We start from the raw sequence: 72,089 nt of genomic DNA, 5'->3' as shown, positions 1-72,089 counted from the left end.
GCAGCAAATAAAATACTATCTAATCAAAATCCAATACAATACCTGTCAAGGAGAACCACATAAGTCACTTAATTTGCTTGTGCTTAACCTTCTGATAGCTTGGCACAAAGGAAGAACGGCTTAACTTAGAGGGACTATGTAAAGTATTTATGCAGCACACAAACAGTAATAAAGTGAAAATATAAAACAGGAAAAATCTCACACCTATTTAGAAACATAGAGAAACATGTAATACATAGAATGCCACCAACACAAGTTAAATCCAGTCAGTAGAACTGGAGTTATGATTTTTTAAAGAAGTAATGAAACCTAGCACCTGAAAAGATCAAAGCAAGAACTAGGAGTATTTGGTCACGCAAGTTAGGGGCAAAGTCAAAAGTCAAGGCTGACTGCTTTGGATTGTGGGTCAGACACATATGATGGATTGGACCCAGGCTCGGCTTACCTTCTGAATTAAAAGACCGTTTGAAGAAAAGTTCAGGAGAAGATAGATTTCAGCATGGAAAGCATACGGTAGCCAAATTAAGCTCCATGAAGCTGGATACCATTGCTCAGATGTTCCACTGAACAGGTTTGGCTGCTTCAGAGAAGAATGTAGCAGAAGTTACCACAAACTCAGGCCGACTGCCGATGCACCTTGGGCAGATCAGCTTGCTGGTTGGTCCTGGTCTTCTGTTGATTCTTCTGGTACTTTGACCTTAGTGAAAACCTTTGTAGGTCCCATATTTTAGGTTAGGCAGAAGCAAAACCTCTAACACCACTTCCAAGAGTCCAGGACCAGGGGTGCAAAACTTGTGTTTAGGACTCACTCCAGCAGAGGCCAGGTGCAGGGTTAAAGTTCTCAGGAGCTTGGCATCTCACTATAGCTCACCCAGTAGTCAAGCAGCAAGGCAGGTCTCTAGCAGAAGGGTGGCCCTCTGGGGACCAAGGCAGGCCTCAAGCAGCACAGAAATCCTCTGGGTAACAAGCCAGGCCTCGAGCAGCAGGGCAGTCCTCTTGGAGTCCAGGCAGTCCTTCTGAAGTCTTCCCAGGTCCAAGAGTGTACTGAATATTTGTTCGGAGGGTTTAATATGTGGTGCCATCCTTTGAAGTGGGGGAATCATCTAGGCTACCCCATCATCTGGTTCTGGAAAGTTCTTCCCTCCCCCTGCCAAGGCTTCATGTAGTCTGTGGTGACAAAATGTATGTCAGATTCTTTTGTGTACGCTAGAGGCCAGCGAATTGAAATGTAGGTGGGGCATGGAACAGCTTTGCCCCAACCATCCTGTCAGGATGGCCCAGCCTGTCAACACTTAGCCCCCCCCCCCCTTTGTCTCACTGTCTTGGAGGAACCCACAAGACCCAACAGGTTAGCAATTTACAGACATGTGACCCAGGACTCTGACAGTAGGCAGTAAAGTGTTAGCACAAACAAATCCCAACATTCTGAAAATGACATTTTCAGAATTGTGATTTAAAATCTGACTTTACCATTAAGGAGGATTTCTATTTCAACTTATTTGAGTCCACACATTACATTCCTACCTGCTCTCAATCAAAAGGTAGAACTTTTTACATTTAATACAGTATCCCAATGTTATACAACAGGAGCGATAGGCTCAGCATAGTGAAAAATGAATTTAGTAGTTTTTCCCAACCAGGGCATGTAAAGCTTAAAATCACATGTTATACTGTTTAAATACAATGCACCCTGCCTATGGGCTTTTTAGGGCCTTCATACAGGCTGGCTTACATGGATTAAAAAGAACTGTTTAAGCATGGCAAATGTTTTTTTTTGCCTGATCGAAATGGCAGTTTTAAAACTGCACTTCAGGCTTCAGTGGCAGGACCATGACATGTTTTAAGGTGCTACCTAATTGGGTGGCACAATGAGTGCTGCAGGTCCACTAGTCAGTACAAAAGGGGGTGGTGATGGACGGAGCATCTGAACCAATCAAACACTCACACCCAGTCAAAAGATCTGGGTTTAATCCATCCCCGTTCTAGAGCCCACTCTGCCACCCAGTTCAGACATGTCCACTAGTAGCATATCATTTACAGGCCCTGTGTACCTGTAGTACCATATAAGCAACTTAAATATATCAATCAGGTGTACACCAATTGCTCCATGCTCTAAGGAGAGAGCACAAACACGTTAACAATGGTTAGCAGTGGTAAAATGCACAGAGTCCTAATGCCAACAACAATGAAATTCTGAAAACAAGTGGGGTAAAGACAAAAGGTTTGGTGGAAGACCCCACTACAAATGTCAGGTCTAACAGTTTTTTCTTTTTCAGTTTTGCCGTTTCTCTACATCCCCTTCACTTTTTCACATCGGCCAGGAATAGAGGGGAGGATGGTGTTTCAACACATTGAACTGAACCAGGTAATAGGTGATGCCCTATATCTCAATATTTGGGTCGATTAAGCAATCTGTGCTCTTGGAGAATTGTATTGCATAGATGTAGTTCATTGTTTAGTCTCAATGAAATAATTGAAAAATATGAAAGTTGCAGTATAGTCTGCTGCGGGTAGTAGCTGGAATCAGTTCAATTACAGTGAAACAGTCAGCCGGAGAAAGGTGACACATATACCCGAGTTTGATAAATACAGTGCCCCGCGTTGATAATTTGGCAAAAGGCCATTACTGTATAATTATTCCAGATTCTGCCCTTTATAGGACATTTGAAATAAGACAAAACGCTAGATACCCTACTAAAAAACAATAGGGCCCTACCTGGACTGAATTTACCTACTAGAGTTGAGGAAGTCAGCTTATTCGCGCCCCTAAGAATAAATTGTTCCTTCTGAGGTGCTTTTCCTGCAATCTGTTGCAGTCTGGGGTGCCACATGTGCTAGTAAATATGTAATTCAAAAGAACAGAAGCAGACTTTAATTTCATCCGTTTTCTATGAATACAGATATTGCAATGAATATTATCTTTGCTATAACAAACTGTGACTTTTTACAGTGAAGTGCTTCCTTGCGGCCTAGACTATCATCTGATATGATTTTGTAATGTAATTTCATTCTCTGTATATTTATGTGCAATATAGGCCTCAGGCGTCAAATGGCGGTAAAGCTGAAATATTGATCAGTTTCTTGACATTTTTAATATATTTTGTTTTTCATCTGCTGTACTGTAGCAGAAACATAATTCATGAACTTGAATAGGTTGATATTTCAATAGAACCAGAGTGCTTTTTAGGAAATGTCAAACATGAGCTGTTGAGAATGTGATCTGTAAATGTTAGAATATGTGCTACTTTTGTTTCAAGATAAAGGTCTACATTTTTTATATATATGAGTGCAATGTTGACAGTATTATTGGGGTTCATTTGCAGATGCCTTTTTTCACCTTCATAGGCGCGTTCCCCCTTTGCTGGTGCTAAATTTAGCTGCCTAGTGCCAATGCAGTTACCCTGGCACCATAGTGCCAGGGTGTCTGCTTTGCAGGGGAAGATTGTTTATGTGCAGGGATGGACACCTCCTGCACATAAACAATCATTGGCGTTTTGCTGTTTCCATGTGTGCTACACAACGCAGCACACATGGAAACAGCAAAAACGAGTAGAAATTTTACACGTCTCCTTGTTTCGCCATGGTAAGACCAGGTTTTTTCTGGTCTTCATTTTAGCGCTGCCACGTATTTATGCTACCCTTCTTAATATGGGGCAGCATCAAAATCAATCTGTGTTGCGGTGGAACGCCCACAGCAACACCCATTGCCTTCCCCTTTCACGCTAAGTATAACGTGAAAGGGTGCCTTATTTACAAGGCAGCGTTAAGCCATGTCAAGTGGCTTAAAGCTGCCTTGTAAATATGGCTAAGCCCCTATAGCCACCACAACATCCTGAAAAGTGACGTTGTAGTGGTGATAGGGGCTTGTAAATATGCCCTATTATTTGTTACTTAATATGGATTATAGCTTTGAAATTATCTTGCTAAACCTTTGCAAACACTGTATAAGTCTATGAACTCATCCGTTGTGTTTACTCAATAACATTTATGCAAGGGTACCAACCACACTTTACCCATCATCATCAGCAGTATGTATTTATATCACTCATTCAAATACCGTGGACGTATCTGAGCAATAAAAGACACAAATAGGATGGTGATGACTGCAATAATAAAAAAAACTAGGAAAGTACAGCTAAATCATTCTCCTGAATTTCATGAAAAATTGCAGGTCCTTCATAGGCAATATGACAGAATACCATAAGGTGGTAATAAGGTCAGCAAATTACTGTCCTTGCTCTATTGCGCTTTTGAAATGAGGTGTTGGTAGGATACTTGTGTCTTCTGTATGAAGTGCTTCCTCATATGGTCTGAGGACTCATGATACTCGATTGTACTAAATCTAGCATGAACTGGCAACCAAACATTTTTATTCTCCGAGTTAGCAGCATGTGTTCCAGAGAAGATAAATGTTTCTCCACTTTTTCTACATGTACCGAATAACTTGCAATTTTTTATCTTGCTTTGGAGTAACCACTCAGAGCACTAAGGGCCTTATTTATGAAGGCCTTGCGCCGCCGGTGCGTCACTTTTAACATGGGAAAAAGAGACGCGCCGGTGGCCAAGGCTTTCATAAATGAGGCTCTAAGTGTATATGAGGGGCCATGGTCAGCTTCAAGCAGACCCCCATATCGTTTTACCTTCAGTTGTAGCTTAATTAGTGATCTGAGCCATGAGCAAAGGTTGTTTTTCCCTCATTAAGCTTTTAAATGTTTCATTAATCAGGAAGACCTGTTAGATCTGGCTCAAGTTACAATCAGGACCATGGGAGAGCCTGAATAATCCCTAGGTGTTATCTGCATGATTATGACTGTGACAGCCAGATTGAGGAGCTATTGATATTGAGGTTGTCTGTAAATGTTTAACAATGCTGGGAAGAGTCAGGAGTCCAGAGAGCCTCCAGTTTACCAAAGTGGAAGAGGACAAAAAAGTACCCAACTATGACCTTTAAAGACATGTCCATCGAAAATAACCAGAATCACTAATGTGTCCAATGAGACCCCTCTAGCATCTCCCTAATCTTGGACAGAAAACATGGTGGTTGAGGATGCTGAAGCTGTTGACAAGCCGGGCACCACAATGTCCAAGATCCAAGATGAGACATCTGATTGTGCTTGTCCATATCCTCTTTGGGATAAAACTAAATTACCACTCACCTAATATATTATTTTGTCTCTAAGCGGATGCTACCTTTTCTACCCTGTTCAATAATAAAGGTGAATTCTTGATAGAATGGAAGTTCATACATTTTGTGTTACCAACACATTTTGTTTTACACAAGCTTGAATCAGGTACCTGGGGATTTGACTCATAAAGGAGGTAATAGTGGTTCCAACCACTCCCTGCTCACAAATGAATGATGAGGGTGTCCATTTGCAGTGTGTGTTTGGCAGCTGGGGCTTGGGGTAGAGAAGCATTGCCACCAGAAAGCTTGTTCACAGTGATGCGAAGTACTACATAGAGGTGCATCACACTGTGTCCGTTCCAATGAGGGAACCCTCAGTTAGGCAAGTAGTACACTGTGATGCCAGTCAAGGGTCCAGGACCTCTGGGGGATCATGACTCAATCCAGTAGACTCTAGCATTAGGGCATACTCAGATCCAGTTGGGTCTGGTCAGCGGGCCATATGCAAGACAGGTCTCTGCACATTTTTTATGTCCCTATAGCTCACTTAGGAGGTCAGCCAGTGCACCCTAAGAGTCACTGTGGTGGTCCTGGGTTCATGGAACAGGTTCAATCTTCCTTCCTCAGGCAGAAAGAAATCAGGGCAGTCCTTCCAGTAGCAGTGCAGTCATTCTTCTGATGAGTAGCTCAGGAGGTCCAATATGTATACCTGGTAGCATCTTTTGTAGTAAAGGGATTCCCTATACTATCCTCACCTAAGGTTCTGTAAAGTTCTTCCCTTCCCCTGTCAATGCACTAAATAGTGTGACAACAAATAAGTGTCATGTTTCTATGTGTGTGTGCTGGAGGCAGCCATTTGAAATGTAATTGGGGCAAAGAACTGCTTCACCCTAACTTTTCGGGTAGAATAGTTCATCCTTCCAACATCTAATCCACCTTGGTCTCAATGACTGGGAGGAATACGCAAAGGCCAGCAGCTAAGCCAATACTGGCAGAAGGCGCAAATAGGACAAGAAAATGGCACCTTTCTAAAAGTGGCATTTTCAGAAATGTGACTTGAAATCAAATTTACCATTAAAGAGGTTTTACATATCAATTCATTTGAGGGTAAACATAATTTTCCTACCTGCCCGAAACCTAAGTTATCACTTTTATAAGTGTAATAAGGTAACCCAATGTTATCCCATGGAACAGATAGGCCTTCCAATTGTGTAAAATGACTTTATGAGGTTTTTTACTACCAGGACAAGTAAAACTTAAACCCATATGTCCGACTCTTTAAATACAATGCTCTATAAACCTCTAGGGCCTAACTTAGGGGTGACGTATATGTATTAAAAATGAAGGTTTGGGCCTGGCTACAGATTTATTTTACCAGGTTGAAATGACAGTTTGAAACTGCACTACAGGCTGCAGTGGTAGTCCAGAGACATGTTTAAAAAGGCTACTTTAGTGGATGGCATAATGTTTGCTGAAGCTTACTAGTAGCATTTCATTTACAGCACCTGAGTACATGAAGCATTATTCAATTGGTTGTAGGCAAATTGTACAATGTTTAATGGAGAGAATACAAACAATTTAGCACTGGTTAGTGGCAAGGTCTCCCATTCTATAGCATTCCACCTATGTTCCTTAGGAAGTAGCCCCCTGCTGATGAAGGCTATAGGTTGGTCTATACACTCTTTATTTAGCTGTGAAAGCACAGACTCAATGTCTTGCTCTGAGGCGTCTGTTTGGATGATGAATTTCTTAGAGAATTTGGACACCTTTGAACACTGGTGCTGTGCTTTAGGCATCAAATGCTCTCAGTCAAACCTCTGTCCAGAATACCTTCTAGGGCTGCTTTTTAGAAGTCAGCTCGATCAAGGGGCCAACAATGGTGCCATAACACTTTACAAATCTCCTGTAGTAGCCGGCCATAACCAAGAAGTCGCTATCCTCAACAAGCCAGGATGGTCTGAATTTCGGGTTGAAGGGGCTGCACCCTGCCCTCACTGACTTGGTGACCCAAGTAGACCATAGAACCCTGCCCTTTCACACACTCTCTGGCCTTGATAGTGTGGTCTGATTTCTGCAGGGCCTGAAGCACTACCCAGAGATGGTTCCTATGGTTCTCCGAGCTAGAATTGAAGATGTAAATGGTACCAACGTAGATAGCACCAAAATCCCCCAACACAGTCAGGACTCAGTTGACCGGCATCTGGAAGGCTACAGGAGCATTTTATAGCCCAAAGAGCATCACCCTGAACTGAAAGATGCCCTCTGGGGTGGATAATGTAATCCTCTCCTTGGCCCCTTTGATTAGGGCAGTCTTCCAGTAACCTGAAGTCAAATCGAAGGTGCTCAGGAACTTGGCAGCTTACAACCAATCAATGAGTTCATCAGCTGAGGTGATAGGGTGTGCATCAGTCTTGGTGACTGAATTGATTCCTCTATAATCCACACAGATTTGGAGTTCTGGTGTGGCTTCCTGGAGAGGGGCCACTTTGGATACCAGCACCATTAGGCTGGACCAAGGGCTTTTGGAGTGCTCAGTCACTCCAGGTTCTTGGATATTTCTTCCTTGATGCTGGTCCTCACTTTTTCAGATAGCATGTAGTTTGTGTTTGTCACAGGCATACTGTGCCTGGTGTTAATGTTGTGGGCAAGCAAATGGGTGAGCACCGGGGTTAGTGAAAACAGGGAGGAAAACTGCTCCAACATCTGGCAGCAGTCTCTCTCCTGTTGGGGGGTCAGAGAGGGGAAGAGATTCACTCCCTCGATTGATCCATTGTGCTCTTTTGAGGAGTGGACATCAGGGAGAGTTTCACTCTCTTCTTCCTTACCTCCATATGTCACCAAGTCCATAGTGACCTTGGACTGCTCAAGGTGTGCTTGAGGCATTAGATTAGATTAGATTAGATTTCAATTTATAAAGCGCTCAAATGCCGAGGCGTCTTGGTGCTGAAAGTGAGAAAGGCAGATCAAGCGTGATTACAACTAATCAGTTAAGCCCCCTGGAACAGCCAAGTTTTTAATTGCTTCCTAACAACTAACACATTTGGTTGAAGTCTAAGTGTAATGGGCAATTGGTACCTCAACCTGGCAGCACAATGTGACAAGGTTCTCCCTCCCCATCTGACTCTGCGGACTTTAGTGGTACAAATGAGGCCGGAGTTAGCCGATCTAAGGTCTCTGTTGGGGATGTACCACTGAAAGAATTTTTGCAAATCAGAATCCCCTCCGCCGTATAAAGTCGTCTGCACAAGGCATAAGGCCTTGAAGTCCATGCGTTGCTGTATTGGAAGCCAGTGTAATGCCTTAATGGCCGCCGAAGTGGGGTGCGCAGGAGTATTCGTGCAGCCGCATTTTGAATGGGCTACAATTTGGTCTTCTGTGCCTTGTCAATACCTACAAAAAGGGAATTACAGTAATCTAGTCGAGATAAGACTAATGCCACAACGACAGTTCTACAAAGCTCCTGAGGAATAAAGGGGAACACCTTCCATAGTACTTTCAAAATGTAGAAGCAAGTGGAGGTTACATGGTTGATCTGCGCAGAGAACCCCAGTTAATTGTCAAAGATAATCCCCAGATTCTTAACCTTCATGGATGGTATTGGGCATACGGCTGCTTCAACCGGCCACCAAGTATGATCCACAGGGAGGGACCGCCACTAAACTCCATGACCTCAGTCTTATCCGTATTGATCTTAAGAAAATTGTTCCTCATCCAGCTCATGATGTTCCCCAGACAAGCATGGAATCAAGCTGCTACCTGTTCCGCCTGTTTTGATACTGAGATGATGATGACCAGTTTTTTATTTTTTCACCGCGCGACACAGAAAGCAAACAGAATGGTATCACACACCAGGCATAGCGCTAAGCAGCAGCTGCCTCTAATCAACCGGTCAACTATCCAATCAGCAGGTAGTTAAATAGCCCGGCCACTACATTCCCCTTCACCGACGGAGCAGCACGGAGGCCATTGTGCATACGAGGGCTGATTTTAGGTCATGTGAGTAATAGACCCGGGCCAGGGTCTCTAATAAACGGCACGAACCTTTGAGATGCGATTTCATCGATAACTTTATGCATGGAGTGCTGTGCCAAATTCTCCCACCGTAGCACCCATGAGCATAGCAGAAAGTCTGGATTTATATCGAAAACACTTTCTCTGATTCCCTCGCTGTGTCTACCATTGAAGACACCCTCCCCTCCAAAGCGAGCTCAAGTGGCCAGCTTATAAAGAAAACAATTAATGTATTATATATATTTTGCTACGTCTCTTCACAATATCTGCCAAACATTACAAAGGATATACAAAACCTTTCGCTGTATAAATATATACAGTTTTTCTAAAAAAATCTGACGTGTCTAATACGTGTGAGTGTGCGAATGTATGTCTTCACGCTCCATTTTCAATACTACCCAAGCATTTGAGTGAGTGCTGTTTCTTGTTTCCTCGCCAGTGATGTGAATTTTTAAATAAGAGTTATAGTAAGGTAATTTCATTGGAAACGCTACCTCACTAAGGAGAGAACTTCTCTCTAGGCTAAAGAAATATATCTATAAAAAATATATATCTCTGGAAAATATATCACGTAACAGTATATCACATAAGATATCACAGTTTACTCCTTTTGCGCAACACAATTACCACGTTATGATGATGTGTCATGAAGCAAAGCATACGAATATTGTTCTTTTTGCCTTTTTCTTTCAGATGGCGTAGCGGGCAATTTTTGTAGGGGCGAATTATCAACCCCTTTGTAAACAGATTAGCCTATTTTTGCAATCTGTTTCTAGGACAATAGGCTTATTACATATAATTAGTTTTTTTTAGTGTAGTAGGGATCGCATATGGTCCTGATGAGTAAAGCAGGGGGGACTGCTTACGAAACATGTCGACCAGGGAGGGTAAACTAATTACACCCTACCTAACCCCTTTTTAACATTTCCGGCTAGAGAAGCGAATAAAATATATTTTTTCTACTAGCCAGGGAAATTTTAAAGTTTCTTCACTAGTCATCACACTGTCTACCACGCCCACTGTCCGCATCACACATAGCCCATCACAGAAAAACAGTGCTCCCACGTATCCATCGGTCGCAGCACGCCCGGCCCCTAGAGGGACGGGAAGACCCCGATTATGAAGCATGGCACTATGGGACTTATAGTGTTTGAGGGGTATTTTAAAAACACATAGTGTTCCTCCTGGACATCCCCCGGAGCAACAGCACCCACCTTTGTGCACATACCGTGAGTAATTACAAATACAAATAAAAAACCTAAGGATAGAATCTTTGTGTTTATGAACATTGTACAGGAGGCGGATTCTATCCACTACCTCTATACTCCCAAATTTTGTTGTTTTGATGTCTGACAGAATGGCCATACAGAAATTCAAATGGGCTGGACCAAACTTCCTTTTGAGGTACCTCCCTATAAGCAAACAACAGGCATGGCAATAGGACATCCCACTTTCACCTCAAGAGCTTTGATAAGCAAATGATCTTGTCTTTCAATGTCTCGTTGATACTCTAAACTAACCCATTGATTTGGGGATTAAAGGGTGTGGAAATTTGTAGATTACTCAACACTCATTTCACATCGACCGCATGTATGCAGAAATGAATTTGGTACCTCGGTTGGACAACCCCTCCTTAGGTAAACACCCTTGGGAAAGAGCCCCATCAGTGCCCTGGCCAAAGTGGGTGTAGTCACTGTTCTCAGAGGTATGGCCTCTAGGAACCCGGTGGCATGGTCTCTGGGTACCAGGTGACATGGTCCACCAAAACCAAAATAAACCTGTTGCCCAAGGCTGTCTTGGGGTTGAGGGATAAAAACAGATTTCCCATACATAAGGAGCATCGGACCTATATTATGTTAGCATGATTAATCTATACGTACCATCTTTTGCTAAAACTAAATGTATATATTTTATATGCGCTTGCAGGGGGGGGAAACGTTTATTCGCTCTTTGTGTATCTATTGCCAACAGAGTAGGCCGAGAGCCATACAGACGCCATTTTCCACACCTATGCTCGAACACGGGCTGTGATCACATTTTAGTCTCTGGCAGTTGTCAAGCCCCAGTTCATCTGAATTACTGGGAGCAGCTGAACGTAGGCCGTCTACTCGACTGTCCCGAGACTCAAGGTCGCAACTGTCTTTGGGTGCGATAAGCGCATTCCTGGAGGAGCTGTGCCTACACTCCCGGGCACCAAGACGAAAGGGAGTCACCCCTCCTGAACTTCCCAGTAATAAATAGTTAATCTTTGAACTAATCATATGTGCCATATATGGTCCTTTCCTGGAGCTCGAGGGCCAACTGGTGTTTTTTCTTTTACAGTGATTATATGTGTTGAACTGAAAAGTATATAATCTCATGTTTGAATGCGAGCCAACAGTCTTCTCCGCGCACCTGATGGGTGAGGGTTGGAGAGGCTCCTCTATAGAGTATTGTTGCTTAATAAATGATTGAACTTTCTTCACTGCCAACTGACTGATTATTTGGTAATCGGATTGGGGCTATCGGTAGGTATAGCCCTTTATGTTATTTTTATGGTACTTCAGTTGGCGACTCTGGTGGGACTCCATTATAGGGTCGTCCTCCCGTAACCGGGTAGAAAGGACAAAGAGGGGGAGCTCTGGTCGAGCGGGTGGACAGACCGAATTGTAATTTTTTTTTTACTTAATCCGCTCTCGCGATCAGAGTGCCCCAGCTGCTAGTGACCCTTCGCTGGAGTCCTACGGGCATAACCCAGGAACTGACCGTGTTGGACTTCAGGATTTGGCAGTGGAGAATATGTAATTGTACCTGCATGCACCAGGTGAGTGGATTGTTTTTGATGTCTTTTGGAATGCGCTGTTGAGCAGTGCTTTTGAAGCAGTAAACTGTGTAGGATTTGGTTGTGGGTGTACCACGGAGAATTTTGGGGGTCTGACGGGGCACCATTGTGGCTGCACGGGTAGATGCTCCACAGACTTCTTTTTTGAATAATAGACGCCGATCGGATGCCCTGGTATGGCTCGTGTGGTGCGCACCCGGCCGGACTGGACTCGGAAAGGCCTGTGGTTGTACCTGGGTAGCCTTGCGGACATATCTGAAGCGATGCTAAGGAAGCGGTCTTAGTCAGAATAGTCCCAAGGGTGAACCAGGAAGACTACAGGATGGTATGTAGGACAGTCTGTGGTTATATCTGTCCGATGGTCTCTTGGTTGTCTTTGGATTGCTTGACTTTGGTATCTGTTGGTCTGAAATCTGAATTGATTGATTCTCCATGAACAGGAGTCAACGGGCTCTGTTCTTTGTTTGGAAAGACAGAAAAGAGACATGTTGTTTTGAATATCTTTATATGTATATATATTATTGTTCTGTGTATGTTTGAATAAGAGTGAGGTTGAATATGTTGTGAATGTTTGAACATGGCCATGTTTGGAAGTATGTTTTTCTGATTGAATGAGGAATACGTGACAATAATCATTATGCCGCGTGTTAGCAAATTGATTTGTTTTGGATGTTGTTGCCGCCCTAATGATACGCGCTTGGCTGAAAGTCAACCTACTCCGCCTGAGGGCAGCCCGAGTTACGATATGTATGTAAAGCATGGTATTACATGGTGTAGTGTAGTTCCTATATTCCCAATAGGCTCTGCGCATTGGAATAACATAAACGATAGTTTAGACGTAGGACTGAGGTCGACTAGGTCTCTATTGAATATGTTAGACTTAATTGTGCATACCAGCTAGCTCAGAGGTCACTAGAAACTTTCTCGAGTAAACAGGAAGGTGTTAACTTTCCTGAATAGACAAGAAGGGATTAGTTTCTGACAACCGCATAAACATAACATCTTTGCTCCCTCCAGAATAAGGAGTATATCTCCAGAGTCGCGGAAACAATAGATAACTGTTTCACTCAGTCAATCGTGCATACTTAGTTTCACCAGAAGCGCAGAGAAATAGAGAGACGGGCGTTTTCAATAAAAGTGGTTATTTATTGAACAGTCTTCTTTCTCATGCAATACTTGTCATGAAGTAAAGTGCGTACAGTAAAAGGAGTATTATGAAAAAATACTGTAAAAGCATGGTACAGTTTCTAAGCCATACCGTGTTTAAAAAAGATAAAATATATACATATATAAAATCATGCCTAAACGTACTCAACTGGTGCTTCTAAGTTACGCCTACCCCGGTGTACCTAACCTAAGCCTAGTACGTGGGAAGGAGTAAGTGAGCTGCAGTTTAAGTTAAGATAGTTTTTGCCAAGAATCTGAATCAAGAATTCTCTAAGGATCTAATCAGCTCCGTACCTTGTTTATAGAATGAAGGAGGTCTTGTATCTCGTTCTCAGGACTCGATCTCCCAGCAACCCGCAAGGGTGACTGGAAACACTGGAGCTGGATTTCTCGGCAGGAGAAAAGACAGCGTCTCTCTCAGTGCGTCAATGGGAGGGTCGGCTTCCTTCGGCACTTGCCACAGCAGGGCGTCGGGCAAGTAGATAGTCGATCTGCTCCAAACCACCGTGTGTTTGCTAGGGCAGCTGTTGGTATATTTATACCTGGAAGGTGCCGAGTTTGACGTAAGGTTGGACATAAGACGTCATTGAGAACTTACAGTTCTTTCAGGACTCCAGGAGTTCTTGGACAAATCAAAACAGAAGCAGGGGGAATTCCCGGGCTGCTGGAGGCTTGGTTTGTTTAAAGAACGCGTTGTGCTTTCTAGGAGTCTATGGGAGTATACTTGCCGTATTTGGACTGCATTGGCTATGACTAAATATGGATATGATTCTTATGCCTTTATAAGGATATGATTTGTTATAACAACATAAGGGCATCAATCGGGAATATTTAAATAGGGTCCTAGATACGTTCACAACACCCACTCCACGTATAATGTCCATCATTACTAAATACTAAGCAATATTAAACATATAACTATGCATGTGTTTTCCCGCCAACCCCAAAATACATAAAATGCATTTGAAATGGTATGTACACGAAAAATGAGTATTGTACTGTACGTTTTCAAGCAGTGGTATCATTCAGATAATGCATAAAGTACATTGAAATATTGGCTGAATGAAGCATGAAATTTACATTTATGAAATGGCTCTTAATACAGAAGAGAAGGTCGAGACCATTTCATCACATATTTATACAAGACTGTACATGTGCTAGAGGCTGAATCAAAATATTGTCTCTAGAGTTTCAAAAATAGAAATCTTGTTCTCTAAGAATAGTTCTACTTTAAGCAGAGTATCATGTGCCAAAAAAAATATGTAAATATTTTGGAAACTGGGAAAAATAGTTTTGCTTTCAGGAAAAATTAGTTCCACATTTTTGTAGAAGTTTTTGTTTTTCAAAATTGAAGGCCGAATTCAGAGTTCAGGGAATGCTGTGTGCTCAAAAGTTATTCTCGTTGTTAGGAGAGAACATTAACTCAGATAGGTTGGCAAAGAATTTGTCTACAACAGTAGGTGAAAGTTGGACCAAGTCCGAAAAAGTAGAAATAGTGCATATATGCGAAGCATTGCCATCATCGGTGTCTAGATCAGCAATGGTCACAGAAGGTTGTACCTGTTTGCCCCTTTCATCTCGTACCTCACCGTCACCTAATCGTAATGGTGAGGTCTCAACGAATGCCGTCATCAGAATAGGTAGCCACTGGGGACAACACGATGCATGAGCCGTTACAGAACCAAGCAAAGTATCGATATCAATAGGTACTGCTGATGGTAGTGTGAGACAGATGTCCAACACGCATTCTTTTCCGCATAGCAGGCATCGTAGAACAGGTAGCCGAGTAGTTTAGTTATTCTTTCTCGGTATCTCATCGCAAGGATCGTTTCTTCCATGGTAGCCTGAGTGTTGTTTGTGGCTGGATTTGCCATATCGGAGCAGAAGGAACAAAAATAAAATTCCTGCTACGAGTCCCAAGATGGGAGGCAGGCCGCCAAACACAGAGTGCATGAAATTCGGGAAGATGCTCAGGACTGCAAATGACCCTGGAAGTAATGCTCACGAGATAGGCCGTTCCTGGCACCATGCCACAACAGCTGTGGTCACTTATTATAACGTAGCTGCCGTTGGAAAGTTGTCTGAAAAAAGGCTCTATCTGTGTAGCAGGGGTGCTGTGCAGGTGGCATGAAAGGTTATTTGATGAACCTTCGCAGGCTCCATGCAAGTTAATACCTTGACACAGGAGTGTACCGCTTAGTGATTTTTTACAATTGTTGCCACTAAAAAATACCTCTTTTTTTCCCTTCACTATAACATCTATGTGTATAAGGTAAATTCCAGGTTGACTTGATGTATCCTTTACCCAACCTTTCATACAGGCCTGCTGGTATATACTTTTGGTAATATTGAAACTGGAAAGTTGTTATCTGCATTGTAATTGTACCATGTATTATCCATTCAATGACAGGTCGTTCTGACTTTGTTAATGGCAATTTTTCTAGTTTTTCAATGCTCAGCACCGTATAGTCTGCTCCTTTTTGTGCCAAAGAGATTTGTTTATCTGTAAGGTTAAAGATAGAAAATAATGACGTTGTGTTGATTAGACGCCATGGCACGTAGCCTGAATGCAGATTTTGTAACGTCCAGCCTAACTGTACAATAGAACGTAATTGGGACTGGCCATGTTGTAACATTAGCATATCCTGTTCTATTATATCAATAGCAGATGATACAATGCTATCCAGTGAATACATTCTGGAGGACAGAGTTGTTAACCCATTGTCCACTACAGACAGTGATTTTTCCAAATTAATACAATCAATCACTCATATTTTTTCAGCAGTTTCAATTTGCATTACTTTCCAAGCTTCGTTGTAAGCAGCGTATATACCGGCGTATATGAAACATTTTTGACGCTGTTTCCGAGGTCCCATTATGAAATCTCGCAAGTCAGCACCATCTTTAAGTAAAGTCAAGTGTTGCTTAATTTCAGGCAGTGTGGATTTCTGTAGCCATTTGAGGCATAGCTTTCCTACACTGTATGTTGTAACTATCCCTGGATGTTGTCTCTGGGAATATCTTGGGTCTGGCCTGTTCTGTTTGAACCCCTGTCTTTTGTTCAAGAATCTGTCTTGACAGTTATTAGTGTCTGTGGGCCAGATCAACCATTTTCTCCAATCAGGATTTGTTCTGTTTTGGTGTAAAATATGGGATACGTCTATCTCCACATCTGTAGTGCTATTACTATCAGGTATGGGATTTGGAATAGACGGTTTGTTTAAGTCTTTTATCTTGGCTAGGCCAAGACAGGTTGTTTGTTGAATGGTGTCATTCAGGAATATTATCTGTTCTGGGATCATGCAGGCGCTAAATAATGATTCTAGACCTTGTACCTGGCAATCTTTTGTACCCCAAATGGTTTTTGTTTCAATGTTGTTTTTCCAAAATTCAAAACCAAAGGTAGACATTTTTTCATAAAATTTTGTGGAATATATCAATTTAGTGTTTGTCAACATGTTTTTCATTCCTGTCTCATTTAACATTTTAAAATAAAACGTTTCTGGATCAGTGATGTTAAACCCTGAGAAGTATGTGAATTTCTCATAAAATGTTTTCGAGCTGCCTTTTGGCGGTGTGGGACAATGTTCCCATTGATTATAAGTAAAAACATTTCTAGGATTAGCAGATTTATGCAAATAGTGATGCCCATAATGATTAAAGCAATACATTTCTTCATAGTTTGATGAGCTTTCTAAATAATCATGTTCTGTAAATGTTGCTGACATTTCTAAATCTGACATCATATTTTTTCAAAGTCCCAATCATCAGAGAAAGTACTAGGTGATACAAAGTCACTTAATGAAACCTTGAACTGATGTGGATATTTCAAGAGTTCAACCGGGCCATAGATTTCGTAATCAGTAGCGTCCCATGCTACACTACCAGGTATAGGAATGGCTGTGATGTTTACTGATGATAGTTCTCTTTTTTCAATGTGAGAAGATCTGTGAGGCTTTAGGACCAAGTTGATGTTCTGACTTGCTCTGTCCATTGTACTATATTTTCCATCAATGAATTTTCCCAAGCTTAAAACTAAAATGAACCAGAGTAGGAGGAAAAGTACACCTAACACAATCCATAACTCAATCCATGGTGAAATCAGATATGTTTCTTTGAGTTGATGAAAGAGTTCAGTCATTTTTCCTTTGAAAGTTTTAGTTGCTGGCGTTTCTTCATGTTCACTTGGATCATCAGAAAAGTCATCGAAATTGATGAAATAGCCAGATGCAGTTCTGGCAATTGTTGGAATAGCTTCTGAATTTTCATTAATCTTTGCATTTGTGAAGTCAGAGGCTACATCATTGTAGATTGGCGTTTCTTGATGAATTGTTGTTTCAATTTGGGTTTCAAGAGGCACAAGTTCCATGTCTTTGTTGCATAGTCCTTTTTTATTCACTGCAGGTTTATCAAATGTGATTAGTCTCTCAGTTTGAACCTCTTGAATTGTAGCAAGGTTTGGTCTTCTGCTACTTCTTGGGAGTCCACTGGGCCTACTACTTATTATTGGCCACATGATTGTGGTTTCACCAGGTCAATTGATACAACTCTGTTCTCCTTTTTACCAGCAAGGGGCGGTAGTACTACTGATCTTGTTCCACTGACAGCTAATACAGGTACTGCTTTTCTGTAAGAAGGCCCAAATTCCTTCTTCACCGCGATCTTTTCTCTGACCAGATGCCCAATCTTTGGAATCCAGACAGGTCTTGCTGGGACAAGTGGTTTTTCTTCAGTGGCCGTTTGCTTTAGCTTTGTGTTACTCAGACTTCTTCTTGTTTGATTTAAGTCCTGTAAAACAGCCATTCGATATTTGATATCAAAGGTTTTTTGTTCCACAACTGAAGTCTGACAATCGAGATCACTGATGATCATTCTGGTACCAAACAAAAGTTTGTATGGAGTGATTCCCCCCAGAGAATTTCTTGGCAGATTATTAAGACTACGTTGGACACTTGTTAGATGTTTGACCCACCCGTCACCCGAACCTAATACCCTCGCTGTTATAGATTACTTTATGTCACGGTTTTTTCTCTCCACTACCGCATTTCCCTCGGGATGGAATGGACTAGAGTACCGCAATGCAATGCCCATGCTGGTCATGGCCTCCTTGTAAGCTCGAGAGCTAAACGCAGGACCCTGGTCAGAATGTAGCATGCCAATTGCGTATGTGCCGATAAAGACTAGCAAATCTTTTATAACAGTTCTGGCGTCAGCCAAGCGCTGAGGCCACATCCAAATGAATCTCGTCTTAATAATTATGGGATCGCATTTTTCTGTCTGGATGCCTGTGTATAGATAGCTTAAAGCTTTCTAATAGAGGTGTCTGGGCTGGTGTCTGGTCCGGTTCACAACTGCGATCTCTGTTGCAGTCCGGAAAAATTCATTGCAAAGTTATACATTTGTACGCTCATCCCCGGCCACCAGTATTGTGATTGCAATTCTATTAGAGATTTCAAGATCTCTTGGTGCCTCAGACCCATTCCCATGTGTGCTTCTTGAATCAAGTAAGTCCTCCGGTTCGTGTTTGGAATTACTCTGTCCCCCGCTCCAGGGATTCCAGCAAACGGAACGGAGTTCGCATCAATTATGTATGTATTTCCGAGTGGATAATTTAGAGGTAACGCCGCATAGTTGCCTTCCAGTGAGGCTTTTACTGCTAGTAGCGTTTCACCGTCTATTTGTTTTTTAGAGTGCTTTTTTGTAGCTACGGAAGCTGGTTTGACAGCTGCCGCTGTGGCTTAGTTAGCCAATGAATTCCCTGTAACGTGAACGCCATCACGTTGATGACTCAGTGTATGTATCACGTGAGTGTTTTGTAGTTCTTTCTGTAAAAGAACTACTTGTTCCCAAAGTTTTTTATGCTTTACTGTGGTACCTGTCTCATCTTTGTAACCGTTTTTGATCCAGGTCTGCATGTCATTATTGTAAGACTGGACGCAGTAATGCGAATCGCACACTATTAGTGTGGGGAATTCGCGATCGGCATTTTCAATCGCCATCTTTAAAGATCTTATTTCAGCTCACTGAGCTGTACAGTTTCTGAGTGATTCAGTTTTAGTGACCATCGGTCTGAATTTACCTAAGCGCCAGCGACCTTTAACAATCGCGCATGCTTCATTTTAAATTTGTTTTTCCACAACGTAGTGTTGTGCAAATCTGTCCGTGTAAATTACACAGGTGTATTGTTCGAGAGGCAGAATTTCGATTTACAGAGGACAAGTATGTTCGTATTCCAGATCTTCTAGTTCTTTCATTTTTGGATCAAATGCATGTTTCACATCTGTTGCAGCAAGAGAATTTTCCCAATGTATCCATTTTGGATCTAAAGCTTTAGCATTCGGAATGCTTGGTCTTGTTACTGCCTCAAGGGCTGATACTGCTGTTAAAACAGATATGCTCTTCCCTTGGGCTAGGGCTCTTTCTTTTGCTACAGCAGTTTGAACCGCAGTCAGAATTTTTTCAGTAGAACTGAATTTCATTTCAGCTTGTGAGTACAAGTGTGATTTATAAGCTATTGGTACCGCTTCTCCCTCATTAGAGGTTAGGTACATAAATCCGCATCTTCCTGGGATGACTCGGATTACAAGGTTGCGTTCGTTTGCGCGTGTTTCCAGTTTTGTTTTAGTTAACATGTCTGTTTGTATTGATCTTAATATTTTTGTGTGTTTCTGAGTCCAATTAATTGGTTTGAAATCAGGTTTTATTAATTTGTAGAGAGGTTTAACCTTCTCTGCATAGTTTAGAATGTAAGTTCTTCTGAAATTCAGGAAACCTAGAATTGATTGTAAGTTTTTCAGCATCTCTGGAGCTTGGAGTACTGCACACTTCTCTAAGAAGTTGTCTGCCAGGCTTTTGCCTTCACTTGATAACTCACATCCCAAAAATAGGACAGTGAGGTGGGCAATTCGTGACTTTTTAAAGTTGAATTTGTACCCTTCAGCTGCGAACCCAAGTATAATGGTGTTCACTCTTTTCAAGTGTGTCTCCAGGTCATCGTCTGTAAGATAGATGTCATCGACATAAGATAATGCCTCATCATCATACATTTGTAGTAATTCTGTTACCCTGGCTGAAAATAATCCTGGGCTGTTCTTGAATCCCTGTGGGAGCAGACAAAATTGCTATTGGGCCCCCATATAGGAGAAAGCGGTCAAATACCTGCTTTCTGGTGCAATGTTTTGACAGAAGAAACCATTTGAAATATCTAATGTCGTTTTATATTTATTGCGCACAATGTTATTCATTAGTGCTGTACTGTGTGAGTTTTGTACTGCTAATGTTTTGCAGCAGGAGTTTAGGTGTCTGTAGTCAAAAGCTAGACGATATGAATCGTCTGGCTTGGAGACAGGAAACAAAGGATTGTTCATTTGTGAGGTGCATGTTTCAATTACCCCTGATATTCAAGTTGATCTAGGATCTCCCTGACTTGTTTTTTAGCTTCTTGCTTAACAGGAAACTGCCTCTGTGCAGTAGGTTGATTTTTTAACGGAATTTAATGGTGAGAAGATCCTCATCCCATCCTACATGATTTTTATATAATGCAGGGGCTTGGGCCACTGCCCATTTTCTAGCATATGTGTATTTTTTATGAATTGGAATGTGATTTGAGAAGGCAGGCATAATCATTTCTTCGCCATGTGGGCACTCCCTGACAAACTCTGGTGGCCAGTCTTTCTCTGCTAGCAGGAATTCATAGCCTTTGGATAGGTTCTCCCAAAAGAGACCTTTTATTTTCCTAGTTCTGTCCCCTTCTATACGTAATGTTATTTCATACAATTTATGGGGTATACTAACTCTGGTGTCTGCAGTTTCCACCTGAGTGTATTCATTTGTGTCCACTGTCTCCAGAAGATTCATCAGGGTCTTGCGAGCTATGGTCACTTCTGCTGCGCTGTCTAGCTTTGTCTGGGCCCATTCTCTGTTCTTGAGTTGTGTCCTCAGAATCCTCGGCATGTTTTATTTTAATACTGGCTACCTTCTTCTTTGGAAATTGTAATTTTTTACTTTGATGAGCAGGTTCCTTGTCTTTGGACTTGACGTGCTCTTCTTTGTGTTCTGACCGTCCTCTTCTTTCCGATTTCTTTGAGGAAGTCTGAAAAGATCGAGAGGGACATGTATCAATATCTTGATATCTGTCAGGTTTTCTTAATTCATCCCTATCTCTAAGGTTGTATCTTTTCTCAGAGGGTTCCCGTTGTGGAGACCTGCCCCCCCATTCTGGAGATCTATTTCTCCGTTGGGGAGACCTTTCTCTGGACTGGAACTGTTTTTCTCTGTGATTTGTTTGTTTATTACCCTCCCACTTCTTTTTTGGAGTAATGAGATTATTCTTGATAAAGGTTTTTTCAGGATTTTCAGTTAGTTGTGGTTTTAGTTGTTTCCCACCCAAACTATCTCTACCTAATTCTTCATAGGATTTTTCAATTATTCTGGCAAGTTCAAAAGGTTGTTCTGCTATATCTGTTTCTTTCAATTTTTGGTGGATCGCCACAGATGCTGCTTCTCCTTTTATGTTGGCTAATAGTATAGCCGAGGCTTGTTTAAAGTCTTTCAGTAATTTCATGCCTAGATTTAAGGCAGGCTCTGGACCGTATTCATTTTGAATCTGTCTTAGTACGTCTGGTATAACCGCCATAGACGGAACACCATGTGTTTTTGTGTATATCGAAGCAGACTGTGCCCCAAGTGTCACAGTCCTCCACGTGTTGTGCGATCCCCATTGGAAGGCAGATAGTCAGTATTCTGTGTTTCTCATTAGGTGTAGTATCAGGAAATACTGCCTCTATCTGAGTCATTTTTTGAGCTAACCAGAATGGTATTTTACCCGTTTTGCGGGCAATTTACCAATGACTGATTGTATAGTCTGTTGTGTAATTTTATTTATGTTCCCCTGATGAGGGGTGTGCTGTGGAATTTTTATTGCTGGTTGGACTGTTAAAGTCCGCATGACATGTTGGACCAATTGTCTATGTATTTTAATTAGTTGTTTTAGCTGAACTAAAAGTTCTCCACTGGGCATTTTATCAATGTCAGGATGTGGTGTATAGCTGGCTAGAACCGGCCATGTGGTTCCTGGTCTACTTAGTGGACCGAGCCTGGTGAAGTGATTTTGATGTTTTAGGGCGCCATTAAACCAGAGCTGATGGTCTTGGTATGTTAGTGGAATTTCAACGTCCTCAAAAGGAACGTATTCCGTTGGAGATTTCCCTATTTTGTAGTAGTGGAACTCGTATGTCACAGCGTGTGCTGCTGGAAAATGTATCCAGGAATAGAATACCTCTGTCTGCCGATATTCATGGGCCTCTACCACAAATATGACTGTACCACCTCTTGATGATACTCCATTTTCATAAGTTTGTAAGTTACACTCTTCCTTACATTGACTGGTATTAGTATAGCCTCCGGGTCATCTTGCCGGAGACTTGTGTCTTCTGCTAAAAGTTGCGCTGCTATTTTAGCTCTCTCCCTTTTGTCGTCACTTTCTGACATGTTTTCCGACAGAAAGTTTGCAGAGCAAGTTTCAAGGAAACAAAGATTAGGTGCACAATATTTTGGAAAACTGTATCCTTCAACGTTGACTAAACCAAAAACAAATACATAGGATTTTCATCCTACTAAGTTTTGGCGGATATTAACCTTTCACCCACTCCAGACATCTATTGGAGTATTTACGGGAAAAGGGGTCTGTGTGAAAAGCACGACTGAGTTACTCTAGTATCTAGCGTTAAATTATCGCCTTACCAAACATTGGGCGCCATGTAGTGTAGTTCCTATATTCCCAATAGGCTCCACGCATTAGAATAACATAAACGATAGTTTAGACGTAGGACTGAGGTCGACTAGGTCTCTATTGAATATGTTAGACTTAATTGTGAATGCCAGCTAGCTCAGAGGTCACTAGAAACTTTCTCGAGTAAACAGGAAGGTGTTAACTTTCCTGAATAGACAAGAAGGGATTAGTTTCTGACAACCGCATAAACATGACAACTTTGCTCCCTCCAGAATAAGGAGTATATCTCCAGAGTCGCGGAAACATTAGATAACTGTTTCACTCAGTCAATCATGTATACTTAGTTTCACCAGAAGCGCAGAGAAATAGAGAGACGGGCGTTTTCAATAAAAGTGGTTATTTATTGAACAGTCTTCTTTCTCATGCAAGAGAAGTGAGTTGCCACAATTGCAATACTTGTCATAAAGTAAAGTGCGTACAGTAAAAGGAGTATTATGAAATAATACTGTAAAAGCATGGTACAGTTTCTAAGCCATACCGTGTTTAAAATATATAAAATATATACATATATAAAATCATGACTAAACGTACTCAACTGATGCTTCTAAGTTACGCCTACCCCGGTGTACCTAACCTAAGCCTAGTACATGGGAAAGAGTAAGTGAGCTGTAGTTTAAGTTAAGATAGTTTTTGCCAAGAATCTGAATCAAGAATTCTCTAAGGATCTAATCAGCTCCGTACCTTGTTTATAGAATGAAGGAGGTCTTGTATCTCGTTCTCAGGACTCGATCTCCCAGCAACCCGCAAGGGTGACTGGAAACACTGGAGCTGGATTTCTCTGCAGGAGAAAAGACAGTGTCTCTCTCAGTGCGTCAATGGGAGGGTCGGCTTCCTTCGGCACTTGCCACAGCAGGGCGTCGGGCAAGTAGATAGTCAATCTGCTCCAAACCACCATGTGTTTGCTAGGGCAGCTGTTGGTATATTTATACCTGGAAGGTGCAGAGTTTGACATAAGGTTGGACATAAGGCATCACTAAGAACTTACAGTTCTTTCAGGACTCCAGGAGTTCTTGGACAAATCAAAACAGAAGCAGGGGGAATTCCCGGGCTGCTGGAGGCTTGGTTTGTTTAAAGAACGCGTTGTGCTTTCTAGGAGTCTATGGGAGTAGCCTTGCCGTATTTGGACTGCATTGGCTATGACTAAATATGGATATGATTCTTATGCCTTTATAAGGCTATGATTTGTTATAACCACATGAGGGCATAAATCTGGAATATTTAAATAGGGACCTAGATACGTTCACAACAACACCTATCTTGTTTAATACACTATGGCATAAATATACTAAGGATAATGTAGAGTTGCAATGTCCCTTAACCAGGTCTTTTGATTAGAAAAAGATAAATTTTCTGCAGGATCAATTGTTTTCTAAACGTAGTCGACAGTCAATGTTTGATTCCCTAAACCTATGGTAGAAGGAAGCAAAGCGTAGACGTATATGGGAGGAGAAAGTTTGCAGGATGAAGGGAGGTCAGACGATTACGCAGAAAGCCATTGCTTATGATAAAGCTCAAACCGAACAGGGAATTGATTGTGCAGATAGGCAATTTAGATTGCAAGTGGATAAGACCTATGTGGCTAGGACTGAAGTGGAGGATGAGATGGTGGATTTATTGGATACTCGTCCCCCTCCACCTTATGCTCCACAACGTATATATATTCTGTTGTTCCCCCAGCTCCAGTACAGGTCCCTTCAGCCTCTGCCCCTGTTGTTTCCTCTTCCCCTGTCTCTCCGGGAACGTCGTCTGTTTTATCTCCCTCTGCGTCTGAGACGGATAGCTTATGGTCTGGTACATTGCCATCTTCGGTTATGCCCACAGCTGTTTTGTCTCCCCCTACCCTTGCGTGGGCTTCCCATTCCGCAAGCATGACCCCCATCCTTAGCTGTTTCAACTCCAGCTCGTGCTCTGGGGGATTTCGACACACGAAAGTTGTTTACTCGTTCGACTGTAGGATTAAACGAGAAACAAATGATTGAAAATCAGTCATCCAAGTGGATGCGACAGCCTATTTATACTATAACTGATATATGGAGCACGCTTCTAGACTTTGAACCTGTTGTGCCGCAACATGCTCTGAAACACATGGCCACATGTCTTCTTACTTTATGGGAACAGTGTTTTGTAGGAGGGATGGCCCCCCAAGTGATGTATGATATTCGGGACAGGGCTCATAAGTCTGAACTTAGACCAGAGGAAGTGTACAAAAATTTTGAGGTTTTATTAAGTTATCGAGGGTGGATGCGCAAAAAATGTTCCTCATGGAACTCTCAGCACCCTATGCGAGAAGTCCATCCTATCTTTAATCCTGAAATACCGGAATAAAAAAATTATCAGGATGAGGTGACTAGACCTTGTGTAGAGACACGAGTGCAGGAACAATGGGTTTACACCCCCTGGAAGAGGAGTGAAGTCCTCTCGCTAAAATCATAACTAACTGACCCCCGTAAGAATCCCACGGCTTATTATAAAGAACTCACAGAAGCAGCTTCCTCAGCTGTCATGACCCTAGCTGACATAGAGCTATTGTTTGCGTTGTTAGTCTCTGTTGATGAATGCCATCAGGTGCATGATCAGGACCATGTTCAGGAGTTAGGCGGAACATGGGAACAGATAAAAGATTGGGATAAGGAACGTAAGCCTGGTGATAAACCAAACCGAACTATTGGCGTTACCTGGACGTATTATTACTTACATGCATTCCAGCATGTAAGAACAAGAAAGACAAAACGTTTCCGATTTCTTCACTAGATTTGAAGGCATGTTCATTGATTTTAGTGGACAGGATTTATCATTGGAAGGCAGTATACGATTATTTGTTAATTGTTTTGTGACCAATTTGTTACCGGAAGTTTCTGCGCGGCTACAAGCCGCCTAAAGTACCTGGACCACGTCTACGCCTTCGGTAATATGAGTATGGCCCAATATTACCAACATAGAGAAAATTAGAGTAAGGATAAGAAGGAAAAGAAAAGAAAAGATCTTAAGACACGGGTGTTGCTACAACAGGTTTTGCGAGGACGAGGCAGAGGGAGGTGGTAGAGGGTTTGTCCCGAGGGGGGGCGGGAACCGGGCGAGGCGGAGGGGCTGCTGTTATTTTGGGGATAAACCAGTGCTCTTGTTGTAAGGAGGAAGGGCATTGGCGATTTCAGTGCCCATTGTTACTGGCTCAGAATGGGGCTATGAGAGGAAGAGGAAGAGGTCAAGGTGGTGTGGATCGCAGTGATATGCGACGAGAGGAGACGATGCACGTTGGATCAGAAAATAATTACTTCAAGAATCCGAGAGGTAGGCAGTATGATAATCAGGACTGTGCCAGGGATAGAACCGAAGGGCATGCCTATACATAGGACAGCCAAGGACAGAGTGGGGGCCAGGTGTCAGTACCCGTTGATCAGCAATGTCCCTATGTAACGGCGCATTTGATGGGGACATCTGAATTTTTTTTATTTGATATGGGTGCAATGAATAGTTCTATTTCTCAGGTTTCAGGTTTCAGGTTTTAAAGTCTTTATTTCGATTTTTACATCATAAAAGACAATTAAACAGATAAAAAAAAGATACAGTTCTTGGTTTAAGAACATCATTATTACATAATACAAATCATCATTAAAAAGGAATTAAACAATGTAATAAAGACCATTTTTACAAAACCCCATTAAAAATCAAGATGCCTATAACTGTTTTACTCTAATAACCCATGCCCACCCCAGGAATTTTGCAACACCTACAACCACCACCTCGGAGGTGGTGGTATGTAGCGCCCACAGCGCCTCGACACTCCCTCGTACTTTGAGGAGGAGGCAGATGGGCCTAATCTATTTGTTTCTCGGTGCATAATAGGCGGGGCAAGCAAATAGAAAATGACCAATACTCTCTTTATGGTCGATACACCAAGGGCAACGGTCATTCGAAAGGGCGGAACATTTCTTAGTGAAAGGCAGGGACCCGACTCGGAACTGATGGTACAGTTTTTTGTCTAGTGGCTTGGTTATCAGGTCCCAGTAGTTTTCAAAGGAGGGGTCTAGTTTATGGGACAGGAATTTCCCAGTTAAACTGGTAGCATCTGAGCTTATAACAGACTCCTGTCGAACACAGGCCCAAAATAGTGCTTTATAGTCTTTCTTGGAGGAAAAGGGAGTAGACTGCGGGGAAACCCACAGCTGATTGCAGCCCATGTCTTCTAAAATTGTTTTAACTTCATGCAGCCAGGGTATGGTATTAGAACCCCGAAGCGATCTCATTTCTTCTAATGCCCTAGCAAAGAGGCTTAAATCTGGAGATGTCCAGATGCGTCTCCACAGGGCTACTAGCCGATATCGGGCCAACTCGTTGATTGGTGCACAGCCCATATCCAAACAGAGTGGTTTTGTCGGAGTGGATTGGGGAAGTCAAAACAACTTTCGCAAAAATGTATTTTGAGCCTTAACCAGAGTTGAAAGGTCCATGAACCTCCAAAGATCAGCCCCGTATAAGATTGCGGAGCTGATCTTAGCTTCATAAATCCTGAGGGCGGGCTTAACCCGTTTAGTTAGGGACCTTTTTTGCTCCTGCAAAAGACGTGCAAATCTTAGAAAAAGTGTGTCAACCTGTGGTTTCCAGCTGAGGCGGTGATCCAAGGTTACTCCTAGATAGGTCATGACCTCTACTTGTTCTAGACTTACTCCGTTCATCCTCACATGACTTTTAATTGAACGACTTTTATTTAGGACCATGAATTTGGTCTTACTAACATTGATTTTCAAGTCGTTGGCCAAGCAGAACTCCTCAAATCTATTTAATGCAGTTTGCAGGCCACTGCGGGTCTTTGAGAGGAGCAGGGTGTCATCTGCAAAGTTGAGCATGGGGAACTTACTCCCACCCAGTGAGGGGGCATCAGTGGGGGTATCGGCAAAAAACTTCACTACTTGGTCGATGAACAACAAAAAGAGCGTGGGTGCCAATACACACCCCTGGCGGACGCCTCCTGTTACGGGGAAGCAATCCGTCACCTGCCCTTGACCCCCCCACCTCACCCTAGCGAAGTTGCCCTCATGTAATCTTACTACCAGGTCAAGCAATTCCATTGGCAGTCCCAGGTTTTTTAGGACAGCCCACAGTTTAGCCCTAGGCACGAGGTCGAAGGCCGACTGCAGATCTACAAAGGCGACATAGATGGATCCGCCGCCTAGCAGCACCACCTTCCAGTATATCAGAATAAATCTGAATACTTGGTCGATGGTGCTGGTGCCTGATCTGAAGCCGGCCTGCATGGGAGAAAGAATACTTTGCATCTCCATCCAGCCCTGGACCCTAGCAAGGACCATACTAGCGATGATTTTTTGAAAGGAGTCTATTAAACTTATGGGGCGATAATTACCCGGGACCGATCGGTCCCCTTTCTTAAAGATGGGAAGGATTTCCGCCCCCTTCCAGGAAGCTGGAATCCGTGCCCCCTTTGAGATGGCATTCGCTACTGATGTTATATAAGGGACCCAGAGTTGGAGATTGATTTTAAATAAATCGGCCGGGATGGAATCCATACCTGGCGCTTTCCCACGCTGGACCAAGCGAATTGCTGACTCAGTATCTAGGGGCTTAAACATTAACACTTGGTTATGGGTGTGGGGGGAACGTTCCCACGTAGCTTGTCCGGTACTAGAAACTAAGTCAGGATCTAAAAACTGGCTGGAATAGAATTCAACCCATGCTTCCACAGGCACATGGTTAGCAGGAATTTGTGAATCGGGGTTCCTACCCCACTTCACTAGTTCCCAGAATTTGACCTGATTGGAGGAACTGCAGGCCTCTAGGAGATCTGACCAATGGCGTTCATCCCACTCTTTTTTCGCCTCCCACTGAACTTTTTTATACCTTAGACGTGCCTCTTTTATGTTGCTGGTGATCCACGATTTGACAGCTTTGATTAATTCGCTATGCGCGACCCTGCAATTCTTATTATACCATTTTTCTTGGCAACCCTGTGCCCTCGCTTTGCCTCGTGTTAATGGGAGGGTTAAGAGGGCCTTAAGTTTGTCAAAGCACTGTTCGTGTAGGTCACAGATCCGATCTAAGGCTGCCACAGCAGGCGATACTTTCAAGATTTCACCCAGAGTCGATGATACTACCTCTGTAATGCCATCTAGGAGGGAGGGATTCTCTACAACCCTTGTCCATTTAAGCCTTCTTCTATCATTGGTCAAGATGCCATCACCCGTTATATATACAGCAGAGGTAGGCCTGCCGGGGACACCAGGAAGTCTTAGACTAAGTGACAGAGGGTTGTGGTCACTTTCGGGGCGAGCCATGACTTCAATGTCGTCCAGAAATGGCCAATATTCTATTTTTAGGAGAATATAGTCTATTCTGCTTTTATTAACCCCGTTGTCAAAGGTGGGTTTGCCGGATTTATCAGAGGCCGTACGACCATAGACGGCTCTCAGACCCCAGTCCAGACACAATCCCGCCCAGTGTAGTGCCGCCTCAGTGCCTCTTATAATATTGTTCAAGGACAACATCGGGATATTCCACACGGTGTCGTCCTCCAACCCCAGGTCCTCCCCCGCACTGAGCAGGGGTTCAAAGGTGCAGTTGAGGTCACCCGCTAAAATAAGAAACTTATCTCTCCCAATCCCCTCAAGATACGAATCGAGTATATTTAGTATGATGGGACTACGCCCTCCTGGGCGGCCTCGAGCATAGATGTTAATGACTACAACATTGTGGCAGTTTTCTTTACATAGTTTAATTCCCAGCATGTCCGGGTTATCCACAGCAATTTCCACTGGCCGATAGCCAGTAGACTGTTTGACCCAGATAACTAGGCCCCCTGAGGCTCTACCTCTGTGTCCCTTCACCGGTGGTTTGAAAAAGTTCAGAAACCCTACCCTATGGATTGGACCAAGTGCCCAGCTCTCTTGGAATAATAGGATGTCATAGGTGTCAATGAACTCTACCCAATCCTCTGAGCACAGACGCCCCTTTAACCCTGCTATATTCCATGAGGCTATTTTTAGCGACACCTCTTGGCTAGGAGATGTTGTGGCGTTCTGAACGCAATGGTCCACTCCCAAGTTCTCACACGCCCTCCAGATTAGCATCCATGTTATGTGTTGGGGTTGTCCTATTCTCTATCTCCAAGGTGCCTCCCCCCGGACTCGGTGCCATAGTACAGACTACTTCTGGCCCACCTACATAGCTGCTGGGATCATTCCTACACCTAGTAGCAGAATAAAGTCAATCGATACCCTCTAGGCCAGAAAGGGATTCAAAGCAGTTGAACAATGTGGGAAGATACGGAGTAGGGGGAATTCTATCTGCATGGTGTCTCCTAATAGTTCTTCTTGGGATCATGCAGTTGGGGGGGAGCTCACAAGATCGATGGGGAAAAAAATACCCAAGACCCAATGTCTGCACGTCACCCTGTCTGCCAAACCTGGCTTCCCTGCGTATGAAGTCCACCACCCAAGGGTCCTTGAAGGATATGATAATACAATCCCCTTCTAAGTCTTTAGTACAGTGACCCACCCAATCAACTCTTCGCACGCTCAATATGTCAGTGGATGAGGAAGGGGGGAGAGGACGATGTTTATTTAACCAAAATACAACTTTGTTTTTGAGATCCCCCAAAGTATTCAGTTTGGTCCTCCCTAAGGGGTGCAACTCCTGTTAGGATGATCGTATATGGGGTGGCTTCAACAGGAAGGTATATACTCGGGGGGCCCCGGTTTTTTACCTTAAGAGAGGGAATGGGAAGATTGAAGGATCTACTCCCCAGTGCTCCATTAGCTCTATTGGGCTGTGTAAGTAAGTTAGGATCACCCCTCGCAGAGGCTTGGGCCTGCATAGCCACAGCGGGCTTCAGGGTACTTGGCTGACCCAAGGGATTGGGTTTAGAGCTAGCCTTCTTTAAGACCTGTGTAGTTTTGGCCGATGAGGGTGGGTTTACGCTGTTCGCGATTTGACCCCCTGCCCTCGTCCCCTCGGGTTTGTTTGAAGCGGGTCTTATGGATACTGGCTTAGCGGGTACTAAGGAAGGCAACTTACCCACGGGCAATACTCCCTGTAAAATGGAATTAATAGGGGGAATGGAATTCGTCATAGCACTTTGTGGATAAACTAGTTTTTTTAAGAGACCTGTGTTGGTGTTGACAAGGTTCTCAAGTGCATCCATTTTTGCGGCCATCAATCTTGTTCTTTCCAAAACGGGCAGTAAAAGAGTTTTAAATAAAGCTTCCATTTTACCCAACAAGCCGTTGTCGCTACTATAACACGTAGGACAAGGATCTGAGAGCCCAAAGGGATACTTGGGGGGGATGTACGGGGGATCATCTAAGACCAGGGTAGGGAGTGCAGTAGGGATCGCATCGGGTGTGGTGGTTAGGTGAGGTAAGCTATTAGTTTTTAAAATCTTGGTTACACCTCCCCTCTGACGGCCCTTGCGTCTCTTCCTCTTACGAGATAAGTTTCTCGTGAAGTCCTCGTCTGAGGAAGAGTCCGGCTGGGATTGACTAGCCAGAAGCACACTACCCTCAGCCCCACTGACTTGTAATATACCAGGGTTGATCTCACTGTCCTTTCAGAGGGGGCCAGAGACGAGACCTCACCCTCAGCCTCTTGATGCACGTCCACGGGTGCGACAACCCGAAGGGGGCTAGCACTCGTACCGGTGCATCTGGGCTAGGTATTGTGGCAATTTTTCCCAGCGAGGAGCGTTTCCCACTGACTAAATCAATTGAGAGCCGTTTTTCGGCCATAGCTATCTCTTTTTCCAAGATACCTGTTGCCCTAGTGATGAATGCGTCCAAGGGGCCTGAAACGACCCCCTTAGATGGCTGCAGCTGAACAGACCGTTCTTTACCAGAGCGTAAAAGCATGATTTAAACCAATAATAATAAATGGGGAATATAATAAATTAATTAATATGCCAGATCAGGGGGGATGGCCCAACCCAACCTCGCCTGACCACGGATGGCCACAGACGGTCCCGCCCTTGTCCCGGGCTTCTCCCGGGACGCTCCCGCGCGCTCCCCGCAGCGGAAAGCTGGAGTAGTTATGAAGGGTAGGTCGAGGGCGGGGGGCGTGGCAAGCAGGGAGAGCGGCCCAGGTGTTTCAGGTCAGGCTGTCAGGGGCTCCTGGGAGATGGAGTCCCTGACCACACCGCTCGCAGCCCTGCTCCTCCAGCCACACAGCCCAAAGCAGCAATGTACGGAGACTCAGCCCCTCCTCCTTAGTCACAGCTCACGGAGGGTGCCGCGAAGCGGGACCCGCGAAGCGGGTCCGGCGAGATGTAGGTTCCTTCAGAGGCAACACCCGGACAGAAGCAGCAAACCAGACCTCCGTTGACCAGCAGGTAGACAAAGTAAGATTCCCAGGAAGCGCTTGGAGGGGGAGGTTTTTGAAGGTGAATATGCGGGGGCGTGGCGAGCAGGGAGAGCGGCCCAGGTGTTTCAGGTCAGGCTGTCAGGGGCTCCTGGGAGATGGAGTCCCTGACCACACCGCCCGCAGCCCTGCTCCTCCAGCCACACAGCCCAAAGCAGCAATGTACGGAGACTCAGCCCCTCCTCCTTAGTCACAGCTCACTAAGGGTGCCGCGAAGCGGGACCTGCGAAGCGGGTCCGGCGAGATGTAGGTTCCTTCAGAGGCAACACCCGGACAGAAGCAGCAAACCAGACCTCCGTTGACCAGCAGGTAGACAAAGTAAGATTCCCAGGAAGCGCTTGGAGGGGGAGGTTTTTGAATGTGAATATGCGGGGGCGTGGCAAGCAGGGAGAGCGGCCCGGGTGTTTCAGGTCAGGCTGTCAGGGGCTCCTGGGAGATGGAGTCCCTGACCACACCGCTCGCAGCCCTGGTCCTCCAGCCACACAGCCCAAAGCAGCAATGTACGGAGACTCAGCCCCTCCTCCTTAGTCACAGCACACGGAGGGTGCCGCGAAGCGGGTCCGGCAAGATGTAGGTTCCTTCAGAGGCAACACCCGGACAGAAGCAGCAAACCAGACCTCCGTTGACCAGCAGGTAGACAAAGTAAGATAGTTCTATTTCTCATTCTCTGGTCCCAGGGGCTGCTCTGTCCGGGCAAAATTCAGTTTCAGTGGGATTCTCGGGAATTCCGGTGGTGAGCCCCATTTCCAAATCTATTCCGTTTACAATTGGTCCAGTAACGGTAGACCCCCCGTTTGTTTTGACTTCCCATTGTGGGGAAAATTTATTTGGCTTGGATTTGTTAAAGAAATTACATGCAAAAATTCATTGTTCACCTGATGGTGTTTATTTGACTATCAATCCCCTTGGCAAGCATACTTTGCAGTGTTTCACCAAACATGAACCCCTCCCTCCCGAGTTTGCTGCTATCCCAGCGACGCTGTGGGCCACTGGAGACGCAGATGTAGGATTATTAAGGATTTCACCAGTTTCTATTACTATGAAGCAAAATGCTCGGCTTCCACGTTTACGGCGGGCGAGAAACCTTTGCTCTCCATCACACAAGATTTGATCAAAAAGGGTGTGGTGGAAGAGACAGCTGCTAATATATGCAACAGCCCCATCCTGCCGATCTTAAAAAAGGCCCCTGTTGGAAGTGATCCTGACCATGTTGATACTTATCTTTTTGTGATTGATTTGCGTGAAATTAATAAAATAGTGGTGTCCCAATACACAGTGGTTTCTGATATCACTACTATTATCACTATGATTCCTCCCACTGCTAAATATTTCTCTGTGATCGATTTAAAGAATGCTTTCTTTAGCATTCTGATACATCCTGATAGCCGCCATATTTTTGGCTTCTCATTATCTGGTCGTAGCTTCCGGTTTTGTCGCACGCCCCAGGGGTACACGGAGAGTCCTAGTATTTATAGTCAAGCTTTGAAGACATTGTTGGATGATTTGGTCCTGCCCCCTGGTAATGTGCTTTTGCAATATGTTGATGATCTGTTAGTGGCCTCCGATACTGAGGAGGGTTGTAAGGAAGCCACCGTATAATTATTGTCTCATTTGTCGGCTAATGGCAATAAAGTATCTCTTTCTAAATTCCAATATTGTCGACAGGAGGTGACCTACACAAGTCATCTACTGTCGAAAGAGGAAAGGAGACTAACCCCTGAGCGTGTGACTACCATTTTACCATTTTTAATATGTCTGTACCTCGTACTCAGCGGGATGTCCGTGCATTTCTCGGCATAACTTTTTACTGTCGCCAATGGATCCCTAATTTTTCCCTTCTCACTAAACCTCTCCTGTATTTAACCACTAAAGATGTGCTTGAACCTTAACCCTGGACTGATTATTTCCAAAATGCTTTTGACTCTTTGAAATCTGCGCTTTGCTCTGCACCTGTTCTTGGTACCCCCTGACTACCAAAAACCTTTTGTGCTTTATGTACACGAGGTGGACGGTTGCTTGCTTTCTGTGTTAACACAAGGATTTGGTGGTAAGCAGAGACCTTTTGCCTATTTCTCAGCGGTGTTAGATAATGTCACCAGAGCACTAGCTGTTTAAGGGCTACTGCTGTGGTCGCAGTGGCTATTCGACAGTCGGAAGGGCTCGTTCTGAACACTGATCTCACAGTGATGGTACCACACGCTGTGGATACATTATTGAACAAAACGAAGTCCCAGCACCTTACGAGTGCGCGCCTTACAGGGTACAAATTGACTTTGTTTGCTCCCCACATTAAGATTAAACGATGTGCCACTCTGAACCCTGCTACGTTACTACCCCTCCCTTCGAACGAAAGGAACAATGATGTTCATGATTGTATATTTCGGACGGAGGAAGAGACAAAGGGACGGGTAGACCTGACAGACAATCCTCTTTCAGACCCTCAAGGGGAGTTGTATGTCGATAGCTCTTGTTTCAAATTACCAGATGGTACGACAACTGCTGCATATGCGATAACTACTCTTCACATTGTAGTTGAGGCTTCTCGAGCACCCTATCAATCAGCACAGGCAGCTGAGTTAGTGGCATTGCTCTGGGCCTGTGAATTAAGTGAAGGATTGAGAGTAAATATGTACACCGACAGCCAGTACGCCTTCGGCGAGGCACATAGTTTTGGCCGGCTTTAAGCCGAAAGAGGTTTTCTCACTTCCCATGGTCTGCGAATACAGCATGGCCCCTTGATTTTGCGATTGCTGACAGCATTGACGTTACCAGAGATAGTGGCTGTAGTTAAATGCAGTGCACACAAGGCAGTGGTTGATGCCGAGGGTGAAGGTAATGCCTTTGCTGATGAAGTAGCTAAGGAAACTGCGAAATCCAAAGTGACCTCAATGTTTGTGACTAGCTCTGCTAGGTGGGTGGCTGAAATAGAGAATTTTAATAACACCATGGAGAGTGTCCGAGAAATACAGAAAGAAACTACCCCTATTGAGCTGGCTCACTGGAAAGAGAAAGTGGGGAAATTAGATGCAGAGGATTGTTGAATTGATTTGACAGAAAAACAGCGATGGTTGTTGCCTAATGCATTAGTGAATGAGGTGGCGACAATGGCACATGGTTCAGCTCATATTGGGGCAAAGGGTATTTGTGCATTATTAGATCCTGTATGGTACAATCCTAATATTCCAAGGACCGCTGTTAATTGCATGGTTTGCTTACAACATAATCCTGGGGGCAGGGAGTCTGTTCTGAGTGGAAACTATGCACCACCATCTTTGCCTTTTGAGGTGCTCCAAATGGATTATATCCAGCTGGAGCGCGTAAATAATTTGAAGTATGTCCTGGTCGTGGTGTGTGCTTTCAGTAAATTGGTGGAAGTCTACCCGACCAAAAAAATACTGCTTTGGCCTCGACAAAGGCGTTGGTAAAGGAATACTTCCCATGCTATGGATTGCCTTGGGTGATCTGGCGTGATAACAGGGGACACTTTAATGCAGAATTCATCAGGCACATTTGTAATGGACTACAGATTAAACAGAAATTCCATGCGGCTCGACACCCCCAGTCTGCTGGGTTGGTCGAGAAGTATAATGGGATACTGAAGCTCAATTTGGCAAAAATTCAAGAAAGTACCGGATTGAAGTGGCCAGATGCTCTACCGCGGGCATTAATATCAATACGGGTTACCCCACATTCTCGTTCTAGCTTATCTCCATATGAGGTCATTTTTGTGCGCCCTGCTACTGTTTGGGGCGTCCCGAGACCCAGAACATTTTGTGATATAGAGTATCCTATGTTGACAGACTATCTGTACGCTTTGACAAAAGATCTCCGTTCCATTCATCAACAGGTCTCAGCAGTTTTGCAGACCCTGCCGGAGGGTCCTGGACATCGCTTGGAGCCAGGACAGTGGGTTCTGGTCCATAATTATAAGCGAAAATCCAGCTTGGATCCCCGTTGGTCTGAACCGTTTCAAGTCTCGATGGCCATGCGGACGGCGGTAAAGGTGAACGGCAAGCGACACTGGATCCATGTGTCGCATCTGAAAAAACTACCCCTCCCACTTCCCTATGATCAGTGAATCCAGGAAGGGGTTCTGACCCAGGAAAGTGAGCGAGTTCCTCGTTTTGTCCCTTTTTCTGACACCTAGGTAATTGGAGAAGGGCAAGGAGAAGGTGTTCGAGGCTCGGAAGGAGCTCTGTCACCAGCACAAGTGATTGCCCCAGATTCTGTTGACCCTAAAGTCAAACGAGAGGCTCGCAGTACCCCTGTTTCACCGGATTCATCATCCTTTGTTTTGTTCTCTGATCAAGAAGTACCTGGCCATGCTCGATACAACCTGCGGCCCAGAAAACAACGTGGTACTCCAGGGGAATATGGTAGGAGGTAGGGAGAGACTTGAGTGATAGGGTACACACCCGTTCAACGAATGTCTGTTAGCTGCGCTTCTGGGGTACTGAGCGAGACACTGGACTGAACGCGCTGAGAGCCTTGAACATTTGTTTGCTCTGTTCAGAAAGAAAGACTGCATTTCTTGGTTAAAGAGGCCCAGGTTGTGTTATCTTCAAGGGTTATGTGAGAACATAACTCCAACGTGAGAAGCTTGCTTCAATATTATTTGTGATGAACGATAGGAGCCTGCCTGTGAGGCTCTAAACGGACACAGGAAAGAAACACCCTATGGCAGGTTGGACTGCATTGCCCGAGTTTATTTTTGGACGTTTAGTTAGTATGTATCCCTTTGCTCGTTTCGTTTCTGAAGAGCAACGTCCTTTTGTACCACTTTATTTCCCTGCCTGTATGCCTGTCTTTTCTAGTTGGACCCAACGAGTTAAAATTGCATTTATAGTTATTATAGCAATATTACTAATCACATTGATGGGAGTATTCATCTATTTAGAATTTTGCCACCCTATGCATACTATTTTAAGAACAACTGCCGCACCTCCGGAACATGTGTTTCATACTTTAGCCCCACATAAGGAAAGGAATCGTCAGACTTATGTGAAAAATTTATTTGTTAAAATGCTTCATCAAACACACAGTGCCACCAATACTACAAATTGTTGGGTTTGTGGTCTTTTACCATCTGTTATGCACAAGCATGACTTATACATATCCCTACCCTTGTCTCATCTGGGGAGTTGTGAGGCTTGGTTTAAATTACTTTTGATGATGTATATGCATTATACTGTGGACACTCAAAGGTTTTCGGAAAACGATTATGAAATGATTTTAGCATATATTGAGGTTCATCAGGGATTCAACCCGGAGGGGAATAATGGAGAGGGAACCTTAGATCCGAATTCATGTATGAATATGTATGCAACACATGAAAATACCACTTGGTTTAAAAATGAGATTTTGGATTTTGTTGAGTTTAATTTCACTCAGTATTTTCAACATTTTCAAGACCATAATGTTACTAAAGATAGGGCTATTCCAGTGCCTATACTGAATAGTACCTCTGCATTCTGTGTTCAGGGAGTAGGGTACATATCAGTAGGAGAAAGCCGATGTAATTACACTTATCAGTTGGGTACTTTTAGCAGCCCTCCACTGTTAACCCCTCCTAATGTATATTTTGTTTGTGGAGAAAATGCCTATACTTGGCTACCACGAGGTTGGCTGGACGTTGCTACCTGTCCTTCCTGTACCCACCAGTCTATATTGCCACTTCTAATTATCACAAGGATCACCGCTTAGATAAACGAGGTGTGCTTATAAGGAGGAATAAAAGGGAGATAGATACTACCGATATAGATCAGACAGATACTCCACTGCAGCATTTTACCAACATTATAAAAGGAGTGTTTCCCATTTGGGGGCCTTTAATAACCAGCAAAGAAGTACGGGGTTTGTCCAGAGTAGTCGAAGGGGTAATTAACACTACTGCAGGAATATTGATTAATATAACCGTAGAGCTACAAGGCTCGTTTCGCTTCAAAATCGTATGGTTTTAGACGTTATCTTGGCAGATCGAGGAGGAGCATGCAGTGTGATCGGCAGTTCTTGCTGTGTTTATATTCCTGACTCTGCCCCCTCCATTCATTTGGCTATCCAGAAGCTACACCGGTTGGCTTCCAAAATACATGTAGAGACTGATACATGGTCCCTCTCTGGTTGGTTCTGGGGTCTGTTGTCTTCTTGGGGATGAAAAATTCTGATAGTGCTGGCATGTCTTGCCGGTTTCATATTCACGTGCTTCCTTTGTGTACAATGTGGACCTACAGGTTGCTCTTATTACACAACTAAACTCACCTCCTCCGTGGCCAGTCCATCCCCAGCAGCAGTAAAGGCTCAGTTAGTTCAGCAGGAGCTCAAAGATTTAATGATGATTGATGAGGGAATATTTTAAGATTGAGCTGTTTTAGTTAGCTACATCATGCTAAAAGGGCTGTTCTGAGGAATAAAAAATAGATTTCCCATACATAAGGAGCATCGGACCTATATTATGTTAGCATGATTCATCTATATGTACCTTCTTTTGCTAAAACGAAATGTATATATTTTATATGCGCTTGCAGGGGGGGGAAACGTTTATTCGCTCTTTGTGTATCTATTGCCAACAGAGTAGGCCGAGAGCCATACAGACGCCATTTTCCACACCTATGCTCGAACACGGGCTGTGATCACATGTTAGTCTCTGGCAGTTGTCAAGCCCCAGTTCATCTGAATTACTGGGAGCAGCTGAATGTAGGCCGTCTACTCGACTGTCCCGAGACTCAAGGTCGCATCTGTCTTTGGGTGCGATAAGCGCATTCCTGGAGGAGCTGTGCCTACACTCCCGGGCAAACTACGTTCGTCTTCGGTTTTCACTGTGTGGCTCTCTCATTTAAGTATAAAGAGTCGAACCTCTCACGGTTGGCTGACCAGTGTCACCCACCACCGCATCTCCTCGAGGGGTTTGATTGCACACGCGCCTGGTCACTAGATACAGGCGGCAGTGTTCATTTGACGACATGGTTCAATGTAAAAGCAGCACGCAAACCACTGTTTAGTGCGAGCACCTTCCACGCACTGATCAGAATCAAGTGGATTCTGTTTCTCTCTCTCTCCCGCACGGTAAATACTTGATGCTTCTAATATCTAGGCAAAGCCATTCACTGGGCACGCATGTTTGGGATAGCATGCACACAAACACAGAAAATAAGTCACCAGTAACTTACAGTAAAGGAGTCATTATCTGTGTTTATACTTTTGTTTCTCTTTTCTTTTTCAGTTCCAGAAGGTCCCCTCAGTGGAACCATTATGATACGACACTACCTCAGGTCGTATACTGGTGTCCTGACAAATTTTTAAAGGAACCAAGTAATTTATGAGCACCCAGGTCCTGATGAATCGCCCTTAGGGCGTGAAACATGTTGACCACTTCTTGCACATAAAGGGTTGAATAAGGGTTGGTTCCATTACTTGCCACCCCCTAGTACCCCCTTTTCTTTTTATTGAAGCAGGGAGCCTGACCAATAAAACATTCACCAACAGGACTCCCCTGACTTCTTTTAACTTCACTACCACGCTCACGATTACACTCCCTTAGGCCCCTCACACGCACACACCCGCTGGCCCAGAATTAAAGATCTCCACCAAAAGTGCAGCTTTCACCGCTGCCCGACGGGCATTGCACCGCCAGCCTGCCGAAGGAGCAGGGTACCGATGATGAGGCTGGACAACTATCGACTGGGGCTACAGCTGTGGTCCTGTCGATAGCCTGTGTGAGGTACCTTTTCATTCTGGAATATGGGTCTACACTGCACACTTGAGACCCTTTCTTCACCCCTTGTCTAGATATCACGAGAGAGAATTATAGGTTGAGCCAAATTTCTTGAGCTCTCCCGGGGGAACTCTGTACACCATTTGTTGTTGATTGTTGTTAGGACAAGTACATTGGACCCCCTTAAAAATTGTCCTACCTCCTTTCCCCCTTTTTGATATCATTACACTCCCGGGCACCAAGACGAAAGGGAGTCACCCCTCCTGAACTTCCCAGTAATAAATAGTTACGCTTTGAACTAATCATATGTGCCATATATGGTCCTTTCCTGGAGCTCGAGGGCCAACTGGTGTTTTTTCTTTTACAGTGATTATATGTGTTGAACTGAAAAGTATATAACCTCATGTTTGAATGCCAACCAACAGTCGTCTCCACGCACCTGATGGGTGGGGGTTGGAGAGGCTCCTCTATAGAGTATTTTTGCTTAATAAATGATTGAACTTTCTCCACTGCCAACTGACTGATTATTTGGTAATGGGATTGGGGCTATCGGTAGGTATAGCCCTTTATGTTATTTTTATGGTACTTCAGGGTCCAGAGGCCGCATAATGTCAATGCCTTATAAAGGAGGTGCCAACAACAGGAAAGGGAAATCAGGGCAGCCTTTTGCTTTCCTCCTGTCTTTACATTGGCCTCGCAGGTGGTTCAGGAACTACAGAATGCATATGAGTAAATCTCATCCAGGGCCAGGTAGGTGATTAGGCTTTCAATGGTATTGGCCGTCCTGGATGTTTTGCCAGGGATATATCATGAGGCAGTCCCAGTTGGAATGCCCTGTAGTACTGAGAGACCAATAACAGACAGGTTGCCCAAGGCTCAGAAACCTTAGGCATACCTTACAGGAGGCAATTTTGAGGTTACCACCAGAGATGTCTCAATTTTTCTGGGCATGGGCCTGGTGACAAACACCCTTGAAGTGGGGCACTTCTTCTGCGCTTGGCAGATCTACCTGGGAGGGCCCTACTTCAGCTTGCAAACCAGACAGCTCAAGTAGATCTTTCAGGGCTGCAATGTCTTTCCCTGTAGGCCCTGGCGCATCCACCTCATATTTTTCTTTCTCCCAGACTATTGGACTCTCTGGGGTAGATGTCCCTCCCCCCTGCCCCTACTCTTCTTAGCAGATGCTGGGTCATTTCTGAAGGATCCAGGACCTTGGGAATTTCATCTTGGAAATTATAGCTTGTCTGTTCAGGCGTACCAATTCAGGCAACAATAGCCTCTCCAAGTGTGCATGGAACTCCACATCCTTGCAGATGATGTGCTCAACATCATTACCCAACAGATAATCCACAGGCAAGGCTGGATTCACAACTACCTTCAAGGAAAGTGAACCCCTCTCAATGAAATGAGAACCAGATACAATGGCTAATGACTCTCATGGTTGCCATCAGTAACCACCTGGAGGCTAGATTTGAAAGTACCTGCTCTGAGGACACCAGATGACACCTGAGAGTTGTCATACAGGATCATGTGTCTCTCAGAGCCTCCACCATCTGCCCAGTGATGGTGGCCCACTCCCTGTAATCCTTAGTGTTAGTTGGCACATGCGTCTTGGGTAAAATCTCTCTGTCTCCCAGGGCCACGAAGGTGACCTCTGCTCTATACCTGTACTAACATGGAAAACCATCTCCCTGATCCGTGCACTAGCCATTCCCATAATCTGCGCCCAAGTAGGGGACTGCTGTCTTTTCTGACAGTTGGAGTCCCCCTTTGAGTGCCAGTACCTGTAACACTCAAAGCACTTTAGGGTGAAGTGACCTGAAGGCTTCTTCCCATGGAGCGATCTCTTGTTCTGGTCAGGATTAGACTGGGAATCCTCTCCCTTGAAACTCTTTTGGGGGTCATTTGAGAGCTCAGATATTTTATCTCTGTCCCCCCTCTTTCCTCTAGTAGGGACCCTGCCTACCCTTGTGGTGATCTCCCTAAGGTCCCTTCTTGGACTCCCTGATGCTGACCTAGAGGTCTGCCTCCTTTGCAAGCTCTCAGGGTGAGGTAAGCTTGCTATGAAACAGGTGTTGGCGCAGCTCTGTAACCAAGTAGTGAATATGTGCTCTCGCATAAGCAGATCATAATGGCCTTCATAATCATTCACTTTGCTGCCCTTCATCCAACTATTTTATGCCTTATTGGAGAAGTCAATAAAATGAACCCAAGACTGTTTGACAGCTTGTGACTGTCCCTAAACGTAATGTGGTATCTTTCTTGTGTGAACCCAACCTTGGTAATAAGTATGGCTTTCAGGAGGGAATACCTCATATGGTCATCTCCCTCTGGACAACCTGTGTTCTTGTGTTTTTAAATTTATTCCTGTGCACCCATGTACATTTTTATGTTTTTTTAAATTGCTATTATATATTAACTGTTGTATATTGTGAATTAAAAATTGTGCAAGTACATATACTTTGTGTTTTGAATTGTGTTTTGATAATTTTCCCTCATTATTTGTGATTTATTTTTCATGTGGTTATGGCATCTGGTGGCTATTTGGCTTCCCCTCCCTTCCCCTTTACCCCATTGTCAATCTAACTGAGGAACCTCCCTCTCTGCCTTATCTATAGGCCAACTAGGGACTACTTGTCAGTTGCAACAATTGTTTCTCTCCTTGTCCCTTAACGGATTGTGAGGAGACCTCCCTTTTCATTTTATCATCTCCCTCTGGTGTCAGCAGGGTATCCCTATCCCCTGTGGGCAAGTGTTTCCAGAAACTCGCCTCTCAATCCTTTTATGTGATCCTATGAATCCTTATGGCTACCTCATAAATTGAAAATCAGGACTCAATGTCATCCCCCACCACATAGCTGCACCCTAGGTCTTCAGGAATGTAGACTCTATTGTCCCCATTGGAAACTGTGATATTGCGCCACCATTGTTGCTGGACCATTTGTTTTGTTTGACCTGCCAATACCACGCCTTGAGAATCACTTAATAAGCCATCAATAGTTCTCTTTCTGTCAAGGCCCTTTCAGCCTCAGCTTTCTGCTTGGCTAAGGCTCTTTCAGCCGCAGTGTCTTGTTGGCTAAGGCCCGTTCAGACTCATATTCTTCCTGTGCTAAAGCTATATCAGCTTCAGCCTTTCTCTCCTCTAGAGCTCCCATGGCAGCTGACTACTCCATGTTGAGTTTGGCTAGTTCTAACCTGAACTTTCTTTCAGCCTTTATGTTCTCCTGTTCTGTAGGGGATAGGTTGTGGGAGGAGATGCTGCTGCCTCCCCTTGAGGTATGGCGGGCTACTGCACCTCTCCTCGCGGCATCCACCACTCTTCGCTCCAGATATCGGGCCCATCCTTGGCTGGCTTGTCTTCCCCAAAAACTCCCCTTCTTCTCTCTAGATGTAGATCTCGATCTCCTCGTTTCAATCATGTCCCTGGGTTGACTAGGCACTCTTCTGGTGGGGTTTATCCTCTGGAGCAATCTCCTGCGTGGCATTCTCCATTCTACTTCTTGGATGGTTGCCGGCTTTTCCCTTGCCAATCCTCTTTTTTGGTGGCCTGGCTCCTCCTTCTTTTGACTGTGAAAGAAATTCCCTCCTCAATGTTTATGGTGTTGTGTCTTAGGCCAGCCATGCCCCTTTTCTAACAAGGTGATTTTGTTTTTCTTCCAGGTTTCGGCATCTCTGGTGGAGGAAGGAGTAGTAAAGTAAAGTAAGTAAATCCACATTTGTAAAGCGCACAATCACCCGTAAGAGTCTCTAGGCGCTGGGGGCCGTCAGGAAGATTAAGCAAGCTATTGCCCAGAGTCACATGATGCTGGGCTAATCTGCCTCCGGTGCTGGGGATCGAACCGTGATCCCCAGATTCCGGAGTCAGTCGCCCTGGCCGCGCGGAAGTAGTAGCGGCTTAAGAATCGGATAAGCACCGGTAGCGGGTTGAAGTTTTGTCACAGGCCACCTTCAGGGGTCGAGATCCTCCCTTTCCATTTAATCCTCTTGCTCCTCCTCACATCCTACTCCTCATCCTCCTCCTAAGCTGCGACTTGTAACTGACGGGGCTCCTTCCAGATCCTGACGGCCTTCTGGAGCTCCTGCTTCTTGGAGTTCTTGGTTACTGGAAACTCCCTCTCCCTGCGGAATCCCTTGAGTTCCGTAACATTGTCTTTACATCAAACATGTTACATAGAACAGCACAAACAGACGAGGTTCTCACTTGTGTATTGCTAAACACCATTAATGGAGGAATGAGTAATGGGACTCTTGGAAACCAATAAATCTGGTTCCCCCACTGATCCAGGTCCGCCATTTGCATTGCAAATGGTTCATGACACGATTACTGTTCATCTTGTTTTACTTTTGAATAATGTGCTTAGCTAAGACCAATTTCCAATAGCATGGAAAAAAGAATTGGTGCGTCCTTATTTTTAAAAGCCTTCCTTCCCAAGATCCTGCCGAAGTCAAGAATTATCGTCCTGTATCTAGCCAACCGCTCCCTACAAAGGTCTTGGAACAGGCTGGAAATAAAGATCTGATGGCCTTTTTGGAGACTTATGACCTTTTGGATCCCTCACAAGATTGATTCAGGTCGTTGCACTGCACAGAATCAGCTTTAGTCATTGCTGCTGAGGAGATTTGTATGCAAGGGAGGGAGGGCTTCACTCATCCTGCTGGATCTGTCAGCCGCCTTTGATACAGTTAACCATCAAATGCTAGTAAGCCGGCTGCAGACAGTGGAAATAAAAGGTGCTACTCTAACCCTACTCTCTTCTTTTCTATCAAATAAAGAACAGACTGTGATGTTTGGAGGGTACACCTCTAAACTATTTTCTCTTCCTTGTGGGGTGCCTCAGGGATCTTCATTATCCCTGATGGAACATGATTTTTGTAAATACAATCTGCTCAATGTAATCTGCCCGTAACTGTGAATTAACATAAACTAATTAAGAAGGATTATCTCTAACATATGAAAATATGGATTACAACATGAAAATGTGTAAAGGAAAACTCGACAAGTGTTTCCCTGAAGTGATTAAATTAATATAGATGAGAACTACATGATGTTAGTGGAGAAATATAGGTGATTAGTAACTAATGAAAAATTGAAGAGTATCCTGTCTGTCTAATTGAATGTGATGTATGTCTCCTAAAATGCAGAGACACAATAAGCTCAAGAGAAAAGCTTTTATTCTTTGTGAAAGTCTTCATAAATCTTTTTTAGAAATAATGCTCTCTTTTGCTAAAATAATGTAGGCCTTAGAAATGTTAGAGGATGTGCTTTCGTGCTCCTGTCCTTCAAAAGTTTTAAATGTTTCCTTAGAATGCAGATATTATCCTATTTCTGAATAAACGTTTTGGAGTTTTTCCTGTCTACGCAAGAGATGAGGTATTTTTTTGTATAAATTGTTTCAACATTTATATACTTATGTATCGAGTTTTTACTTTTCCTTCCTCTGGAACTGATGTAATGCATTAGGACAATAGTCATTTATAAATGTGTGTAAAATAGAGCTCAGATGATTGTCACCCGATGGGACTTGTCCAATAGTGGTTGAAAGGAGGAAAGATAATGAAACATTTACTATAAGAACGTAAGTGAGAAAATGTTCATCGGCTCGTTCACAAGATTGGTGACCTGACCCTGTATCCTTGGTATGCTGAATGCCATGCTGATCCTCGACTCTGGCTAGAATGATTTCCTGCAATACCAAAGACTTTCCTAATGACTTTGCACATCATCGCCTGGTGATGCTGCTTATGCTATACCCTTTCGGCTGAGGGGGTTAGCTTTTCAGACTGAATGCATGCTGTGCCTCAGTAATTCTAAAGTCCGTATAAGAAACTGATAATCTTGCATATTTGTCTTTGCAATGATTTTTCTCTCTGTTTTTCACTTCTCTATACCCTTTTCGTTGATGTATTTTGATATAAGTTGCTTCTTATTGTGAATGTATTCTGTAACATTGGTTGTAAGTGAATATTCTAATTTGTGTACTTGTATTTGACCATTAATTTTATGAAATAACAAGAAGAAATAATAAGACAAGAACGGTGCCTGTCCTTATTCATGAGTTATTCAGTGTTTTTGTTTGTTATTGATAATTACTGATATTTAGCTTTTCCTTCATCGTAGGTCCTCATGAGGGAATAGCATTCTGACTTTTATTACTTAGTCGCTTTTAGTTCTACCAAAGATTAATCGAAGGACCTTTGTTACAGCTAACTGTGTGATAATGACTTATGGGCCCGTCATTACACTTAGGTTTCCAATAGAACTGTAAAGGTTGGTGTGGGATGTAAGATGATAAAATCCCCCACCGCTTCTGCTGCATCATCCCTAACACTATTTAACATCCATGTCACCCCATTGGCAATTGTATTCGATCTCATGGTTTTTCTGCAATATCCTACACTGATGATACACAGTTAGTCATATCAATTACATTTGATGTAAATTATGTGGCCAAACATAACAACTATCTAGCTCTTAGCACTAGCTGGATGCAGGAGAACTGTCTTAAGTTAAACGTGGAGAAAACAGAGGTGATGCTTTTTGGAAACAACATCTCTTTCTGGAATTATTCCTGGTGGCCTGCTCATTCCAGTCCTTTCCCATCCCCAGTCTAAAAAGTGAACAATCCTGGGGTCATATTTGATGACCAACTCTGTTTGTCTGAACAGATAAACTATATCACCTCTTCATATTTATCTCTTGAAGATACCAAAAAAGGTTTTTACCATTCATCCCATTTGAAATGCAAAAAATGGTAATAGTCGCCTTGTTTCTGTCGAAGATAGACTATTGTAATGATCTCTATTTAGGAACAGATAACAATCTTCAATCAAAGCTTCAGTCTCGGCAGAACACAGCAGCCCACCTGCTTTTAAAAATCCCCAAATTTGGCCCTATATCGAACAGCATCAGGGACCTTCACAGGTTGCCTGTTTATAACAGGGTAAAATTCAAGACATTGTGCACAAGGCACTTCATGGATTCGGACCTTAGGACTTTCCGAAAATCTTTGCTTGCCATATTCCTCGACGTGATTTAAGATCTTCCAATGCTTGGCTGGTGGTTAACCCTAGGGCAAAAAAGGCTAAATGGGTTGGCAGAAGTCTTTCCTACTTGGTGGTAAAGCTATGAAACTCCTTGATTTTTCCCTTGGGTCTCAAATGAACAGGTTAGGTTTCAGAAAATCTCTGAAGACCTGGCTCTTTGTCCCCAGTGTCAAGTAAGTTTCCTTATCTACCGGATCAGTGGCAGCATGCTAGCGCTAAGACACTCTGGCATTCATGCGCTTTAGAAAAATATTATTTACTTACAGTGTCGCTCAACAGGTTGTTGAGCTCAAACTACATGCGTAGAGGCAGAGTCACAGGTGCACAAAGTCAGGTGGAATGGAAGTCAATTTTGAAAAAGCAAAGAGGCCAATCAAGGAGAATTTAAAAAGAGGTTGAAGCTGATGTTAGATTATTAAGATGGGATTTTAGTGTTACACAAAATCACTGAGTGATCCTACACAAACTCAAGTATTAGATCCCACAACTGAGCACCAATGTGAGAAATTGGGTTATTGGTTGAGGGGGTAGAAACCCTTCTCAAGCTATAACCACAATCCCTGTCAAGGTGAACCACACAAAGACACTGACTTAAGCTGTTCTTAACCCTTTAATGGCTTTGCTCAAAAGCAATCAGGCTTAATTTAGAGGCAATGTGTCCCTTATTTATGCAGCACACCAATAGTAATAAAGTGAAAACACAACACAAGAAAACTTCCACATGAATCTATAAAAATTGAGTAATTTGTAATTAATAAAATGATACCAGAATTTCAAAAATCCTCTCAGTAGAATTAGAGATATGCAATTTCAATGTCTTAAGTTAAAGTGAGCCAAAAAGTAAAAAGCACCAACTGTTCTAATCTGGTCACGCCAAACTGGGATAAAGTCAACAGTTCAGGCTGACCACAACCGATCACAGGCCGAGTACAGGACCGAGTTCTTCCTACTGGATAGTGTTTCTGGTTGTACTTGGGCTGAGGTACGAGGTCCTAAAATGTGTTGTGTTGAGGTACACCAGGTCCGATTGGGCTGCCGATTGGGAGCTGTGAGATGCTGCATCAAGTTGCATTGTTTGGTGCAGGTTTTGGTAAAGCAGCTGATCAGGAGGTGCTAGGTGTTCTGATGTGAGGTCCTGCAGAGTTGCATCGTGCATGTCGGTTCCGATCAGGGGACCCTCAGTTGGGCAAGGAGGAGTGCAGCCTGTTGCCAGCCAAGTGTCCAGGACCTAGGAGGCACCTCTTGAGGATCAGAACTCACTACAGCAGAGGCCAGCAGCAGAGCATAGGTGGGCACAGTTTGGTCTGGTAAGCTGAGCAGATGCAGCACAGGTATCCACAGATTGATATGTCCCTGTAGCTCATGCAGGGGGCCAGTCAGCCAGCTGTGGAGTCACTCTGGTGGTCATGGTTTCAAGGAGCAGGTCCAGGCTTCTTTCATCAGGCAGAAGGGCAGCAGATCAGTCCTTCCACCAGCAGGGCATCAGGGCAGTCCATCGAGCAGCAGGCCGTCCTTCTTCCAAGTCTTCCACAGGTTCAAAAGTAATCTGATGAGTGGTGCAAGGGGTCCACTATTTATACGTGGCTCCAGCCTTTGAAATAGGGGGACTCCTTACACTACATATACTTCAGGTTTTGGAAAGTTCCTCATTTCCTTGTCAAGGCTCCAAGTTGTCTAGAGTGATAAAAAACAGTTGTCAAGTTCCTTTATGTGTGTGCTTGCTGCAGCCCTTTGAAATGTAAGTGGGGCAGGGAACAGCTCCAATCCAATGATCCTGGCAGGATGGTGCCAACATCTAATCCCCCTTTGTCTCCATGTCTGGGAGCAATATATAAATGCGAGAATGGTTAAAGTAAGAAAACTTCAACTTTCTAAAAGTGGTATTTTTAGAAATACAACTTAAAATCCAACTGTACCATAAGTTGTAATTTTAAAGTGTGAGTCCAGAGACACTAAACTCTAAATATCTATATGTTTCCAATTAGAAAATACACTTATAAAATGAAATAAGGTAATCTCAATGTTAATCTATAGGAGCAATAGGGCTTTCCGTAGTGACCAGGACATGTAAAACTAAAATGTACAAATCCTACTTTTCAATTACACTGCACCTTGCCATTGGATATCTCCAGGGTCTACCTTAGGGGTGATTTATAGGTATTAAAAAGGAAGTTTTGTATCTGCCAAGAGGATTAACTTGTCAGGTGCCTTGACAGTTTATAATTGCACACGCTGGCTCTGCAACAATAGGCTTGAGGCATGTATAAAGGGCTACTGAAGTGGGTGGCACAGTCAGTGCTGGAGACCCACTACTAGCATTTAATTTACAGGCCCTAGGCACATGTAGTGCACTTTACTAGGGACCTATAAGTAATTAAATATGCCAATTGTGGATAAGCCAATGTTACCATGTTTTACGTACTGAGCACATACACTTTAATACTGGTTAGCAGCGGTAAAGTACCCAATCGTCTGAGCTCTACTTTACACACATTTCTAAATGACTATTGTCCTAAAGCTAACAAAACCAAATTCAGCAAAAAGGAGAGGCAGAAGGCAAAAAGCTTGAGGGTGACCATGCAGAAAAGGCCAGGTTCAACACATGGCATGGAAAAGTTTAGGTGGAATCTTATGTTATCATTATGGCTCTGTAGGAAGAAAGGATCCTTCTGCATGTGTACCCCCACTTTTTACCAGGTGATAAGCTGTTTTTTGAATAGTCTGACTGGGATCCTGCTAATCAGGATCCCAGTCTATCTGCTTTCTCCCTGAACTGTTATGCTATGTACCTAGGTACATCCCAGATTGGATACTGGGGTACCCTTGTCAGTCCCTAGTATATGGTACCCAGGTCCCCCAGAGGTCTACCATGGGCGGCAGCATGTATTGTGCCACCCATGAGAGACCATTCAAAATGGACATACAGGCATGCCATTGCAACCTGTGTAAGTTGGTGCATGCACCACTTACTTAAGATATAGGTTTACTATATCTAAGGGTCACTGCACTTAAAACCTATGTCACCCCTCTAGCAGGCCTTTACAATCCTGAGGCACGGTGCTTAGTTCTAAGTGAGAGGGTGCCCCTGCATGAGCAGAATACCCCTGCAGCCACGGTGTCCATTCTCCCGGGTTGCCAGTGAAGCAGCCATATGCTAATATAGAGCGGCATTTCGTAACCATGCGATGGCCATCTCGAAAACAGCTGCAACAAACCCTATCGTGTTTGGTGTCAAAGATGTTGGAATCATACCTCCACACTGGTAATCGGTGTGGGAGAATTGATTTCACCCTCCAGGAGAACCCTCCATTAGGCTCTCGTTGTTCCCGGTACAAGCCTTCTAGTCCCGGCCAGCACAAAATGGTTACTGCTGGCAAGAGACACATTTCTTCCCTCCTGCTGCTGAGCCAAGCTCGTACAAAAGGGGTGGTGATGGACGGAGCATCTGAACCAATCAAACACTCACACCCAGTCAACAGATCTGGGTTTAATCCATCACTGTTCTTTAGCCCTCTCTGCCACCCCAGTTCAGACATGGCCATATGCAAATCAGTCTGACCCTGTGCCTCATGGGAACAGCCCAGCCCGAACTGCCAAGCCATGCCTTCCCTGGACCGGAATCAAGCTTCCTAGGACCGGTTTCTGGCATTTCAGCCGTCTTTAGCATGGCTTGCTTGAATCCAGTGGCAAAGTGAGCAAGGGACTCAACGTCTGAGCATACCCTGCCAACTTATGGCGAACAAAGCGGTACAAAAGGGGTGGTGATGGACGGAGCATCTGAACCAATCAACCACTCACACCCAGTCAACATATCTGGGTTTAATACATCACCGTTCTTTAGCCCACTCTGCCACCCGAGTTCAGACATGGCCATATGCAAATCAGTCTGACCCTGTGCCTCATGGGAACAGCCCAGCCTGAACTGCCAAGCCATGTCTTCCCTGGACCGGAATCCACCTTCTTAGGACTGGTTTCTGGCATTTCAGCCGTCTTCAGCCAGGCTTGCTTGAATCCAGTGGCAAAGTGAGCAAGGGACTCTGTCCCCTCTGCTTTCAGGTACTCCATGTTTGGATTCAAATGGGCACTTTCTCTTCCAGTAGCGGCACTTTCCTGAAGTCCTCCATTGGGTTCGACGGTCGTTTCCGATGCCAATTCACACCTATGAACCTGGGATAGGTAACTTGGGTACCACGGTATCCACGGGTGGGGTGGCTCTCCATCCTTCTGTCTTCCACCGGGTTTCTTCAGGGTCCACTGAGAAGGGTCCATAATCTTTAAAATTCCAACCACGTCTTGCACATAGACTGGTATGGAGCACAGAGTCGTCTTCACACACCTCACACGCACTCTGTGATTACCTGTCTATTCACCTTGGGTGATTCTTTGGAGTCCCAGCAATTCTTCGTCTCTCGACATTGTCCTGACTAGAGTAATGGTTCTTAAACCACTTTCTTAGTTTATGGTTTGGTCCCCCCTGGGGCCCGCTGTGTATTAGGGCTATTTGCTGTGATTTCTATGCTAAAGTATTGTCTGCTTTGTTGTCTATCTCCATGTGGGAGATACTGTAACTTACTAGATAGTGTTAGATGATAAATACATTTTTTTTATAACTACTGTGTGGTTCCCTTTTCATTTAATCTATACTATAAGGTTGCATTCTGGTAAAACAAGCTGCTTTACACTCTTTCAAGACTAAGCCTACAGGCTGCTCTTCACAGCTACCACTTGGATAGCTTTCTAAGGTTGTATGAGACCTCTTAAATCACCATAAGTGAGTCAGAGTCAAAAAACTTTATTCGATTATATTAAAATCATAAAAGTATGCTATACAAATACATTGGTATATCAAAAACGATAATTAGTTTAAAAAACAAAATAAAAGTGAAAAAATTAAAATTCAGTATATACACAGTATTCAGTGGCGGTCGGTAGTGAGTAATTGCTAACAACTAACACTGCTCAACATCTACAAAATGTGAGGCAGAAGTCATCCGAAGTCTATTCTGTCTGGAACGAATAGAGGCAGTCAAAAAGTTGGCTACCCCGAACATGACCAGTGGAGACTCCATGAGTTGTAAGTACACTAAGGCAGGTTGTATCTGCTTAAACCCTTTGTTCTTTAATATTGGCCTAATAAATTTTTCCCTGCCAGTCTTAAAAAAGGGGCAAAAAAACACAAAATGCAGTAAATCCTGGTCAGAGAAATCATCACATTTACATGGTACATTCACATGAGGTTTACATCACTTATCATAAGTACCCAACAGAAAATGCACCTGATTAAAGCGAAATTTTGTAAGGAGCCACCTATGGAATGGTTTCGTAACAATCGTCAAATATGATTGACTAGACATTGACGTGATCAACATATAATGTGACCTTACAGTTGGCTTCATAATTTCACACGCTTCCCTTTCCGCTTCTCACTTTTTTATATAGTGTGTTTTAACCCATTTAATATCTTCTCTTGTCAGACTTTCAGGGTTAGTGTACAATTCGGGTCGCCCCAAATATCCTGCTGTAGATTTAATAAAAGCCAACCACCGTATCTCTGTCACTTTATCCCTCCCCATACAATCCCTAATGATTTCATGATTTAGAGACAGATTGGGATTAAGCCAGGTTCTGATCCATGACAAGATTGGGGCCATACACAGGGCATCTCCAATGTACCCCAGTCCCAGTTCCATGTGTACTGCAAACGCTGGTGTAGATTGGGGGAGACCCATAAGGGATCGTAAGAATCTATTTTCCTCTCTCTGTATCGGGGCAGAATCTTTATAGCCCCATATCGAGGCCCCATACCTTGCAATGGCTAGGGTTTTGGCTCTATAGATGGTCAATATAGCCTCAGCCGGTTTCCCACCCAGTCGCTTTGCAAAACCCAAAATAGCAGCTGATGATCTTCTCACAGCCGCTACCTTTTTGGTGATTTGTGGTACCCAGGAACCTTTATCATCAAACACCACTCCTAGGTAGGTAAAAACTTTAACTCTCGAGATTGCTGTACCATTACAGGAGAGGGTTTTTATGCTATTCTTACATTTCCCCACAGACATTACATGCGATTTCTCTATGTTTATCACTAGATCCAGATCTTGCATGAAAGCCCCGAAGGAGTTGATCAGATGTTGTAAACCTATCGGGGTTCTTGACAGCAGCACCGAGTCGTCAGCGTATAATAAAACGGGCAACAAAGAACCACCCTTACGTGGCACATCGACCGATGCCGCTGCCAACGTGTTTCCCAGTGAGTTTATATAGAGAGAAAAAAGCATTGGGGACAGGATGCATCCTTGGCGCACCCCTCTACCGGATTTAAAGGACGCAGTACATTTCCCCTCCTGAGTCATACGTATAGACGCTCTCAGGTCTCTATGGAATTCCGACAGAAAATTTACCAATGCCCGATCCAAACCCAGCTCCAGGAGCATTGTCCACAACTTTGACCTATTGACTAGGTCAAAAGCTGTGGACAAGTCCATAAATGCCAAATAAATTGACCCCTTGGTCGCAACTGTATATTTGCATATTATGAGATGTAAGTTTAGGCATTGATCCTCGGTGCCTCTCCCTGATCTAAAACCGTACTGAGCGTTACACAGAATATCATTATTTGTTTCCCAAGATGAAATCTTTGTTAAGATAACCTTACCCAAAATTTTAAATGATGAATCCAACAATGATATGGGCCTGTAACATCTTGGATCCCCCCCGTTGGCCCTTCTTAAATATGGGGATTATGATAGACTGTGACCAAGATTTCAGAACTCTGGCTTTGTCTATACAGGCTATATTAAATACATTAGTGAGGACTACTGACCACACGCTAAGATTTGATTTAAACATGTCAGCCGGTACCCCATCTGGGCCTGGGGCCTTATAGCTGGCCGTGTCCTCAATGGCCTTCTGTACCTCTTTAATAGACTCTTTAATAGGGTGTCCCGGGACTCATCCAGCACTGGATCAAAAGGGTCTAATTCAAGGTTACTGCCATAAATTTTCTCAAAATGGTCTAGCCAATCCCGTTCCGGGATATTTACCTCTAATGGCGCATTATCTTTGCCGTTAAATAGGGGGGTATTAACTATCGACCAAAATTTGGCGCTGTCCCTCAAAATGGTCTTCTCGAAAAGTTGGTCCAATGCTTGTTTTTTAATTTCATTCTTTCGCCTCAGAACGGTTGTATTATACTTTTTCCTTAACCCAGTGACTTCCTGTCTATCTCGAGGTATCTTTTTTAGTGCTATGAGTAGTTCTTTATGGGATTTAGAGCAATCGTTATCAAACCATCCCTGCGCCATTTGCACCTTATGTTTCGGTTTACACTTTAAATCCTCAGCCACTTGTCGACAAATTAATTCAAATGAGGAAATAATATTCCCACCAAACTTCAGTGGTTCCCTACAAGTGTTGAGTTCTTTCCCCACCTTTAGGTTAAGTGAGTGGAAAAAGTCCTCTGGGATGATTTTATTCCATTTTACCCGTCTCCCCTGGTCCTGGACAGCTAGGTCTAACATGATTTCTGTGTTTACAGCTTTATTAAATAAAAACAAATTATTATTGTCCAATTCCAGCACCACTGGGTTGTGATCACTAAAAGTGGTTTGTATAGCATTATAGAAAATAACATTATGCAACATGCCAGGAGAAATGAATATATAATCTATGATGGTGTTACAGTCCCTTGCACTGTATGTTGCCACCCTCTCATTAATGTCAGAGAATTCAGGTTCGGATAGGTTATTCTCCGAAAGTAGTTCTTCCAGGGCGGCCCCTTTTGCAGAATGTTCAAAATGTGGATAGGGCAGGTTATCTATGTTATCATAATCTCTATAATGGCAATTAAGTTGACATAAATGTATATTAAAATCACCCAACAGAGTAAAATATACAAAAGTGGTTTGACCCTCCTTATATTTAATTAAAAACTTTGCCAGTGAATTGATATTTTCATTGTAGGGAGTGCCTTGCATTGCATTGTAAAAATTGATGTAAACAAATGTATAATTGTTGGGCATAGTAATTTCCAAAACTAAGTAATTCTGCGATGAAGTATTTAGGATCTTCACCGAGCCTCCCACTTTGACGGATATTAAAAACATCAGTCCCCCTCTGTTCCGACCTGAGCTTGATGCTTGGGCAGGTAAAAAATATGATGTGTACCCATCTAGCCAGAAATCACAGTCCCTATCCCATGTCTCCTGTAAACCCACAACATCACAATCCTTTAGGAGATTGAGCCATCTTGTGTCGCCCCTTTTTGATCGAAGACCTGCAATATTCCAGCTCATGATTTTTACTGTTTTACCACTTCCCTCTTTAATAAGTGAGGTACATTGTGGCAGGTTAATAATGCCACCAGGACAGGTCAGTCAATCATTTTCGAAATCTCTGCACTTGAAAGGGGAAGCCTCAAAAAGCTTCTCGCACTTCAAAAGAATGGTCAGGTATAAAAAATGGACATCAGACACTTGCTCTTCAATACAATTTCTGGACCTGTCAGTACTCTGTCCTGATAAAAGGGCAGCAACTCTGTTGAACTCAGGACTCCAGACAGACTCCATGGGCTAATTGGCTGGCCTCCTAACTATAGCATAAGAGACAGAAGGATCCCACAGCCTTGAACCAAGCACCAGGACTCTGCCATCTGTGAGCCCTACCCTGTCAAGTGGTACCACCCCTGTCCTGGACCCTTGGAAGTGGGCCTAAATGTGCTCTGTCAGTCCACCTATGGTCCCAGTAGAACCTGAGCATCTCATCTGCTGCGCAATCTCAAGCAGAACCAACGCATCACTTCTGCTGAGAGGGTACCCTCACCTCAAGTACTCTGCATTGACCTCTTAACCTGCATTGGTCCCGCTGCCTGTGTAAAGCTTTCCTGATGCAAGCCCTCACATTGCAAATCTCTCGGAGACTGCAGCTTTGAAAGTGACACAGGAACTCACATGGTAGCTTCACAGCCCTTTGAATTGTTGCATTGCCTCGGCTGTGCAAAGCATCTGTCTGCTCTAGACCTCGCACTGCTCCACAACCAGGATTTAAGGCACTCTTGTTCAGTGGGCCTAACTGGGTCCCTATAGTCGGCCAATGCTCCATTGTGATCAGCCTGAATTTTTGATAGCCGTCGGTTGGCGATTTGCACTTTTTGGCTCTATTTTTACTGAAATCTTCAATGCGGGCATTCTATTGAGTTCTATTGAGTGGGCGGTGCTCCGTCGGCTGTTGGCCGACGGCAGCACCCGCGAGGTAGTGTGGCCGACGGGAGCACGGAACGGGTTAAAATTGAATGTCTCTGGTTCTACTGATCGAATTCTTATCATTTTGGAGACTATTTTATTTATTAAAACATATTCTATTTTTCTAATCTGGTCTGGGTTTCTTTTGTGGTGTGTTTTCACCATGGTACTGTTTGTAGTGATGAACAAATGCTTTACACATTGCCTCTGAGTTAAGCTGACCGCTCAGTGCCAAGCTTCCAGAGGGTTACCCACAGGTTGATTTAGGGTTTCCTTGTGTTTTCACCCTGACAAGGATTGTCGTTACTGCTTGAGCAGGATTTTATCCCGCCCTCAACCAGTAAACCATTTTCTTACACTCCTCATATGGTGTACCATTGAAATAAGCTTGCTTATGGCTCACTTAATGTATGGGTATTATCACAGTAGCACAATCCAAACCTCCCATATAGCACACATTTTATTGGCCCTACATTAAATGCAAATATCTTAGCTTCATTGAAACGATGGCAGCGGAGGACAAGCAAAATAACAAAACATAACTGAAGAATTAAGTTAACAATGAGCAAAAACCAAATATTAGATTTTTAGTTTATATAACATAATTCACCAGTAGGATTAAAACAAAAAGAATGGTGAGCGATTTTGGCTTTTAAGTAGTCTAGGAGCCATCAATCAGCAGGGCGAACAGATGTGAAAACCGAAGGGCGTTTTCTCCATATGCCTAGTACTGCTTTTGGGTAGACCGGCAAATCGCATTATAATTTACTGTATGACATTCAAAACAGTTTTACTTGTTTTTACAGTCAATACTGGCAACACACCATTAAAAAATACTTAAAAGAAAACGTTCTCATAAAACTGTTTCACAAGCCGTATTTGTTTGAACAGTCACACATAATTATGTATTTTCGGCAATAGTGGTTTTCTTTTTGGCTTGACTGTTGCTTCCAAGTCTGTTTGCACAATTCTGGCACTATCCTAAGCTAATTAATGTTATCAGCATCAGTGAATGCTATGAACCTTATAAAATGCAACTGTGAGAATAATCAAAAATGTTATAGAATATATAACTGTGGTAGAAATGAAAACAAATTGTAATTCATTTTGCGCTGCTGCCGCTTGGAATCTACCTTCAGACTCAATCTTAAAACTTTTTTGTTTGATTCCTCTGTTGTGAGTGAGTAGGTAATCTTTAGTTCACCCCTTACTCTCACGAGCTTCCGCAAGCGCCGGGACACCTCTTTGGAGGTAGCAGTCCGGTCTATAAATGCCATGAATTTAATTCAATTGAATTGGCATGATTTTGCAAATTATAGTGGCACTGTGTTTTCATTAAAATAATTAGCAATTTAAATCCCTGATTTTATTTACTGAAAAAATGGCAAAAGATGTCCCATTTAACTAAAACACATCAAATTTAATTTGAAGCCAAAATATCTAGATTTGTTAAGTTGCTACAAGTTCGTCATTATTTTAATGAAATATGAATAAAAAGGGAAATACAGCATTTTTAATGGAAGGTTTTCCTTAATGGTATTTGTTAATATTTGTGTTGCGCGTTTGGTCTGTACGTATGCTTATATAGGCCCCCATGGGTGTACATATAGACATAGAATTTTTTTTGTACATATGCAACTTTCTCAGCTAAGTGAAAGAGTTGTTGTTTTTTTTGGATTTCAATTTTTTTTTTCATAAGGCCTGTAAGGCTCAGCCAAGTTTAGGCTATTAGGCATACTACTGGGAATGTAAAAGTTGGCCACCGTGAGTGCAAGCACATGCATGGCAGACATCATTGAATACATTATTGAATACATTTTCTTTTAAGTCAATATAACAATCCACATATGCTTGGCATGTAGACTTGTGTACATGCAGAAGCTGTGTCTGAATATCTTTTCTTAAGACAACGAATTCAGTGATGTGCTCTCTGTGTGGGCGCTCATGTGCGATGGACCTTTCTAAAAGTTTTTTTCAATCAAAAGACAGTTAATTATAAACAGTTCACTTCACATGTGTGCACACATGCTCTCATTGGTTGCCAGCTTGGACAAGATAAAAACCATTTCAGGGTGGCTGACAACTGATACAAAGTGAGCAGTGCTGTGAGTGTGATGGAGCTTGGAGGCTACTGGGACTTGGAGGGGAATATATTTCAACAAAAAGAGAGGGCGTGGGAGGGTGTGGAGAGAGAATGAGCAGGGAGCATGAGAGAAAATATCCCTCATATGAAGTGCAATGAAAGGTTTGTTGTCTGCAGTTGAAGGATAAATGTCATCCAATCAAAATAGAGCTATACAATTTTCTGAATTTCTTTCCAGAATATACGCTAGTAATATATCATTCTAGAAACTCTGGCAACAAGGTCTTTGTCAAAATGGCAACCTGAGACAGAATGCCTAATGGCCTGCAAACACCCAACAACCCCTAAGCATTTACTTGAGTGAGTTGCTGTAGTGTAGTTCATATATCCCTAATAGGCTCTGCGCATTGGAATAATATACACTATAGATTTGAAATAGGACTAAGGTCAGTATGTCTCTATCGAGTACATTAAACTTAATTGTGTGCCAGCTAACTCAAAGGTCACTAGAAACTTTCTCGAATGAACAAGAAGGGATTAGTCTCTGACAACCGCATAAACATGACAACTTTGTTTCCCTTAGAGTCGGAACAATATCTTCAGAGTCGTGGAAACAATAGATAACCGTTTCACTTAGTCAATCGTGCATGCTTAGTTTCTACAGAGTTCCACAGAAATAGAGAAACGGGCGTTTCAATAAAAAGGGTTTATTGAACAGTCTTCTTTCTTATGCAAGAGATATGAACTGCTACAATCGTTAGACAGAATGCGAAGTATAATGCGTACAGCGTAAACAGTAATATAAAATAATACTGTAATAGTATGGTCTGTTGCTATGACATATATAAAAATACATACATAAATAACGCAGGCTAAAATACTGCACTGGTGCTACGCCTAGCCCAGTGTACCTAACCTAGGTCTAGTACGAGGGAAGAAGTAGGTGTAGGTTTAGCAAAGGTTTTAGTTTTGCCAAGAATTGCCAAAGGTTTCTCTAGGTTCTAATCAGCTCCATACCTTAGAATGAGAGAGGTTGGTATCTCTTTCCCAGGACTCGATTTCCCAACACCCCGCAAGGGGAGTCAGAAACACTGGAGCTGGATTTGCGGCAGGAGGATGGCAGCTTCTGGTCAGTGCGTCAGCTGGGGAGTTGGCTTCCTTCGGTACTTGTTGTGGCGAGCTGCGTTGTAGGTAGTCGAACTGCACTGAACCACAGCGTGCTTTGCCATAGCAAGTGAAGGTATATGTATACCTTGAAGGTGTTTAGGAATGCCAGTATTGACTTAAGAGTCTGGCATATGAACGTCATGAATGAACCTTCTAAGGAATAGATGTTCATGCATCATATTGAGTTTCTTGGAGAAATCAATATTCAAGCAAGATGATGACCGTAATGGCTTAAGAGTCTGGTTTTCCAAGAAATCGTTGTGACGTAGATGAATGGATGTAAGTCACCATGCCTGTATCTGGGTAGCATGGGCTATGCCTAAGTAAGGACTGGATTTCTATGCCTATATAAGGGCAAGGTGAATTGTACCTATATAAGGGCATGAATCAGGACATTCATATGGAATCTAAATCGATACACAACACCCACTCCACTTTCGTATGTACGACTTTACTAAATTCTAAACATGATAACATTTCTAAAAACGTATCTACACATGAAGTGCGTAAAGCATCTTACAAACATATTGTAAATAATGTATTCAAACTATTGCATTGGTGCTGTACACAATAAAGCAATATTCATACACAACATATTTTCGACATTTTGAAATACAAACATGAATGAATCATAAAAAAAATATACATTTATGAAATGGCTCGTAAATACAGAAGAAAAAGGACCGAAACCATTTCATGGCAGATTGCATAAAGCTTGTTTGTTTGTGGACAAGGTCATATATTGTCTCCGGAAGTATTCAAAGAATTCTTGTTCTCTATGAATAGTTCTACTATAAGCAGATTTCTTTGTGCCAAAAAGGAAAAATACAAATTTGGAAAAAAACAATTAATCTTAGGAAAAAGTTCTTTGTTTTGTAAAAAATGAAGGTCAAATTCGAAGACTCTAGGAACACTGTGTGCCAAAATCAGAAGTCAGTGTTAGGCTTGGAGAAAACATGAAATCTTCTATGTCTGTAGACAAAAAGTCATCTACCATTGTAGGTGAAAATTGGATTACCTCGTTTAGAAGATTAACCGCACATAGATGTGAAGCATCACCTTCAGCATTGGTCGCATCAGCAATGTTCGAATTGGATGGTACCTGCGTGCCTAATAATTCCTCTCGTACCTCAGCATCAGCATTTGGCGTCTGGGAGATCTCAATGAATGCTGTCATCAGAATTGGTAGCCGCTGGGGACAACACAGAGCATGGGCCGTTACGGGGTCCAGCAAAGTATCAACATCCATTGGCATGACTGATGGAAGTGTCAGACAGGTGTCTAGCACGCATTCTTCTCCGCATAGCAGGCAGCGTAGAACAGGTAAGATGCAATCTTGCCACATTGGTCTGAATGACAGAATCCATGTGGTCTATAATTCTCATAGACAAGGTAACCCCAAAATTTGAATAGACTGGGTGTCGCTGTTGATTTGGCTTGCCATATCATAGCAGTAGGAGCAAAAAGAAGATCCCTGCAACGAGTCTGAAAAGGAGGGGCAGTCCACCAAACACAGAGTGCACGAAGTTGGGAAATATTCTGAGGACTGCTTCAAAAGGTGCTAGCAGTCAGTAAAATAAGTTCTTAAATAGATGTACAATATCGCTCGTATCAGACATGTTTAAGATACGACTTAACATTTCTGAGAATTGTATAGGGCAGTTTATATTTAAAAGGGCATGTATCTCGGCAGAAGTCCTTGTGATTTGTAGATCATAGGTTTCTTTGGCAGAGGTCAGTGGCACAGCTTTTTGCAAAAGAATGGCTTTGATTCTGCTTAGAGTATCAATTCGTATAGAAGAGATGTTCAGTGAAGGCCTTAGAGGCAACTCCCTGACTGTCTTGGTTTGTGGAAACAATACCTCCATACAGCAAGTGACCCTGGATGACACAGTTACTAGATATAGTATACCTGGCAACATGCCACGTGATACCAAAGGGGATGATGGACGGAGCGTTTGAGCAAATCAAACACTCACCTCCAGTCAACTGATCTGGGTTTAATCTATCATCATTCTTTAGCTCACTCCACCACCCCAGTTCAGACATGGCCATATGAAAATCTGTCTGACCCTGTGCCTCATGGGAACTGTTCAGCCCAAACTACCAAGCCATGTCTTCCCTGGAACGGAAACAAGCATCCTGGGACCAGTTTCAGGTTCATAACCCTCATCAGCCAGGCTATCTTGAATCCAGTGGCAAAGTGAGCAAGGGACCCAGGTCTGGGCATACCCTGCCAACTTAGGGCGAACAAAGCTAAACCAAAGGGGATGATTGACGGAGCATTTGAGCAAATCAAACACTCACCCCATGTCAACTGATCTGGGTTTAATCCATCATCATTCTTTAGCTTACTCCACCACCCCAGTTCAGACATGGCCATATGAAAATCTGTCTGACCCTGTGCCTCATGGGAACTGTTCAGCCCAAACTACCAAGCCATGTCTTCCCTGGAACGGAAACAAGCATCCTGGGACCGGTTTCGGGTTCATAACCCTCATCAGCCAGGATATCTTGAATTAAGTGGCAAAGTGTGCAAGGGACCTATGTCTGGGCATACCCTGCCAACTTAGGGCGGACAAAGCGATACCAAAGGGGGATGACGGCTTGGCAGTTCGAGCAGTACTGTTCCCATGAGGCACAGGGTCGGACTGATTTGCATATGGCCATGTCTGAACTGCGGTGGTGGAGTGAGCTAAAGAATGGTGATGGATTAAACCCAGATCAGTTGACTGGGGTGAGTGTTTGATTTGCTCAAACGCTCCGTCCATCATCCCCTTTGGTATCGCTTTGGCAACATGCCACAGCAGCTGTGATCGTTCAACATGAGGCAACTACCATTCAAGACTTGTCCAAAAATTTGATCAGTCATTGCAGCTGGTGAACCTTGCAAGTGACAGGATAAGTTGTTAGAGGAACCATCACAGGCCCCGTGTAAATAAATACCCTAACAAAGGAGAGAACCGCTTAGTGCATTTTCACAGTTTGAACCGCTAAGAAACACCTCACGCTCCCCACTCCAACATCTGTGTGTGTATGGTAATTCCCAGGAAGTCTAGATGTATTCTTTACCCAACCTTTCATATGTGCCTGCTGGTATGTGTTTTAGGGAATACTGAAAATGGAAAATTGTAACAGGCAGAGTGATTGTTCTATGTATAATCCATTCAGTAGCTGGCTTTTCTGCCACTGTAAATGGTCATCTTTGCAGTTTTTCAATGCGCAGCACCGTATAGTCTGCTCCCCTTTGTGCCAATTTGATCTGTTTATCCGTGAGATGGAATTATGACAGCAGTGACGTGGTATTGATTAAACACCAAGGCACATAGCCTGAATGAAGATTTTGTAACGTCCAGCCTAATAGCATAATAGAACGTAGTTGCGACTGAAAATATTGCCCATGACCAAGCCCTGTCCCATGATGTTTATGACAGAAGACACTATGCTGTCCAACGAATATATCCTGGACGACAGAGTCGTTAACCCATTGTCAACTACAGAGAGAGATTTCTCTAAATGAATAGGATCAATTTATCGTATTCTTTCTGCAGTCTCTGCTTGCGTAATCTTCCATATTTCGTTTTATGCAGCATATATACCGGCATATATGAAATGTTTTTGACACGTTTTCTTGGTTCTAGCAAGAATTCCCAAAGGTCTGCGCCATCTTTATGTAAAGATACGTGTTGCTTTACATCCTTAAGTGTAGATCTTTGTAGCCAATCAAGGCAGAGCTGCCTACACTGTATGTTGTTACTATTCCAGGATGCTGTCTTTGAACATATCCTGGGTCTAGCCTATTGATTTTAAACCCTTGTGTTTTGTTCAGGAATCTATCTTGAAAATTGTTTGTGTCTGTGGGCCAGATCAACCATTTATTCCAATCTGGATCTGTTCTGTTGTGATGCAAAATAGTATGTACGTCGACCTCCCCCTCTGAAGTGTTATCACTCTCAGGTGTAGGTGTAGGTATGGACGGATTGTTCATGTCTTTGATCTTGGCTAACCCAAGGCAAGATGTCTCTTGGATAGTGTCATTCAAAAACATAATTTGCTCAGGGATAATACAGGCTCTAAACATAGCTTCTACACCCTGTACCTGCCCCCCTTTCGGAACTCAGACAGCTTTTGTCTCAATGTTGTCTTTCCAAAAGTCAAAACCTAGTCAATCAATCAATCAATCAATCAATCATAAAACTTGTATAGCGCGCTACTCACCCGGGAGGGTCTCGAGGTGCTTGGGGGAAGGGGTATGCTACTGCTCGAACAGCCAGGTCTTGAGTTGTCTCCTGAAGGCGAGGTGGTCCTGGGTCAGCCAAAGGTGGATGGGGAGGGTGTTCCAAGTCTTGGCAGCCAGGTAGGAGAAGGATCTTCCTCCGGCGGTGGCTCTTCGGATGCGTGGTACGGCGGCGAGGGCGAGGCTGGTGGACCGTAGCTGGCGGGTGGGCGTGTAGAAGGTCAGGCGGTCGTTGAGGTACTTGGGGCCCAGGTCGTGGAGAGACTTGTGTGCGTGGGTGAGGAGCCGGAACGTGATCCTCTTGTTGACGGGGAGCCAGTGCAGGTCTTTCAGGTGGCCGGAGATGTGGCTGCGTCGGGGGATGTTCAGGATGAGTCGGGCGGAGGCGTTCTGGATGCGTGGAGCTTTTTCTGTAGCTTGGCTGTGGTTCCGGCGTAGAGGGTGTTTCCGTAGTCTAGTCAGCTGGTGACGAGTGCTTGGGTGACCGTCTTCCTGGTTTCGGTCGGGATCCATCGGAAGATCTTTCGGAGCATATGTAGGGTGTTGAAGCACGATGAGGAGACGACGTTGACTTGTCTGGTCATCGAGAGGGAAGAGTCCAGGATGAAGCCCAGGTTGCGTGCGTGGTCGGTTGGCTTGGGTGCGGTGCCCAGGGCGGGGGGCCACCAGGAGTCGTCCCAGGTGGAGGGCGATGGTCCCAGGATGAGGACTTCTGTCTTGTCTGAGTTCAGTTTCAGGCGGCTGTTCTTCATCCACTCGGCGACGTCTTTCATCCCTTCGTGTAGGCAGGTTCTGGCGGTGTCGGGGTCTCTGGTGAGGGAGAGGATCAGCTGGGTGTCGTCGGCGTAAGAGATGATGTTGAGGTTGTGTTGGCGTGCGATGGCTGCAAGAGGTCTCATGTAGACGTTGAAGAGGGTGGGGCTGAGTGAAGATCCTTGCGGAACGCCGCAGATGACTTTGGTAGCCTCGGATCGAAACGGGGGGAGGCGAACTCTCTGTGTTCTTCCGGCGAGGAACGAGGTGATCCACTCCAGTGCCTTCTCTTGGATGCCGAGGTTGCTGAGGCGTTGAACTAGGGTGCGGTGGCAGACGGTTTCGAACGCTGCAGAGAGGTCCAGGAGGATGAGTGCCGCTGTTTCCCCGTTGTCGAGCAGGGCTCGGATGTCGTCGGTGGCTGCGATGAGGGCGGTCTCGGTGCTGTGGTTGGCTCGGAAACCAGACTGCGAGGGGTCAAGGGATCCGTTCATCTCGAGAAAGGCGGCAAGCTGTCTGTTGACGATCTTCTCGATGACTTTAGCAGGAAAAGGGAGGAGCGAGATGGGGCGGAAGTTTTTGAGGTCGGTGGGGTCCGCTGTTGGTTTCTTCAGTAGGGCGCTGAGCTCGGCATGCTTCCAGTTCTCCGGGAAGGTGGCGGTGTTGAAGGAGGTGTTGATGATGTTCTGGAGTTGGGGTGCGATGGTGGAGTCGGCCTTGTTGAAGACGTGGTGTGGGCAGGGGTCGGTCGGTGATCCGGAGTGGATGGTGTTCATCGTGCGGGCTGTGTCCTCGGTGGTCACCGTGGTCCAGGTGCGGAGGGTGGTCGTGGGGGGTGTTGATTCGACGGTGGGGTGCGTGGATGGTGCGCTGAAGCTGTTGTGGATGTCGGCGATCTTGCGGTAGAAGAACGAGGTGAGGGAGACGCAGAGGTCTTGTGACGGAGTGATGTCGTTGTTGCCGGTGCTGGGGTTGGAGAACTCCTTGACGATGCTGAAGAGTTCCTTGCTGTCGTGGGCATTGTTGTCCAATCGTTCCTTCAGGGATTTCTTCTTGGTGGTGCGGATAAGCTGGTGGTGCTTGCGGGTGGTGTGTTTGACGGCGGTCATGTTGTCGGTGGTCCGGTCGAGTAGCCAGGCTTTCTCGAGGGTGCGGCAGGTCTTCTTGGAGTCTAGACAGTTGGGCAAAAAAGGCTGCAGAATAAATCTTTTTAGTATTGGTCAACATACTTTTCCTTCCTGTTCTGTTCACATTTCTAAAGTAAAATGTTTCTAGATTGGATACATTGAACCCTGAACAGTATGGGAATTTCATAGCAAATGTTTTTGAGCTACCCTTTTGTGGCATAGGACAATGTTCCCATGTGTTAAACATTAATACATTTCTAGGACTTGCACATTTGTGCAAGAAAAATGATGACCATAATGGTTATAACAATACATTTGTTCATAGTCTGAAGAACCTTCTAAATATTCATGATCTGCGAATACTGCAGACATTTCTAAATCTGACATCATATTATTAACAGTCTCGAGGTCCCAATCATCAGAAAAGGTACTAGATGAAACAAAGTCACTCAATGAAATCTTGAATAAGTGTAGAATCTTCAACAGCTCCGATGGGCCAAAAATGTTATATTCTGTTTTGTCCCAGGCTATAACATCAGGTATAGGAACGGATGTGATGTTTACTGATGACAAGTCTCTTTGTTCAAGATGGGATGATTTGTGTAGCTTGAGGAGTAAGTTGACGTTCTTACTTGCTGTGTCCATTTTGACATATCTTCCATTTATCAGCATACCCAGAGTTATTACTAGAGTCAACCAAAGTAGAAGAAATCATTTTCCCGACAAAATCCAAAGTTCAATCCATGGTGAAACCAAATAAGTCTTTTCCATCTGATGAAAATGTTCAGTTGCTTGCTCTTTGAAAGTTCTTTTCGCTGGCGTTGTTTCAGGTTCGCTGGGATCCTCAGAAAATGTATCAAAGTTAATGAAATAGCCAGAGGCAGTTCTGTTAATTGTTGGAATTGCAGTCTGGATTCGTTGAAATCACTGGAACCATTTGATCACTTGTTACTTTGTTGTAGACAGGTGTTTCATGGCGAACTGTTATTTGGGTCTCAAGAGGAACGAGTTCCATGGCTTTATTGCATAGTCCTTCTTTTCTCACTGCAGATTCTTCAATGGCAATGAGTCTCTCAGTTTGAACCTCTTGGATTGTAGCAAGAGAAGTGTGTCTGCTACTTGATCGGAGCCCACATGGCCTACTGTTTAGTATGGGCCACATAGTGTGGTTTGATCAGGTCGATAGACACAAACCTGTTCTCCTTTGTACCAGCAAGGGGCGGCAGAAAAACTGTTCTTGATCCTTGGATTGCTAGGACAGGTACTGGTTGTCTGTAAGAAGGCCCAAATTCCTTCTTGTCCGCGATCTTTTCTCTGATTAGATCACCAGGCTTTGGAATCCAGACAGGCTTTGCTGGGACGGTTGTTTTTTCCCCAGTGGTGGTTGGCTTCAGGAACACGTTGCATTGTTTCGTTCTTAGTTCATTTAAGTCCTGTAAAACACCCAAACGATCTTTGATATCAAAATTCTTTTGTTCCACCACTGATGTGTGACAATCAAGGTCCGAGACCAACATTCTTATCCCAAAAAGGAACTCATACGGAGTGATACCCCCTAGAGGACTTCTTGGCAAGTTGTTAAGACTACATTGGACACTTATTAGATGTTTGACCCACCGTCAACCGAACCTAATACCCTAGCTGTTATAGATTGCTTTATGTCCCAGTTTTTTCTCTCCACAACCAAATTTCCCTCAGGATGGAATGGACTAGAATACCGGAATGCAACGCCCAAACTGGCCATGGCCTCTTTGTAAGCTCGAGAGCTAAACGCAGGACCCTGGTCAGAATGTAGCGTGCCAATTGGGTATGTGCCGATAAAGAGCGCTGAGGCCACATCCAAAGGGACCGTGCCTTAATATTTGTGGGACCACATTTGTCCACAGGGAGGTCTATGTGTAGAAAGTCTAATGCTATCTAACAATGATGTCTGTGCTGGGCTGGCTATGCTATAGTCAGGTATCTGGCGGCGTTCTGTGCTGCGATCTCTATTGCAGTTTATGCCGTTAATTACAAATATGTGAATGTGTGTATTCATCCCTGGCCACCAGTACATCTCTTTTAACCCCTTGCATGCGTATCGAATTTTGGAGCTGTGTGGCCGTTTTAAAGAGTGGGCGGGATCATGACGGCCCCCAGCCGTCATCAGCACACGCCCACCGTGATGCATGACGAACGGCGGCCGTCATCAGCATGGAAGGGGTTAATGTTAATATTGTTTTAGAGATCCCCTGATGTATCAGACCCTCTTCCAAATGTGCTTTATAATTTAAAGCCGTTCTTCGTTCCATGTTTGGAATTACCCTATCCCCCACTCCAGGGATTTGAGCAAACGGAACGCTGTTCACATCAATTATATATGAGTATTTGAGTGGAAACTTTTTAGGTAATGCTGCACCGCTGCCTTTGCATGTAGCATTGACAGCCAGTAATATTTCACTGTCTATTTTCGTTTTTGAACGAGTGATTGCAGCTACGGAAGCCGATTGCACAGCCCCCTTCGTGACTTCATCAGCCAATACATTCCCTTCAATGTGAACGCCAACACGTTGATGACTCAGTGTGTGTATCACATGAATGTTTTGTAGTCCTTGTAACTGAACTACTTGTTCCCAAAGCGTTTTATGCTTGATTGTGCCACCTTTTGCATCATTGAAACCATTTCGAAGCCAATTCTGCAAATATTCATTGTAAGATTGAACACAGTAAAAATAATCGCACAATATGAGTGTGAGCATTTCGGGATCTGTAATTTCAAGTGCCATTATGAATGCTTGTAGTTCAGCTCGCTGAGCTGTACAATGTCCTAGAGATTGCGTTTTTGTGACCATAGGTCTGAATTTGACATCGTGCATATGACCTTTAACGATCGAGCATGCAGCACTATAAGCTTGTTTACCCCCGTAGCGGGTTGTGCTGATCCGTCAGTATAAATTATACATTTATACTGGTGTAGAGGCAGAATTTCAATAGGCAGAGGACATTCTTGTGCGTATTGCAGGAATGCTTGTGTTTTCAAATAAGGATCAAAAACGTATTCAACATCAGTTGCAGTAAGAAAATGAACCCATTGTATCCATCTCGGATGTGAAGCTTTTGCATTTGGGATGCTTGCTTTTCCCCCGTGCTAGCGTGCTTTCTATTGCTAAAGCGGTTTGAACAGCTATCAGATTTTTTTCTGTAGAAGTGCATTTAGTTTCTGCTTGTGTGTACAAATGTGATTTGTATGCTATTGGTACTTTCTCACCTTCATTAAAAGTTAATTAGGTGAATCCGCATTGACCCGGAATGATTTTATGACTAAGCTGCGTGCGTTTACGCGTGTTTATAAATGTTTTGTTGCTAACATGTCTGTTTGAAGTGAACGCCAAATTTCTGTATGTTCTTTTTTCCAATGAATGATTTTAAAATCAGGTTTGATTAATTCGTAAAGGAATTTAACCCTTTTCTGCGTAGTTTAGAATGTAAGTTCTTCCGAAATTCAGGAAACCTAGAATTGACTGTAAGTTTTTCACTGATTTTGGAGGTTGGAGGAGCGCACACTTTTCTAAAAAGTTGGCTGCCAGGCTTTTGCCTTCACTTGATAGTTCAGATCCTAGAAAGAGGACATTGAGATGGGCAATTCTTAATTTTTTAAAGTTGAATTTGTACCCTTCAGAGGCGAAACCCAATATAATGGTGTTCAAGTGCCTATCCAGGTCATCATCTGTCAGATATATATCATCGACATATGACAATGCCTCGTCATCATAAGTTTGTAGTAACTCTGTTACCCTTGCTGAAAATAAACCAGGACTATTCTTGAATCCTTGAGGGAGATGACAGAGGTGACACTGTGTCCTCATTATTGAGAAAGTGGTCAAATACCTACTTTCTGTTGCAATGTTTTGACAAAAGAAACCATTTGAAATATCTAATGTGGTTTTATATTTCTTACGCACAATGTTATTCATTAATGCTGTACTGTGTACATTTTGCACTGCAAATGTTTTGCAACAAGAGTTTAACTGTCGGTAATCCAATACTAGACGATATGTATTGTCTGGTTAGGAGATAGGAAACAAAGGTTTGTTCATTGATGAGGTGCATGTTTCAATCACCCCTTTATATTCAAGTTGATCTAAGATCTTCCTGACCTATTTTTTTAGCTTCTTGCTTAACTTGGTACTGCCTTTGTGCAGTACGTTGATTTTTTAACTGGATTTTATGGTGAGGTGAGTTCTCATCCCATCCTACATGAACTGCCCATTTCCTGGCATAAGTATATTTTAAATGTATTGGAATATGGTTAGAGAAGGCTGGCATAATGATGTCTTTGCCATGGGGGCACTCCCTGACAAATTCTGGGGGCCAGTCTTGTTCTGCTAGAAGTATATCGTAACACTTAGAAAGTCGCTCCCAAAAGAGTGCTCTTACTTTACTTGGTATGTCTCCCTCCATCCGGAGTGTTATTTCATATAACCTATGTGGACAACTAACCCTGGTATCTGCAGTTTCAACTTCAATATCCTCATTCAAGTCTACTGTCTCCTGATGTTCCTTCAGGTTCTGGTGAGCTATTGTTACTTCTGCTGCGCTGTCCAACATTGTCTGAGCCCATTCTCCGTTCTTGAGTTGTGTCCTCAAGATCCTCGGCCTGTCTGATTTTTAGACCTGCTACCTTCTTTTTGGTGAATTGAGGTTTTTTGTTTTTCTGAACGTGTTGTTCATCTTTGGACTTCACATGTCCTTCTTTGTTTTCTGACCGTCCTCTTCTTTTGGATTTCTGTGACGAAGTCTGAAAGGTACGAGAGGAACGTGTATCAGTATCTTCATACCTGTCAGGTTTTCTCTAATTATCCCTAATCCTGAGGTTATACCACCTTTCAGAGGGCTCCTTTTGAGGAGACCTAACCTCTGGAATGAGACCGCTTCTCTTTGGAAGTTTGTTTGCTATTTTCCCACTACTTTCTAGAAGATGTATGAGTGTTTTTAGAAAAGACCTTTTCAGGACTTTCGGACAGTTGTGGTTTTACTGGTTTCCCACCCAAGCTGTCTCTGCCTAATTCTTCATAGGATTTTTCAATTATTCTGGCTAGTTCTTGTGGTGGCTCTGTTAAATCCATTTCCCTTAATTTCTGGCGGATCGCCACTGATGCTGCTTCTCCTTTAATATTAGATAATATTATTGATGAGACCTGGTTAAAAATGTTCAGTAATTCAATACCTAAATTTAGAGCAGGCTCTGCCCCATATTCATTTTGAATTTGTTTCAGGACAGCAGGTATTACCACCATAGACGGAACACTGTGTGTTTTGGTGTAGATTGCAGCAAAGACTGTACCCCAAGTGGTGCAGTCCTCCAGATGTGGTGTGATCCCCATTGGTAAACAGATTGTTAAAATTCTGTGTTTTTCATGAGGGCTAGTATTACGAAATATTGCTTTGATTTGAGTTATTTTTTGAGCTATCCAGAATGGAATTTTCGTCACGATATGTGGGTATTTTACCATGACTGCGTGTAAAGTCTGTGGGGTAATTTTTAGTGTATTCCTCTGGTGAGAGGTTTGTTGTGGAATAACTATTGTAGGTTGGACTGTAAGAGTCTGCATGACATATTGGACCAATTGTCTGTAGATTGTGATTACCTCTTTGAGTTAAGCTAGTAACTCTACATCTGACATGCCATAAATGTCAGGATGTGGTGTATAGCCGGCTAAAACCGGCCATGTTGCTCCTGGTCTACCTAGTGGACCGAGCCTGGTAATGTGATTTAAATGTTTTGGGGCGCCATTAAGCCAAAGCTCATGATCCTGGTATGTGAGAGGAATTTCAATATCCTCGAAAGGAATATATTCCTCTGGTGGATCATCTTCTTTGTAGAAGTGAAACATAAGTATTACTGGATTTGCTTCAGGGAAGACTATCCATGGATAGAATACCTCTGTCTGGTGATATTCATGTGCCTCTATTACAAAAACTGCCCTACCACCTCTTGATGTTAGGCCATGTTTTCTAAGTTTTATAGTGATGGCTTTCCTTAAATTTGGTGAAATTATTACAGCATTCTCATCGGCTTCTTGAAAACCTGTGAAGTTAAGAGCTGTTTCTGCATTATCGCCTGTAGCTGCAGTCGAGGCGTTATCCTCGTCAGCCATTTTAATGAAAGTTACAGAGCAAGTTTCAAGGAAACAAAGATAAGGTGCACAATATTTTGGAACACTGTATCCTTCAACGTGAACAAACCAAAAAGCTAATACATAGGATTTTCCACCTACTCAGCTATAGCGGATATTATCCCTTACCCACTCCAGATGTCTATTGGAGTATTATGAGTAGGGGGTTTCTGAGAAAAGCACGACTGAGTTACTTCAGTATCTAGCATTAAATTAGTGCCTTACCAAAGCGTTCAATCAAAAGACAGTTCATTATAAACTGTTCACTTCACATGTGTTCACACATGCTCTCATTGGTT

This window comes from Lissotriton helveticus, chromosome 11 (assembly GCF_964261635.1).
Source record: "Lissotriton helveticus chromosome 11, aLisHel1.1, whole genome shotgun sequence".
Classification (NCBI taxonomy): Eukaryota; Metazoa; Chordata; class Amphibia; order Caudata; family Salamandridae; genus Lissotriton; species Lissotriton helveticus.
This window is presented reverse-complemented; position numbering follows the sequence as displayed.